This window comes from Gorilla gorilla, chromosome 8 (genome assembly GCF_029281585.2).
Source record: "Gorilla gorilla gorilla isolate KB3781 chromosome 8, NHGRI_mGorGor1-v2.1_pri, whole genome shotgun sequence".
In the NCBI taxonomy this organism is placed as follows: Eukaryota; Metazoa; Chordata; class Mammalia; order Primates; family Hominidae; genus Gorilla; species Gorilla gorilla.
The window spans coordinates 99,602,900-99,674,988 of NC_073232.2; the positions used below are offsets into that span (position 1 = coordinate 99,602,900).

General features: G+C 42.3%; 1 protein-coding gene across 1 annotated transcript; it reads left to right on the forward strand.

The window, feature by feature from the left end:
• Positions 1-5,940: 5,940 nt before the first annotated feature.
• Positions 5,941-15,217, forward strand: LOC101141440 (NUT family member 2D). Its single transcript, XM_004049725.5, is given in 8 exon segments — positions 5,941-6,129; positions 6,131-6,263; positions 8,296-8,995; positions 10,951-11,079; positions 12,052-12,191; positions 12,634-13,016; positions 13,496-13,612; positions 13,946-15,217. Coding segments are annotated over 8 exon segments (2,418 nt in total). The 5' UTR covers positions 5,941-6,096; the 3' UTR covers positions 14,729-15,217.
• The last annotated feature ends 56,872 nt before the right edge of the window (positions 15,218-72,089 follow it).

Here is a 72,089-nt window from a genome sequence, read left to right on the forward strand (position 1 = left end):
CTGCATCACTACAATACACATAGAATCCCCAGAATACACACCTATTAAAGCCTCAATATTCTTGCTTCATACAAACATTTGCTTACAGATCCTGAACACACACACCGCCCCCCCCCCCCCCCGCCAGTGGTGTGTTGCTAACTGCTTAATAAAATGCTCTCCAGGGGGAAATAGGAAAGCCTAGAATTGTGATGATTATGTGGTGTAAATATCTCAGCATGACTAATTTTAAACTACCAACCTAACGCCACTGAACACAGAGATGAGAAGAGATGTGCCATGCCCAGTGGCTACCCCAAGCTAGTACAAGCCAGCTCCAGCACAGCCACATCCTTTCATAGGAATATGTGTACACAATCTACCTGCACCCTGAGTAGGACCCACAACTCTCACCCCAAATATAAAAACAAAACCAAACGATGTACCTCCAGAACACAACCTCCTCATATATCCTGAACAGACACACACAACTGAGATAGGATAGGGTGGCCATAGCCTCCATTAAAGGAGAACAAACTTGCTAAACAGATGAAGAGAACAAACCATCCGACAGTGCACAAGGAGGTCCTGCAGTAAGGAGGTGGAAAAGAAAAAGGGGAAATCCCCAAATTTGCACAAGTGCGAAAACCCATGATTAGTGTCCCTGGGTTTACCAGTGCTCACTATAACAGTGAAAAACACACCCTTGGGTAGAGATTTAAGATGTTAATGATTCACCTGATATAGGCACTAGCATGTGCAGCAATAGCGCATGCACGTCCAGAGAACAGTCCAGAGAGTGCTTAACAGTGACACCCCTTCCCACCCCTTCATGAATAGTCATGTAAGGCTCCCATAAAGGAGGTTTCCCCAGTGTCAGTCAACGCTGTCTCACCTTTGAGCAGCCCACTCTGATCGGCTGTCAGAGTGTACATTCACTTTGCAGTAACCTCTCTTGCTTACTTTTACGTTGGACTCACTCTCAAAGTAAGACTTCTTTTGTGCAGTAAAGTCAAGAACCTGAACCAGCCCACCAGCAACACAACTGCTACCTGTAACCTAAATACACAGATGGCCTGCCCAATTATTACTTAAATTTGCAGACAAAACTCTACCCGCCCCAAATGCTCACCTCACTGCTAAAACCATATATGTACATATATACGTGACCAAATACAAACATGTTCAATGAACACAGTACCCATATATACCCATATATAGTGTGAACCCTGAAAGGGCTGATCATGAGTGGCTAACTGGGCCTAAACTCAAAATGGAGCCAAGCAGCCATTTGCTGACTGCAAGTCTCACACATTTACCCTGCTTCCTGCGAAAACCACGTACTTGTGTTACTTTGGGACTTTCACAGCTGTCTGTTCCTGTTTATGTCACCTGAATCAAAGGGTACCATTTCATCATATGGACTTAAGAAATAGGCTGTGACTTGCATCAGCCAATCAGAAATAAACAAGCTTGTATCCCTCATTTGCAGAGTGAACCAGATTGGGAATCTGAGAACGAATTTCTCTGTAAAAGATAATACCTCTCTTTGTTCTTTCAGAGTGTATCTTTGTTTTGCACTGAAGGCTGGGACTCCTTGATTTGCAAACAGCTCAGTGGAATCAAATTTCTATTTTTTTCTTTTGTTGTTTTTTTAAGAAAATCCTTTTCAGTAGATTTGTTAACAGTACATAATGAAAATCCTATAGGCATAGGCTCAAAAAAAAAAAAAAAAATCACAAGGTATACAACACTTGTGTCATGCATCACCCAGAAAAAGAATCACATACAATCCCACAGCTCTAAAATACAGGAATCCATGATTCTTGAATCCAAACACAACCTACACAGCCTCTCTGTTTCCAAATACATGCACTGAACCTCCCACATCTCCCAGAATACAAAACACAGAAGCCACATAAACTCAAATACACACAGAACCACAAACTATTTTTATCAAATACATATAAGTCCACCTCACGAACTCTGAGAACACACATACAAGTGGCAGCACCAAATTCTGCGAGTATTACATTTCACAACAGACACAGAGGACCACTAAGTCTTAATATACCCAAAACCCCTCATATACACACTCACAAACTACCCATGAATACACACCTCACCCTCCCAGATAAAACCCATACAATACAAAAAAAAAAAAAACCCACAAAAACACCAATAATACTCTAATATACACACACAACTTTCATATACCCATGGGCACACACAAACTCACACAAATATCCCAAATCCCTGAGTGTATAAATCCCCCGAAACACTATCCAATCAATATGCTACATCTCCAGAATACAACCTCCTCACCTCATCCCCTAAACATGCCCAAACACATGTACGAACATCCTAGCATTCTCCAAAGAAATACACTTTAAATACTAACAATCCCGTATTCTATAAACAGACTTAGATAATTCATCTATCTGCTGATAAATATACACACAAACCAGTATACACACCCAAGATGCACAGAAATATCTCCAGCATATCATTTATAAATACCCATAAAAACAGTTCCCAATCCCAAATTATCCCAATCTAGTATGAACCAGCTCCCACATTGCCAAGTACTAACCAATAACCATATCACATACCTCTAATACATATAAATTCAACTCTCCCACTCTCCTGTATAAAAAGAGAACCTCATCTCTCTATCAGACACACACATACTAAATTCCCAGAATATATAACCCTAATAACCACTTACTGAAAAACACAAGCACATAGCTCCACAAAACCTTCATCTAAACTGCCACGCCCTTGAACACATCCACAGACTCAATACTCATGTAGTTGTCTACATGCCCTAAATATACCTGCGATTAACTAACACGCCACAAATATACAAACATGCCACCTCATATCCCCAAATACACATACAGTTCCACAATACCTGCACATATGTAATCACACTTCCAAATGCTCACACAGAAATAACTCCTCCATCTTCCAAGACACAGAATCATATAAACTCCACCTCATAACTGCACACGTTCATCCTACCAGTCCCCCAGTAGACATGGATCTGCCCTCACACATTGAAATAGCCATACACACCCCCTGAAAATCATGAAAAGAAGCACGCATCACCATGCAACATGCCCTGAGCATACAAATGGTCTTCCTACATTTCCCAAATACGTAAACCAGAGCGTACATCCACAAAATAGACACAAGCACTTTCTCTGTTATTGCCCATGTGCACAAGATAATTCTTCCAAATCTGCCAAACATTAGACAAATATAAATCGCCAACATTCATCTGAGAAAACACATGGAAAATACATCTTCACAACCCAAATCACAAATATATAACCCCAATTCTTCTGGTATACATATCTTACATCTCATATTCTCCAAATATAAACTCTCACTCCTACACACTCTCACAAAAACAGTTATGACCTTCTTTTTTAGGGGGCGGGGAATGGAGTCTTGCTCTGTCGCCCAGGCTGGAGTGCAGTGGCACGATCTGGGCTCATTGCAACCTCCGCCTCTTGGGTTCAAGTGATTCTTCTGCCTCAGCCTCCCGAGTAGCTGGGACTACAGGCATGCACCACCACACCCAGCTAATTTTTGTATTTTTAGTAGAGACGGGGTTTCACCATGTTGGTCAGGCTGGTCTCAAACTCCTGACCTCAGGTGATCCACCTGCCTCGGCCTCCCAAAGTGCTGGGATTATAGGTGTGAGCCACCGTGCCCGGCCCAGTTATGACATTCTTTAATCTGCAGTCTCCACACAGACACCACCAACCCACACATGTGAATACATATTAGATTCTCACCAATTAAATACACATCAAATTCCAAACTAAGAATTCATATAAACACATTTTCACATACACAAAACCACCCACACAAATCTCACACCCTCCAAAATCCAAAATAAATCTTCCTGACATTCTCAAGTACACACTAACCCAACCACCCAAGATAACACACGTGTGTGCAGTAAATTTTAGATACATGTGAAGCCTACAATTTACAAATAATATACCACTACTTTTTATTTGTAAATCCCACATAAGTAAGCGATTCTCATGGAAGCTTTTCTTGACTTTGGCCACACTCTTGCATCCACAACCAACTTCTGCTACCAAGTGAACAAACTATGACTAAAGGCCTGTTCTTCCACTTTGCAGCTGCTCCTATCAGTGACAAATCAGCGTATTAGAACATGCATGCTGGCTGATCATTCTGATCAAGTCAACAAGCTTCACAACTTACTCAATGAGGTCGTCCGTGAGAACTTCACTGTTTTAGGAGGACAGGAGCTACTTCTTTGCTGAACTGCATCACGGTTTCAACTGCTGAGGTTTTCTTCAAGCTTCTGCATTGTTTGGAATGTGAAAGGCACGGCCGAGACACACTTTGAGGTTCCCACTGCATTGTTACACCTCCCCCCTCACTTCAGGGCCAGGTGAGCAAGGGAAAGGAGCGCGGCATGGGCGTCCCGCAGGGCCCCCGCTAGGAAAGCTATGAACGCTCCCGCCTTGAGCGCAGCCACAGGCCTGCTCTGATCACAATGTGCGGTCGCCTCGCGGACACTGGTGACCAGTGGGAGCATGACCAGGAGGTGATTACCTTCTGATCACGCTTGGCTTTATTTTTAGGTAACACCAAGAAGGACGCCATGAGAGCGAAGGCTGTTGGGTAACCGCCCTTTGCTCTCGCGCTGCGCGTCTCCCTGCCATGAACCGCCGCAACCGGCGCTGGGAGCGGTTGAGGGCGGCCGGCCTCGCGCTGGAACCTCGCCTGCCTCAAGGCTCGTGCGGCGGCGCACGGGGCAGGCCAGGAGCCCGCCCTAAGAAGGCCCCGCTGGAGATGTGGAAATGGAGGGACGCGGCACCTGGGCGCTTCCTGGGGCCAGAAAACGCCCCCTCATTGGAACCTCCATGACCGTGCCTCTGAGAAACTAGCGCGTCCGCAACGATCACTCCTAATTTTCGGTAATACAAACCTGCAGTCCATGCACTTAGGTAACACGCTTGCTGAAAGGTTTACCTTTGGAGGGTTTATCCTAAAGCAAAGTATCCTCGAATTGCATGTCTTGCATTCCCTTTGGATGGCATTGATTTCATTCCTGCTCATGCCTTTCCAAAAATAGTATGCCCTGTTTTCCTACTCAGTCTGGAGGTTCCATTAAAGAGTATTTCTGGCAAAGATTTTTAGACCTGAAAACACACTCCAAAATATACTTTCTTCTGACTCCATTCCCAGAGTTTTTCCTACCGCATTCAAATGATTTCTAGAAATGTTTTTGTTGTAGCCTTGATCAATTTCAGTCGATAAAGCTGCAGATAGTAAGGGAACAATTCCACGCTCCCCACCCCTGACTCTGCAACACAGTGCAGAATTCCAGTTGGCAATAAAAAATTAGTAGAGAAGCAACTCACTGACTTGAGTTTGTAATAGCTTCAGAAGAAACTTTAATCGTCACATCCTTTCTGCTCATTTGCAGGATTCCTATCGTCTGTCTCCACGTGATAACACTGAAGAGCCTTCACGTTGATGCAGGCCCAGGGCCTCAAGTGCAGAGACTGAGAGCTCTGCAGGACACAGCATGGAGCTGCCATTCCTCTACTGGGTGGAAGAGCATGTGTCCTCTGAACAGAGGATCCAAGCCCTGAGACGTTCTTTCTCAGCTGTCAGTGCGGCCCGGGACTTTCTGTGGGGATGTCTGGATTGGCTGAAACCATCCTGATTTCAAACACGCAGTCCCCTTGCCTTCCTAAGAACCCTTGTGTTTCTCAGACTGAAAATGTGTTTTGAATTTTGTTCACGAAGTGAGGCCGCTGTTGAAATTCGTCAAGACTGGGAAAGAGCCAAAGTGGGAAGGAGCATGGGTTGATTGGCACAAAAGTAGGTCTGTTGGTAAAGAATGGAAGTAAAGGGGCCATCAGGTAGAAGCTTTTGCTGTGAGTCAGAAGGACAATTTAAAAGTTGCCTAAAGAGGCACACGCCATCTCTGCTGCTGCCTTCCAGTTGGAAGGGAAACTCAGGTTCTTGCCTAATGGCCGAAGCCCTTCACAGAATGTCCCCCACCCCTACCAGCTGCCCACTGCCCCTCCCCCTCTGCAGAATGTCTGGGGTCCTATGTTCCAGAAACCTGTTGACTTTCAAGTTTTCCCTGCGTCAGTTGGACTCAGGAGCATCTGCTGAGCCAGGTCACTCTCTGGGTCTTACCCTTGGCTTTTCTCATTGTGGAAACTGCCAGACAGCGGTGGTCAGTGCCCAGCCTGAGGGGATGGCTTCAAATGGAGGTAAGCCTGTAGGGATGGGGGCATTATCTGAGTCTGCCGTGCCTCAACTCCTTAGGAATTCAAATTTGACAGTTGATAGGGCTGATATTGAGGAGGGAGGGAAGACTGGATGTCCCCAAGGACATCACACCTGGGGATGGCCATGGCACCCTGAGTCTGTGTTTAGGGAGGATGGCCCCTTAGAGGTGGAACAAGATGCCTGGGGGAATACACCGTGTAGGAGAAAGGACAGAGTGGATGGATTGATCCTTTCTAGAAGGAGACAGGTCACGTCATTTTGTGTTTGTAGGGAGTGGTGGGATCATGTTGTGCTGGTGGCCCCGGGAGGATGATAGGCAAGCCTGAACCCTGTGCCATATCTTCAGGCACCTGGAAGGTGCCCTTCCATAGTGTTCAGAGAGATTTGGACTGGAGTTTTCTCGATCTTAGGGAGGAGTGGGGAGAAGTGGTCTCAGCCAGAAAACTGTTGGGTGGGTTGGCTGTGACAGAGCATGTAGTGACAGCCCCTGGGTGGGCGAGGCTGGGGGCTACTGTAACTGCCACAGCCCAGAGCCCCTCAGCTCTCTCCCTAGAGATGGCTTCTCTGTCAGTTCAGGTAGCTGTTGGCTTTAACAGGGGTGGGGGCAGATGAGGAAGTTCAGGCAACACAGGGCCTGGGTTTCCTGAGTTGTTCTGAATTGTTTCCCCTTTTGTGGAAGCTCAGGTCTTCAGACCCACTTCCTCTTGTCTGCTAGCTCGTGGCCTGTCCTCTGCACTTTGTGTTACTGTGGAGATGAAGAATTTGCTCCTATTCCATTTATACTACCTCATGAACGGGGTGCAGGTGTGGATTCTTGCTAGTTCTCAGTGGAAGGGTCTGGAAAGGCTGGTTTCCTTTTCAGTAGAGGAAGGAGAGTAGCGCACGAATGGGAAGATGGTTCTCTTATTATTATTATTCAAGTTAGGATATGTGTCCTGAATGATGAGGTGTATGTGCTGTATCCCTTATTCCCCTTGACTAGAGACTGCATGAGGTCCTACTGAACAGGGATGAGTTCCAGACAACTTTGCCTCACCCGGCCCATGGCCCAAGAACCCCTGGTTTTCGGTTGGTCACTATGTTCAGTTATTGGGAGCTCAAAGGAGAAGGGCCAGGGATGGGCTCCTTGTCCCACTACCTATTGTAACATGACCAGCAGCTGTGAAAATCCCTAGACACCTCCCCTGATAGCCCTGCTGCTCGCCATTTGCTGGCTGTGTTCTAATCGTGTGTGGCTTTTGCTGGCTATGCAGTGACACTGTCTCAGGGGACTCCACCACTGCCTCTCAGACCTGCTCCCTGGGAACAGAGCTTCCCGAGTGGCAGCCGGGACCATCGAGTACTGCGGAAAGGGTGGCCCGAATCTGACCCCTATTTAGCACTTGCTGCGGGTGGTGCCAGGACAATCACTTGCATGCTGGGCATGATGAGTTATGGATTATCTTCAGGGTTCCTAGGGCGCTGGCTTGGGAAAGATTTCCATCCAGTGGTTTTGTTTGTTATGTCTGAGCTGGGAAAGAAAGGGGTTTACAAGAGTGTCAGGAAAAGGAAGATTGAAGAGGAGATGGGGCCATAATATTCGGAAGCTTCTGGCTTCCTGTCGGCCTTCTGAGTGCCGAGCACTGCCCTGGGGTAGGCCCCTCACCTGTTGCTGAGCACGCTGAGGACCACCAAGCCGCTGAGAGACTCATCCCTGACCCATGGCTTGGGAGATGCCTGTGAGGCTGACAGGGTCTGCCAGGGACACCCGAGGGAGACCCTCGGGCAGTGAAGGCTTGGCTGTTACTTCTTGGGAGACAGGGGTCAGGGAGTCTTGGTGACCGGGGCCAGGCTCTCTAGTGGAACGACTCTCCGTGGAGGAACAGAGCATCCGATGCACACTCAGGGACATTTGCAAGCTGCAGTTTCCCTGTCATACGCCCTTAGCTGTTGGCACTCCCCTCTGATTCCCCAGTGGGACTAGTGTGGACCTGGAGACCCCAGCTCATTCACCTCTTTCCTTTGTCTCCACAGCATACCCAGTGCTGGGACCGGGCGTGACCGTGAACCCTGGCACCTCCCTGTCTGTGTTCACGGCTCTGCCCTTCACCACACCCGCTCCCGGCCCAGCACATGGGCCGCTCCTTGTGACTGCAGGGGTTCCTCCAGGCGGCCCTCTGGTGCTGTCTACCTTCCCCAGCACACCTCTGGTGGCAGAACAGGATGGCTGCGGCCCGAGTGGGGCCGGGGCTTCCAACGTCTTTGTCCAGATGAGGACAGAGGTGGGGCCTGTGAAGGCCGCTCAGGCGCAGACCTTGGTCCTAACTCAGGCCCCCCTCGTCTGGCAGGCTCCAGGCACCCTCTGCGGAGGTGTTGTGTGTCCACCTCCCCTACTCCTGGCAGCTGCTCCTGTGGTGCCTGTTATGGCTGCCCAGGTGGTTGGGGGCACCCAGGCCTGTGAGGGAGGCTGGTCCCAGGGCCTTCCTCTTCCACCACCACCACCACCGGCTGCCCAGTTGCCCCCCATTGTGTCCCAAGGGAATGCTGGGCCATGGCCACAAGGGGCTCATGGAGAGGGCAGCCTGGCTTCCTCCCAGGCCAAGGCCCCGCCAGATGACTCCTGTAACCCCAGGAGTGTCTATGAGAACTTCCGACTCTGGCAGCACTACAAGCCCCTGGCCCGGAGGCACCTTCCCCAGAGTCCTGACACCGAAGCGCTTTCGTGCTTCCTCATGTGAGTGTCCTCGGGGCATTGGAGCTGGTCCTGCAGCTCACACGTAGAGGCTGCTGGATGGACGGGAGGTCACGCTGTTCAGGGGAGCTTGCAGGGCGGTTGTGAGGGTGATGGGCTGCACTATGGGAAGGTACATTTTCAACAATATTAATCTGGCTGCAGCTCAGGACAGACTGTCAGGGGCCTCATCTCAACTGCCCGTCACTGTCCCGTGGGTCCAGCCAATCCTTACTTTCAATAATTTTCACAACAATGTTTACAGAAGACCCAGGTCAGAGAGGGTTCCTGGTGTGACGTGAGCTACGGTTTGGGTTTAGGTCTTTGAGTACACACCCCAGTGCCTCCCCTTTAACCCAGTATTGATGGCCAGGAGCACCTCACATGGGGCCGGGGGGAGGAGCTGCAGGGCCCAGCAGGAACCTGGCACATAACTGCAGTTCCGCTGAGGTCCAGTTAGCACAGCGGTGGTGGAGCCTGCACAGGGGGATGGTCTTGGGCCCTGCACTGGGGCCGATGCCGGGCAGGTATTTGCATCTTCACCCTCAATCCCGCCTAGAAAAAGGGACAATGATGCTTCATTCAGAGGATGGTGAAGAGATAACTTGAGCTCACATATGACATGCATAGCACAGTGCCTGGCACATGCTATGACACATTACATGACAGCAGTTATGATTACTGTCCCCATTACTATCATTATCAAGACTAGGCCATCTAGGAGAGCACTCCCCAAAGCCACGGGCTCCAGTGATAGCTCTGAGTGCACCATGAGTCCAGCAGCCCAGGGCCATGGACTGTGGTGACTGTGAGGCAGCAACGTCAGCATCTGGGAGAGTTTGTGGTTTCATTCCCAGTCCCTGCCTCTCTCCACCCTGCGGTGCCTCTGTGACCCTGTGTTTCCCGCTGATGAGCAAACGGGAGCTTGAGCACATCCACCGTGCAACACACTGGCCATTCCCCTAGGGAAGTCCCCTGCCTGGGGTGTAGGTGGAAGGTGGCCCCATTTTCATCCCCAAAAATCTCGCTGTTCCCGCACCCTGGAACTGGTTGCATTCCTCCTTGGAGCGGAGTCCCGGTGCACTGGGGACCCTGATTCTTGGGGTGGAGCTGCCCCAGGCTCACAGGCCTTTGCCATGGCTCCTGTGGGAATGTGGGATCTGGACCTGCTGCTTGCAGTGGCGTGGACACTGCTCTGCTTTGGTTTTGGACGTGTGCTCCTGCTCCTCATGCTCCAGGGCCCTGAGGCTACGTCCCCAGGGGCTGCCTTGCTCCGGAGTCCCCAGGAAGCCCGTTAAATGCTCAGTCTTGGGGCCCTGGAACCTGCACTTTAACCCTCACCCCCAGGTCATTCTGTGTGCACGCTGTCTCAGTCAGCTCAGGCTCTGCCGTAACGAATGCCATAGACTGGGTGCTTTATCAAGACATATTCATGTCTCCCAGTTCCAGAGGCCAGAAGTCCCAGATCAAGGTGACAGCAGATTGGGTGTCTGGTCAGGGCCCTCCTCCTGGCTGGAGAGAGCTGTCTCTGGCTATGTCTCCTCGTGGCTGAGAGCAAGAGCCCTGGCATCTCCTTCTGCCCTTATCAGGGCTTGGATTCCATGACTGGGACCCACTCTCATGACCTGCTTTAACCCTGATTGCCTCCAAATACTGACACACTGGTGCTGAGGGCTTCAGCACAGGAATGTTGGAGACACACATGTTCCACCCATAGTACTGAGTCCACTTCTCAACACTGAGGACTCGAGGGGCAGTCGGAGAGGCCACTTGGTAGCTTGTGTTGATGTTTGATCTTGGGGGTGTGTCCTGGGGCCTGCGGAGCCCACATGGGGGAGAACAGGACAGGGACAGATGGCAGGACAGGTGTGGGGAGGACAGGGGCCAGGTGTTGGGACCAGGTGGGCTTGGGATGAAGGCTGGGCTTATAGACTGAGACTGACTGCACTGGTTTACAGCCCAGTTCTCCGATCTCTGGCCCGGCGGAAGCCCACCATGACCCTGGAGGAGGGACTGTGGCGGGCCATGCGGGAATGGCAGCACACGAGCAACTTTGACCGGATGATCTTCTACGAGATGGCGGAAAAGTGAGTCTGGGGTCCTGGGAGCAGGGCCCGCGTGGCAGGGTGAGAGTGAATGACAGAGGCCCGGTGGCCGTGGTGGCTTCTCAACGTGGAGTATGAGGAGGGTGTGGAGAAACCCAGGACACTCTGGGCCCCTGGCTCCCTCAGGAAGCTGCTCCTGCCACCTAGAGTGTTCTGGGGTCTCTGTCCTGGCCTATTGGGAAGCACCCCCTGCCTGGCCTGGGGCCATCCCTGCCTTGACACTGGAGGTCATGGCAGGAGCAGCCAGCATCACAGCCCAAAGTGGGTCACCTCCAGCTGTGGGGATGGGGAGAAGGGGCGCTAGTGACTATGGACAAGAGTAGGGTGCAGGCTCCTCACAGCAGTGGCCAGAAGTCGGTTTTCTCCCATCCCAGCCTGGCCAGGGAGTTGGGTTGGGGAGATCTGCACCTGGGACACCATGGGACCCATCTCTGGCCTGACTGCCTTTGCTCCTGGGCAGTCCCCTCCATGAAGGCAGACAGATAGACAGCAGCCTCAGGGGAAAGGGGCCCTGTCCTGTGAGCTCAGCTTTTGCTTCCTCCTGACCAGGGGTCTCCCAGGCCTCGTGCCCCTGGGTTATCTTTCAGGGGCTCACAGTCCTAGCCTCAGGACTCCTGCATCTGGGCATCATCCCTGATGCCTTCTGCCATAAATCCCACCCCTGGCCAGCTGAAACCTGGAGGAGGGGTCCCCCGAGACCCTCCTGGACCTCGTGGCCCTGAGTTGAGTCAGGAAGCCCCGTTGATGCCATGGGCTCTGCAGGGGCCGGGTGAGGGAGGGTGAGCCCAGAACTCTGGGAGCAGCTTTCTCCTGGGACTGGGGGATGGGACACAGTGAGGGCCTGGACAGCCCACCCGAGGCACTCCCTCCTATCCCTGCCCTCGGCCGCTGCCTGGTCCTGGGGGGAGGGGGCCTGGACCCTCTCAGCACAGCCTGGGCCTCCTTCACCGCCAGGTTCCTGGAGTTTGAGGCTGAGGAGGAGATGCAGATTCAGAAATCGCAATGGATGAAGGGGCCCCAGTGCCTGCCTCCTCCAGCCACACCGAGGCTTGAACCTCGAGGACCTCCGGCCCCTGAGGTGGTCAAGCAGCCAGGTATGGCTTCCCATATTCCCACAGGAGCCATGGCAAAGGCCAAAGGGGCCAAGGGAGGCCACTGTCCCCACACCCCATGCTTCCCTTCGAGAGGGGAATTTGCTCCCTCCAACAGGACAGTTTCCAGGAGCATATGTTCGGTATTGACCTGGTCAAGTTTCCTAGCTACTCTCTCCCCTCGCCTGTCCAAAACTCCACATATGCTCTGCCCAGGAAGCAGGGATGAGCGGGGAGAGTACACGACATGTTGGTGGCTCCAAACTTCCTCCCAAGTGATGCTGTCTCAGATGTGCCCCTCCTGCCTCCTCCGGGGGCGCTGTGGTTCAGGTGGTCCTGACCCAGCTGGGACCCACTTCACATCCCCAAGCCCTGCCCTCCCCTGTGTGGTGCAAGCAGGAGGAGTGGCCCTCACCACGCCCGTCCTCCTCCCTCTCTGCCTCAGTGTACCTTCCCAGCAAGGCCGGCCCCAAGGCCCCGACTGCCTGCCTGCCACCACCCAGGCCCCAGAGGCCAGTGACCAAGGCCCGCCAGCCACCACCCCGGCCCCACCGGCGAGCAGAGACCAAGGCCCACCTGCCACCACCCAGGCCCCAGAGACCAGCAGAGACCAAGGTCCCTGAGGAGATCCCCCCAGAAGTGGTGCAGGAGTATGTGGACATCATGGAGGAGCTGCTGGGGCCTTCCCTCGGGGCCACGGGGGAGCCCGAGAAACAACGGGAAGAGGGCGAAGTGAAGCAGCCAAAGGAAGAGGACTGGACGCCCCCAGACCCGGGCCTCCTGAGCTACATTGACAAGCTGTGTTCCCAGAAAGACTTCGTCACCAAGGTGGGCTGGCCTGGAGTGCTGGGGTCTGCTGGATTCCAGGGTGTGGCACTCCCAGGTCCTTGGAATTAAGCTCTGTTCCTTAGCTACTCAGCAGTGTGTGTATTTCCATGGATTTGAGTGTCTGTGTATGTGATTGTGTGTGTCTGTGTGTTGCTGTGTGTTTGTGTCTGTGGTTTCTGTGTGTCTTTGTGTGTCTGTGTGGGTGTGAGTGTGGAGTGTGTACGTTACCTGTGTCTGTCTTTTCCTGTGTCATATGTGGGTCTGTTTGTGTGTCTGTGTGTGGTTTGTGTGTCTCTGTCTGTGCGTGTGTAGCTACCAGGTCTGTGGTCTGTGTCTGTAGCTGGTGGTCACCATGATATGAGACAGCCCCAGGAGGGTGGGGACGGGGCGCTCGCTGCTTTCTGCATCTCCTCCAGGTGTCCTTGGCTCCAGGTTACTCCCTGCCCAGGAAGCTCACGCCTTCTTCCTTCTGTTTCCAGGTGGAGGCCGTCATTCATCCCCAATTCCTGGAAGAATTGCTTTCCCCAGATCCACAGATGGATTTCTTGGCCCTAAGCCCGGAGCTGGAGCAGGAGGAAGGACTCACCCTTGCCCAGGTACCCCAGGGGCAGGAGGGACCTGGCACACAAGGCCCACCTGATTGTCTAATCCCCCCCGCTGGGGATGCTCGGCTTCTTGGGGAGCCACTCTGGAGTGGGAAGATGCAGGTTCAGAGGGAGTAGGATGGACAGGAGCCAGGGAGGGGAGTCAGCATGCAAGCTGTGGTGAGGCCCAACGGGAGGCCCGGCAGAGCCACACCCTCTCTCTTTGACATAAAGCCCAGCTGCCTCAGGCTTCCCTACCTGCCGCCTAAGTGCCCTGGTTTCCACCACCCTGGGCCCTGCTCACACCTGGGGCAGTGCCAGTAAGTGCCCCCTTTCCTCCCGCAGCTAGTGGAGAAGCGCCTCCTACCCTTGAAGGAGAAACAGCATGTGAGGGCAGCCCCTAGTCATGGCACAGCCCGGTTGGACTCAAGTTCTTCTAAGTTTGCAGCTGGCCAAGGAGCAGAGAGAGACGTCCCTGACCCCCAACAAGGGGTTGGCATGGAAACCTGCCCACCCCAGATGACTGCCCGGGACTCTCAGGGACGAGGCAGAGCACACACTGGCATGGCCAGGTTCAAAGACTCTGTTGTGCTTTTGGGATGTCAGGATTCCCCTGGGCTGAGGGCTGCCTGGCCAACCTCTCCTCCCCAGGACCACAGACCCACCTGCCCTGGCGTGGGTACCAAGGATGCCTTGGATCTCCCTGGAGGGTCTCCTGTCAGGGAGTCACATGGGCTGGCTCAGGGATCAAGTGAGGAGGAGGAACTCCCCAGCCTGGCCTTCCTCTTGGGTTCCCAGCACAAGCTTCTGCCCTGGTGGCTACCCCAGAGCCCTGTCCCTGCCTCGGGCCTTCTCAGCCCAGAAAAGTGGGGACCCCAGGGAACTCATCAGTCCCCATCTGCTGAGAGAAGAGGCCTCAACCTAGCACCTTCTGCCAACAAGGCCAAGAAGCGACCTCTGTTTGGAAGCCTGTCCCCTGCTGAAAAGACACCCCACCCAGGGCCTGGGCTCAGGGTCTCTGGGGAGCAATCCCTGACTTGGGGGCTGGGTGGCCCCTCACAGTCTCAAAAGAGAAAGGGTGACCCCTTGGTCTCCAGGAAGGAGAAGAAGCAGCATTGTAGCCAGTAGGGGCTTCTGAGCAGGCTCTCTGGGGCCAATCCCCAAGGATGGGGCTCTGGCATCCGATGCCCCAAAGCGGTCAAAAGCTTCTTCTCCCCCAGTGCTGATCTTGCTGGGCCTTAGCTTTGGAGGGTAGGGGAGGGAGGGGAGGGAGAGGGTGGCTGAATGGGGAGGGCAGGAAGGGAGGGTCTGGGGGGAAGGGGCTGGGGAATGGGGGTGGGAAGCAGTGCATTGAGGGCCTCGTGTGTAAGTGTGAATAAATGTCGTTGTCTTGGAAAATGCTCTTGGGGCTGCTGCCTCTGTCCTCGGTGCTGTGCTGCTCCGTGGAGGGTGTCTGTGAGGGAGGGCAGAGGAACTGGCAGATGCCAGGCTCTGGGAACCCACAGGGGCCGGCCCCACTCTTTCCTCCTGACGTAGGGAGCCCCTTCAGATGCTCCAGGGACTGACAGATGCTGAGGAAGCCCTGATCCCTCCCACCACCCACTCACAAGGCCCTGCCTGCTTTAGGGAGGCTTCTTGGGGCCTCCCATCGTTATCAGCATCCCTGGAAAATCCTGGGATTGGAGAGAGCTGGCTGGCTCTTGTTCTGCTCGGTGGGAGCTGAGGAGAAGGCAGCCGCCTGCAACATGGACATGGGGAGAGGAGGCTGCTCCTGCTTAACCCTCATCAGGAAGAGCGCGGGCACTGGGCTGAGGGGAGACGTTGAGGTGACCATCCACACAGGTGTGTTTGGGATACGATGATGGGTGGGGAGCAGGGGAAGTCCTTCTGCCTGTTTCTGGGCAGGAGAGAGTCTTGTCCAACTAGCTAAAGCAGATGCTCCTTGCTGTGGCCACAGGGACTGGCCTCGGGGCCCTCAAGGTCCTGCATGGAGCCCCCCACAGCTATGATTCCCTTCCCATATGATGACTGAACTCATGTGGAATTGATGTAGACACAGATTTACATTGGTTTCTAAAACAGTTCCCTCCCAACACACCATCACCAATGGGAACAAGCATGTCCAGTCCATCAGGCGCAGGGTGGGTGTTTCTGCTGGTTCCAGGGCCCGGAGGAGCTGGGGCCCAGGCCAAGAGGGGCCGAGGGTCAGCCGCCCTTCTGCCAGGCACAGACCCCAAGGGCAGAGCAGGGGCTGCCTGGGATGTGGCATTGGCTATCTGGGAAGTGCCCTGGGAGTTGGGGGCTAGGTGTTCGCCAAAGGGAGACTTCCAGAGTCTATGAGTGAGATGAGGACTGCATCAGGAGAGGGACCGAGGCTGGGGAGGATGCTCTGCTCTTTCCCAGGTTGTCCTGTCCTCCCAATCTCTGCTGAACTGCCCTCACCCCATGGGCCAACTTCTGCCCCCCTTACCCCTAACCCACCTCTTAGAATCTCAGATCCCAGCATGGACAGGACCCGGCACCCACCCTGGTTCCCTCCTGGCCAACACCTTCTTCTCCACGGTCTGAGTTCTGATTCCTCCCCCAGGGCGCTTATTGGCTCAGGACCCCTGTGACTGCCAGGGCACTGGTCCGAGCACTGCCTGCGTGCAGAGCTGTGGTCACGGCACTGGGGGCTGGCCCAGCAGCAGAGGCTGGTGGGGCAAAGCTGTCTGGTACACGGTGGCCTGGCCCCTCGGCCAAGTGACAAAGGGAGCCATGTTTGGGTCCTCTCTGGCCCCATCTGCCCACAGAACACAGCAGTCAGCCTGACAGATGCCCCTCTGCCCCGTCCCTTCTGCTCGATGTGGGCAGTGTCGGAGGCCTGCTGTCTTCTGTGGCCTTTGGGAAGGAGAGTTTATCTTGGCAGGGCTTCCCCAGCTCAGTGCACATCAGGCCCTCGGGGAAAATGTGGGGAGCGAAGAGTCACTGGTGGGTGATGTGGGCAGCTCCCGTAACTCCTCTACATTCAGGGCCATCCTCAGGAGATAAGGTAGCACTGCCCCTTTGCAGGGTTTAGGAATGTTAAGTGAGCCGTGTTTGAAGGGAACATGGTCCATACTCTGGTGTGTGTGGGTGCCCAGCCAACTTCCTCACCTAAGGGTGAAAGTGACACCTTGGGGCTCCTGCTGGTTACCCCACTGGCTGTTGTCTATCCCACTGTCCCTGTCCTTGTCTTGGCTGAGCCATTCCTAGGAAGCAGAACTTGTGCCTCCTCCACCTCTGTGTCCCACCTGAGCCCTACAATCTGCCCCTAAATGGGCACAGTGGGGCTGACTGGGGGGCTCTGGTAGACTGAACATATGTCCCCCGCCCAGTTCCTGTGCTGAAGCCCTAACCCCCAACGTGATGGTATTTGGAAATGGAGCCTTTGGGAGTTATTCAGGGTTAGAAGAGACCATGAGGGTGGGGCCCTAATGGTCGGATTAGGGCCCTGGTAAGAAGCAGAGACCCCAGAGCTCTCTCTCTCCCTGACACGAGGACACAGTGAGAAGGCGGCCATCTGCAAGCCAGAGAGAGAGTCCTCACCAGAACCTTGCCCACTGGGATGCTAACCTCGGACTTCCAGCCTCCAGACTGTGACAAATACATTTCTTTTTTTAATATGTGCCACCACCCCCAAGTCTATGGCACTTTGTCCTAGCAGCCCTATGTGACTAGGACAAAGTCCATAATCTCAAGAACTTCCTTCATGACTGGTATCTGGAAACTGTGCATCAGAGCCACGGGAAAGAAAGGCTCAGCCCTTTACAACTGTCAGCACACCTCCACCCCAAGTGCAGTGTATCACACATGAACCAGGAGAGCCTGGGACACAGTGAGTTGTGCTTCAGTTAATGTAGAGATCTTCACTGAACCGCACATAACCATTGAAGTAACCTGCTGTTTACAGTCTCTATCATGCTCTGCCAAGAGAGTTATTTTACAGTGACAAAACTTCTCTTCTGGTGCCCTGACACATCCTAGGACTTTGATGTTGGTAATTCTTTCCCCCCAGCAAATGTTGGTTCTAAATCCACAGAGCTACTTGAGAAACTAGATGCAAAATTGTAGTAGGTTTAAATTATCAATACTCTTTTTTTATTTTTATTTTTTAAGACAGAGTCTCTCGCTCTGTCACCCAGGCTGGAGTGCAGTGGCGTGATCTCGGCTCACTGCAAGCTCCACCTCCCGGATTCACGCCATTTTCCTGCCTCAGCCTCCCGAGTAGTTGGGACTACAGGTGCCCACCACCACGCCCGGCTAATTTTTTGTATTTTTTAGTAGAGACGGGGTTTCACCGTGTTAGCCATGATGGTCTCGATCTCCTGACCTCTTGATCCGCCCGCCTCGGCCTCCCAAAGTGCTGGGATTACAGGCGTGAGCCACCGCACCTGGCCTATCAATATTCTTTATATGTTTTGCTATTCCCATTTAAAAGAGGGAAACTGTAGCTATACACTTTCTAGTCATGTTCTTTGGTGATTTTCCTGCACAAACCAACACTGTTGTTCAGAAATATAATTTCCCCTAGAATTACCCTCCATCCAAAACATATTGTTATTCTATCACAGAGATAAATAATGGCTTTCCAAATCCTGGTTAAAAAAACCAAACACTCTCTTCTTCTCTGTGTTTTTCCAGAACAGGCATAGATGATGGCAATTGTGTTTTACCATCTTTTTTTTTTTTCTGAGATGTTAGTTTTCTAGGATATGGAAATCTTAGGATTCATAAAAAATGAAACAACTTTTTGAAATGTTGGTTTTCCAAAATTGGACAATCTTTTTGAGCCATTCTATTTTTGGGACTATTGGTTAGCTGACTTTAGAGCCTTTAATGTTTCCTTCTTATTTCAAACAAAAGAGAACTTTCTTCCCCCCCCCCCCCCCGTTTTGAGACAGGGTCTGGCTCTGTCACGCAGGAGGCTGTCTGTAGTGCAGCGGCACAGTCTCAGCTCACTGCAACCTCCGCCTCTTGGGCTCAAGTGATCCTTCCACCTCAGCCTCCTGAGTAGCTGGGACTGTAGGTGCAGGCCACCACATCTGGCTAATTTTAAACAATAGAGAACTTCCAAAACAAAAGTTCTTTATTAATTCTTCAAGAAATCTGTTTTTTACTTAGTCGATTAATGTCCATTTCATGTTGCCTCAATAGCCCATGTATGAATCACTCTTCTTGCAGATTTTGTTCAGTTTTGTTGTATGTAGACCCATCTTTCTTTGATTGAGTTGGTTTCTTTGATTGAGTTGATTTGTCTGTATTATATATCAGTCAGTATTAAAACCCAAACAATACCTAAGCCAAAAAAGCAATGTAGGCACCTGTGAACTCACACACTTGGTTGCAATTGCTTCAGTAAAAAGGACAGTTTACACTCAAATTGAAGCAACCATTATGTTTCCACAAACAACATTCCTTATTATCCCACCTCACCTTTTCATTCTTCCTATGCTGTCTAATCTGATTCGGTACAAGAGATAAGGCAGGTACTGCTAAATGATAACTTAGATGCAGGGGCCATCACGAAAATATTCATCCCATATCTTACATTAAGCAAACTACTAGCAACTGTTTGTTGAAAAGTATAAATGAATAAATGAAAATAGGACAGATAGGCAGTGTGGGAAGCTAAAATATGGAAGTGTTATTGCTTTGCTTTATGTGGTATAATGATCTGATTTTATCTTCCCAGCTCTCCCAGGAAGTATGCAGAATAATATTTATTTCATATTGTGGGTGTGGCAATCAAGACAGAGAGGCTAGATGCTTTACCTAAAGTCATCCAACAAATATTTGGTAGAACCAGTGCTAGAATGCAATAAATGGAAACAGAGTTTATTTCGGTGTCTCTTTTCCTGATACTTGCCCTATTCCTGACAAATAAATAATGGCTTCAGAAGGTGTCACTTGTTGCTAGGGCTAAAAGGATAAATTTTACCTGTAATACCATAGCACTTACTATTAGTTAACGACCCAGTATTTATTCTCTTTTTTCCTTTGGAATCTTTGGAATGTGTAAATATTTGCCTCCCAGGAAGCTCACTTTATCCTCTCCTCAGGAAAAAATCCTGATTTGGTCTGAACCAATCTTGGTAACTATCTTTCTTGCCAGTTTTGTTTTAGGAATGGGCACGCAACTCAGTTCTAGCCAATGAGATATGGGGAGCAGTCTACTGGGGAGTTTCTGGGAAAGTTTGTTTTTCTTGTCCTAATAAACAAACAAATAATGGGGTCACTGGATTGGAGATCCTATTGAGTCAAAGGAATATTGAATTTGACACAGTAAAATAGTCTGGAAGGAAAGGAAATGATATTCAGTAAATGAAATGCTGAAAATTGATATTATGAAGGTGGCGCAGTAGTTGTTATTGATTAAATGAAACGGTTGAGATTAAGAAAGTTTAGCCAGGACAAGTTATATAGCACAAATCATTTCAGGTAAGGAAGTTAAAAAAAAAACCCTGAGAGGCTAGGAAGTCCTGGCTCCAAACTCCTGCTCCTGCTGGACTTGAGCCCCACTAGCTTCTCATCTTCCACTAATCTATGCACCCCTCCTTTCCCACTCCTCAAAAGCCGAGCTCACTCAACAACTTTAATTTTATTCAAATAAATTATTTACACAGACATTTTGTTTTTAGTAGATGTTATTAGTGATCAGGAAAAATGAAAGAGATTGACATCTTTCAATTGACAGAGATGCCAATAATTTTAAGTATAATTTTTTAAACACTTTGTTCTTAAAATGAGAAAGAAATGCAAGGAAGGGATCACTACCCTGGGCGTTAGCATGTCCGAATATGATAACTAAACCTGCTGCAATTATCTTGCAACCAGGGAGGAGCTAGCTTGAAAATAAAGCCAACACAGATGACAAGCAGAAAGTGGAAAGAACCTAAGTCGTTGATGATGCTATTGAGCTGATGAATTAAACCTGGAGTGTATGTTCCATGGGCTTCTGTAAGGAATTAAAATATTTTTACTGTTTAAACCAGTGTTTCATTGTTTTCTGCAGAAATCCTAATTGGCATAAAGAAACTATTGACCGACTAACCCCACTGCAACCTCACCTGACCCGTTAGGATGTCCTTTCATGATTTTCTTGATTTTGTTGAAGTTACGTATTGAGAATAACGGAAAATCACAGAAGGCGATTTTCTGATCCCAACTCCTAAGCTATGACCTTGTGTCTCTAGCTCATGATCATGGTTTATGAAGCATGGGAAGGACTGGGAAAAGTAGAAAGTAGGTAGGTAAGATGAGATGTCTGATGATGGAGGTTATTGGGGTCAGAACAGGTGGGTAGGCAAGGTGAAGTGTGTAAGCTAAGCAGGAAATGAAAATGAAAATCAGAGAGAAGGTACCCCTTCAGAACAGATTCTTAGAAAGCCATTATTAGGAACATATGGGCCACATCTTTGAGAAGAGTTGTGGAATTCACATTACAGTAATGGCATCACTTAGATTCATGCTCTTCTCTCAGGGAGAGAAATCAATATTTATAGGATATCAAAGGGTCTTCATCATGTGTCTCAGTCTGTTTTTATTGCTATACACAAATACCTGAGGCTGGGTAATATATAAGGAAAAGAGGTTTATTTGGCTCACACAATTCTGCAGGCTGTACAAGAAGCATGGCGCCAGCATCTGCTTCTGTTGAGGGCCTCAGGAAGCCTCCATCATGGTGGAAGGCAAAGGGGAACCCGTGTGTCACATGATCAGGGAGGAAGAGAGCAAGAGAGGGGAGGAATGTATCAGATTCTTTTTAACAATAAGATCTCATGGGAAGTAGGAGTGAGAACTTAATCCCATGAAGACAGCACCAAGCCATTCATGAGGGATCTGCCCCCGTAACCAAAACACCTCCCAGTGCGCCCCACCTCCAACATTGGGGATCAAATGTCAGCATGAGATTTGGAGGAGACAAACATTCAAACTTTATAATTGTGCTTGTTTTCTTCAGAAATAGACCGAATTGATATGTTTCATGATGACATTATGATCTAAAAATGAGAGTTTATTTCAGTTTGTCCTGTATACACCCAAGAGGTCCAGGATATTATTCTGTCTGTCTACCACAAGTCCTGCAAACTAGAAGGTGGCCTTAACAGTCAATCTAGGGTAGTTCTGCCCAATGACCTTTTGTCTTTCCTCAGTGTCTTCCAAAGCACATAATAATATTCTATCATGAATTATATGAAAGCTGTTTACATGGATTAAACAGTAAATCTGACAAACAGGCTGCTTTTTGATGACTCTAGACATATTCCTTCTTACATTTTAGACATTTGAGAAAAAAGTCAAATTTCTTAATACTTAACATTCAATTGAGTTTGAAGCCATAAAGAGGAAGGAAATAATAAGGATTAGAGCAAAAATAAATGAAATAGAGAATAGAAAAACAATAGAATCAATGAAACAAAAAATTAGTTCTTTGAAGAGATCAACAAAGTTGACAAAGCTTTAACTAGACTAAGGAAAAAGAATACTCAACTACTAAAATCAGAAATGAAAGACACTACTACTGATTTATAGGAATAAAAGGGATTGTAAGAGAATTCGTATAAGAGCTATATGTCAAAAAATTGGATAACCTAGATGAAATAGACAAATTCCTAGAAACATACAAACCAACAAAGTTGACTCAAGAAGAAAGAATAAATCTGAATAGATCTATAAAAAGTAATGCTATTCAATCTTGGTTGAATCAGCAACCAAAACTCTCCTAACAAAGAAAAGCCCAGGAACTGATGACTTCGCTGGTGAATTCTACCAAACGTTTAGAAACGAATTAACACTAATCCTTCTCGAACTCCTCCAAAAAGTTGAGAAACAGAACCCTTTCTGAGTCATTCTATGAAGCCAACATTACCCTGATACCAAAGCTAGACAGACAATACAAGAAAACTATAGCCAAATGTCCCCTATGAATGCATTATAGATACAAAAATCCACAACAAAATACTAGGAAATTAAATTCAGCAGCCCTTAAAAGAATTTTACACTATGACCAACTGAGATTTATCCCAGAAATTTAAGAGTGGTTTAACGTATGAAAATCAGTCGATGTAATACACCAAGTAATAGAATGAAGGAGTGAAAAACTCATGATCATCTCAATTGATATAGAAGAACATTTGAGAAAATCCATTCCTCCTTTATGATAGAACTGTTTAACAAACCAGGAATAGAAAGGAACTGTCTCAACATGATAAAGACCATGTATTAAAAACTCACGACTAACATCATTCTCAATGGGGAAAAATTTCAAGCTTTTCCACTAAAATCAGAAGCCATGGATGCCTGTGTTTGCCACTTCTATTCAACATAGTATTGGCAGTTCTAGCCAGACCCATCAGGCAAGAAAAAGAAATAAAATAAATCCAAATTAGAAAGGAAGAAGTAAAACTATCTCTATTTGCAAGCGATGTAAGTGTAGAAAGCCCTAAAGAATACGAAAAATAGCCTCTTAAAGCTAATAAACAAATTTAGAAAAGCTTCAGAACACAAAATCAACACACAAAAATCAGTCGTGTTTCTACACAGTAGCAGTAAAAAATCTGAAAAGGAAATTAAGACTATTTTATTTACAGTAGTACCCAAAAGAATAAAATATTTAGAAATCAATTTAACCAGGAAGGCAGAAGACTTGTACACTGAAAACTACAAAGCATTCTGGAAAGAAATTAAAGTAGACTTAAATAAATGGAAAGAGATCCTGTGTTCATAAGTTGGAAGACTTAATATTGTTAAAATGACAACGCTACTCAGAATGATATGTAGAGTCAATGTAATCACACTATTAAAATCCCAACAGCGCTTTTGGCAGAAATGGAAAAACCTATTCTAAAATTCATATAAAATTTCAAGGAACCCAAAATAGTCAAAATAATCTGAAGAGGAACAAAGTTGTAGGACTCACATTTTCTGATATTAAAATTTACTACATAGCTATAGTAATTGAAATAGCATGGACTTGGCACAGAGATAGACAATATAGACCAATGGAATAGTATCGAGAGGCCAGAACTAACACTCACATCTATGGGTAATTAATTTTCAGCAAGGGTTCCAGGATCACTCAATGGGGAAAAGGACAATCTCTTCAACAAATGGTGTTGGGGAAACTAGATATCCACAAGCAAAAGAATGAAGTTGGACCTATACTTTTACACAATGTACAAAAATTAACTCAAAATGGATCAAAGACCAAAATTTAATGCTATAAAACACTTAAATATTAAATGCTATAAAACTCTTAGAGGAAAACATACTGAAAAATCTTCATGACCTTGGGTTTGACAATGGTTTCTTAAATATAACATGAAAAGTACAAGTGATGAAACAACTGATAAATTGGACTTCATCAAAATTGTGTATCAAGTGACACTATAAAGAGAGTGAAAAGATAACACAAAAAATTGGAGAAAATGTTTGCAAATCATATATCTGACAAAAAACTAATATACTCAGGCATTTCTTTATGGCAATGCAAGAATGGCCTAATAAAATACCCAAAAGAATTGAACGCATAAAGAATCCTACAACTCAACAAATAAAAGATAAATAACTCAATTTTTTAATGGACAAAAGACTTAGACACTTCTCTAAAAAAAAGACATGTAAATGGTCAATAAGCAACTCAAAAGATGCTAAAACCACAATGAGATACCACTTTGTACCTACTAGAATGGCTATAATTAGAAGAAAAAATAACTAGCGTTGTTGAACATGTGGAGAAATTGGAAACCTAGTATACTGCTGGTGGGAATGTAAATGGTTTAACTGCTGAAGAAGATAGTCTGGCAATTCCTCAAAACGTAAAACAGAATTATCACCCAGTAATTCTACTCTGAAGTATACACCAGATATAGTTTGACTGTTTGTTCCTATGCAAATCTCATGTTGAAATGTAATTAATCTCCGGTGTTAGAGTTGGGGCCTGGTGGGAGGTGATTGGATCATGGGAGTGGTTTCTCATGAGTGGCTTCACCATCTCTAGCTGTCATCAAGATTGTGAGTTCTCACAAGATTTGATTGTTAAAAAGTGTGCAGCACCTCCCCACTTCCTCTCTTGCTCTGGCTTTTGCCATGTGACATGCCTGCACCCACTTTGCCTTCCATCATGATTGGAAGCTTCCTGAAGCCTCCCTGGAAGCAGATGCTGCTATGCTTCCTGTACAGACTGCAGAAATGTGAGCCAACTAAACCCTTTTTTCTTTGGCGCTTACCCAGTCTCAGGTATTTCTTTATATCAATGCAAGAATGGCCTAATACCCAAAAGAATTGAAAACAACAACTTAAACAGTGACTTGTACACTAATGTTCATAGCAGCATTATTCACAATAGACAAAAGGTAGAAACAACCAAAATGTCTATCAAAAGATAAACGGATAGGCCAGGCACGATGGCTCACGCCTGTAATCCCAGTACTTTGTGAGGCCAAGGTGGGCGGATCACCTGAGTTCAGGAGTTCGAGACTAGCTTGGCCAACATGGTAAAACCCTGTCTTTAAAAAACAAACAAACAAAAAGATAAATGGATAAACAAGATGCAGTATATACATACAATTATTATTCAGCCACAGAAAAGAAGAATGGAATACTGATACATGCTATAAGATGGATGAACCTTGAAAACATTATGCTAAGTGAAATAAGCTAGACACAAAAGGATAGTGTATGATACCATTATGTGAAATATTTACAGTAGGCAAATACAGTAGACAGGAGGTAGATTAGAGGTTACCAGAGGTTACCAGGGGCTGGAAGGAGAGGAAAATGGGAGTTTTTGCTGAATAAGCACAGCTTCTATTTGGGGTGATGAAAGGGCTTTGGTAATAGATGATGGTAACGGTTGCACAACATTGTAAATATAATTAATACCACCAAATTGTAGAGTTAAAAATGATTAAAATGGCAAATTGCATATGTCTTTCTCTGTTTGTGTTGCTATAAAGGAATACCCAAAGCTGGGTAATTTATAAAGAAAAGAGGTGTATTTAGCTGTCTGCAGATTGTACAAGAAGCATGGCACTGGCATCCACATCTGGTGAGGGCCTCAGGCTGCTTCCGCTCATGTCAGAAAGGGAAGGCAAGCCAATGTGTGTGGAGATCACATGGTGAGAGAGGAAACATGAAAGAGGGGGGTAGTGCTAGGCTCTTTTAACAACTAGCTCTTGGCCAGGTGAGGTGGCTCATGCTTGTAATCTCAACAAGTTGGGAGGCTGAGGTGGGAGAATCTCTTCAGCCCAGGAGTTCAAGACCAGCCTAAAAAAAAAATAAATCCCATAAAACCTAGCTCTCACAGGAACTAACAGATCAAAAACTCACTCACCTGCAACCCAGGGAGGACATTAATCTATTCATGAGGGATCTGCCCCATGACCCAAATACCTTCCATTAGGCCCCACCTCCAACACTGGGTATCCAATTTCAACATCAGATTTGGAGGGTCAAATACCTGGGCTACATACCCTAGTCTCTAGAAAAAACATATATAAAATTTAGATGGGTGTGGTGACACATACCTGTAGTCTCAGCTACTTTGGAGGCTGAGGCAGGAGGATCATTTCAGCCCAGAATTTCGAGGCTACAGTGAGCTATAATCAGGCCACTGTACAACAACCTGCAAGACAGAATGAGATCCTGTCTTTAAAAAAATAAAAATAAAAATAAATTAATTACTTTTAAAAAGACCTTGTATTGCATGTTGGTAAACATAAGTACATTTGTTGGGACTATGAAATAATTCACCCACAGAATCAATGTTACAAATTGTTATTTGCATCTCAATTTAGTTCGTTCAACCCAGAATTCACATTTGCCATAAAACTGTAGTCAATGATTCAATTAAACTACTGATAACCAAAGGGGAAAGCAACATATTGAATCAGAAATAGTTTTATCAACTGGTGTCACCAAAGAAAAGCAGGTTTCACTAGTGTTGAGAAAATAGAAAGTTTTCTATTGATTATGGAGAAATTTCAGTTCAGTTTCTAGAGGGTTAAATGCCCCTGTTTCTTTTTTTTTAATGACTGTGTTAAACTAAATAATGGCCTCCATTATTTCCATATGCAAATCCTCAGAACCTATCACTGTTATATTATATGGCAAAGGAGAATTTGCAAATGTGATTAAGTTAAGCATCTTGAAATTGGGAGATTATCCTGGGTTATCTGATGTCCCCAATGTACTCACAAGGATCTTTATAAAAAAGGAAATGTGAGACAAAGGGAGAGAAGGTGATGTGATGAAGTAGAGGTCAGAGTGATGTGGGGCCTAGATCCAAGGAATGTGGGCAGCCTCTAGAAGCTGAGACAGACAGGGAAATGGATTCTCCTCCTAGAGCCTCCAGAAGGAAAGCAGCCTTGCCAACCCATTTGAAACTTCTGATCTCCAGATCTATACAATAATACATCTGTGTTGTTTTTTTTATTTTTATTTTCTTAGGGACAGGTCTTGCTCTGTTGCTCAGGCTAGTGTGCAGTGGCATGGTCTGGGCTCACTACAGCCTCAACCTCCCAGGCTCAAATGATCCTCCTGCCTCAGCCTCCTGAGTAGGTGGAGCTACAGACATGTGCCACCACACCTGGCTAATTTTGTTTTTTATTTTTTGTAGAGATGGGGTCTCACTATGTTGCCCACCCTGGTCTCCAACTCCTGGGCTCAAGCAATCCTCCTGCCTCAGCCTCCCAAAGTGCTGGGCTTATAAGTGTGAGAGTCACAGTTCCTGGCCAATCTGTGTTATTTTAATGTTTAAGTTTGTCATAATCTGTTACAGCAGCAATAAAAAACTAACAAAATGACTAATTTTACTTCCAAACCCATTGTCTCCCTCCCTTAAAATAATTTTATCACAATAACTATTTTTATATTACAGTCACACACCACATAATGACCTTTTGGTCAATGACAAACTTCATATACAGTGGTAGTTCCTTAAGATTGCAGTGGAGCTGAAAAATTTTTATTGCCCAGATATGTCAGAGCTGATTATGGTACAAAACATTACTTACATATTTGTGATGATGCTGGTGTAAACGAACCTACTGTGCTGCCAGTCCTATAAAAGTATGGTACATACAATATGTACAGTACATGGTACTTGATAATGATAATAGACGACTGCATTATTGGTTTATGTACTTGCTATATTATACTTGTCTTATTATTTTAGAGTGTCTTTTTTATACTTAAAAAAAAGTTAACTGCAAAACAGTCCTTCAGGAGGTGTTCCAGATAAGGCATAGTTACCATAGGAGATGGCAGCTCCATGCATGTTACTGCTCCTGAAGACTTTCCAATGGGAGAAGATAAGGAGGTGAAAGACAGTGATATTGAAGACCCTGGCCCTGTGTAGGCCTAGTCTCACGTGTAATGTGTGTTTATGTCTTTTTGTTTTTTGTTTTTTTTTTTGAGACTAGGCCTCACTATGTTGGCCCACGCTGGAGTGCAGTGGCTGTTCACAGGTGCAATCATATTGCACTGCAGCCTCGAACTCCTGGCCTTGGACAATCCTCCCACCTCAGCCTTCTGAGTAGCTGGGATTATAGGCTTGCACCATAGCACCTGGCTATGTCTTCATTTTTAAACAAAAAAGTTTGAAAGTAAAAAATAAATAAATAAAAATTTTTAAATAGAAGAAAGCTTATAGGCTGTGTGCAGTGGCTCATACCTGTAATCCCAGCAATTAGGGAGGCTGAGGCAGGCAGATCACTTGAGGCTAGGAGTTTGAGACCAGTCTGGCCCACATGGTGAAACTCTGTCTCTATTAAAAATGCAAAAATTAGCCAGGCATGGTGGCACACTCCAGTGTCCTAAGCTGCTCGAGAGGCTGAGGCATGAGAACTGCTTGAACTCGGGAGGCAGAGGTTGCAGTGAGCCAAGATCACACCACTGCACTACAGCCTGGACAACAGAGTGAGACTCTGTCTTAAAAAAAAAAAAAAGAAAGAAAGAAAATGAAAAAGAAAAAACCTCACTGTAGTCTCCACCTCCTGGGCTCAAGCAATCCTTGCACCTCAGCCTCCTAAGTAGCTGGGACCACAGGCACACACCACCACACCCAGCTAATTTTTGTATTTTTTTTTTTTTTGGTACAGACAGGGTTTCATCATGTTGCCCAGGCTGGTCTTGAACTCCTGGGCTCAAGAGATCCTCCTGCCTCTGCCTCCCAAATTGCTGGGATTACAGGCATGAGCCACTGTGCCTGGCCTAAGTGTACCACTTTATATCTTCTACAGTTTACTTTTACTGTACCTTTTCTACATTTAGGTACATAAATATTGACCATTATGTTACAACTGCTTACAGTATTCAGTACAATAATAGGCTGTCCAGGTTTGCAGCCTAGGAACAATAGACAATGCCATATATAGCCTAGATGTGTTGTAGACTATACCATCTATGTTTGTGTAAGTGCACTGTATGATGTTTGCACAACGACGAAATCACCTCATGATGAATTTTTCAGACTATATCCTTGTTAAGTAATGCATGACCTTAATCAGGAATGAGTCAGAGCAGTATTGTAATCTTGATGAAGATGTTGATGTAGATAATACTCCCATTTACAATGCACTTGCCAAATACAAGGCATTGCACTGAAAGCTTTACATACTTTATTTAAAAACATTTTACAACCTTTTAGGTAAGTACCATTAACCACTTTTACAGATCAGGAAACAGGGTCTATGAGGTGAAATAATTTGTCACACAGTGGTGATGTAAATATGCATATAATGAAAGAGAATAGGCAAGTCAGAAGTGATTTTTGTATTTCTTTTAATAGATTAAGGGTACTTACTATCAGCAAAAGAGTGAAAGTCTGACAGAAAAGAAAAAGATGGAAAGAAATGTTGGGATGTGCAATTCCTTATGTTGGTTGGTTCAGCAGAGCTTTGCCATTGTTCAGATGGAGTTTAGGCAAGCAAAAGACGACCAGCCATTGCTGGGTATTTGAACATCAGATGTTCATAAGGCTTAGGTATTCTTAAAGGAAAATTTATTCTCTTAAAAATTCTGAAAAAAAGTTCTCTGTATTAAAACTTCATAATGAACATTGCCACACTGTATATTAGGCACAGATATTATTTGTTGGAGTTTTTGGTAATTGTTATTTTTGTAACTGGAATATTTAATATATGTTTTATATATATTTATTTTATTTATTTTTTGAGATGGAGTCTCACTCTGTCGCCCAGGCTGCAGTGAAGTGGCGCGATCTTGGCTCACTGCAACCTTTGCCTCCCAGGTTCAAGTGATTCTCCTGCCTCAGCCGCCCGAGTAGCTGGGACTACAGGCACGTGCCACCACGCCCAGCTAATTTTTTGTATTTTTAGTAGAGACGGGGTTTCACTGTGTTAGCCAGGATGGCTTCGATCTCCTGACCTCGTGATCCACCCACCTTGGCCTCCCAAAGTGTTGGGATTACAGGCGTGAGCCACCGCTATATATTTTGCAAACAATAGCAAATCTAGAGGAAATTCTTTGAAGTAAGAAGCAGTGGTACTTAAAACTGGCTACTTGTATTTATCATCTCTGTTTCAGTTTTTTAAGAAATTCAAAATTTTTACAGAGAGTTGATAAAAACATTTGATGATTTGGGGTGCAGATGAAGGATGGCTGGTATTTGAAAAATAAATAAATAAAGGCCTTCTTTGATTCTTAATGTTTAGACTGAAGCTTCAGTGGAGTTTCTTCCTCAGCCTGAATTCCAGGGATAATGTGTCTGTTCTTGACATGAGCAATAACTGGAGTACTTAGGATTAAACAAAATATTAGATGTGCCGGGCCAGAGGAGGTGAGGAAAGTCTAAAGTGATAAGGTGCTAGTCAGCTCAGAGTGGCTGTTTTAGATAGTGTAATACAGCAGACTAGAAACTTGTCGGAAAGGAAAGGTACCAGGCAGGAGATAAATGTACACCCACCTTAGCTAATGTAAGGAGCTGAAAACCCTATTTTGAATTTTTATCCTAAACATGGAAATAACATCCTTATGAGAAATTGAACACTAAATAGACATATTAAACCAATTTTGCTTATTGAGACATCTGTTCATTCATTTATTCAACAGCTATTTACTGAGTGGATACTTGGTAGTTTTTAGGCCTTAGAATTAACCCAAGACAAACTTGTGAGGTAGGAAGTTGCATTTCAGTCATCTCACTACTTTGCTCTTTCTTGAGACTTCAGCCTTCCCTTTCCTCCCTCAGGTTTTGGAGCTTAGAAATCAATAATATTAAAGCTTCAATGACAAGACTGTTTAAAATAAAAAATGGTTGGGCTGGGCACGGTGGCTCATGCCTGTAATCCCAGCACTTTGGGAGGCTGAGGCGCACAGATCACAAGGTCAGGAGATCGAGACCATTCTGGCTAACACGGTGAAACTCCATCTCTACTAAAAATACAAAAAACTAGCCGGGCGTGGTGGCAGGCACCTGCAGTCCCAGCTACTTGGGAGGCTGAGGCAGGAGAATGGCATGAACCCGGGAGGTGGAGCTTGCAGTGAGCTGAGATGGCGCCACTGCACTCCAGCCTGGGCAACAAAGCCAGACTCCGTCTCAAAAAAAAATAAAATAAAATAAAAAGTAAAATAAAAAAATAAAAAAAAATTGTTGTGTTCAGTGGGAGATAATGTTTTAAGGAAAGAAAGATGTTAAGTTCTACTACTTGTAGATAGGTGGAATTATTGTGTCCTTTGTATTGTTTTTGCTTTCCTGTCATAAGATATTCCTTGGTTTAATACCATAATAAATACATAAAAATACACATAAGAAACTAAACAATAAAAAGAATGTGTTAAATAATTTTTTTTTACCATTTCAGGTTTTTTTTCTTTCTAATTCAGTTAATCAGTCCTGCTTTGCTTGTTTGTCAAGGTTCTTCAACTTGCTTAAAAACTTTTTCAAATTGGTCAAAAATTAATCTTTCAAATTACTACAGGCTTACAAAACTTTTATGCACCATGCAAACATCATGAGATGTAGTATGGGAGGTAAGGAATATTTAACCTGCTTCAAACTTTAAGTATTGGACATTTGGATTGTTTTCCACTTTACCCAATTACCGACAAAGTGGAGCAGATATAACTGATTAATATTTTTAACCAAATATTTTGACTTAAGTATCGAATTCCTTTGGGGTCTTGAAGGATATAATATACTATGAAAGAAAAGTAGAAGGTGCTGATGATACAACGAATTAGGAGGACCTATTTTGTCGTGGGAACTTTAGAGAAGACTTTTTGAAGAAGAGTCGCATGTCCTACCTCAGTTTACAAGCGCAAGGAAACAACTTAGAGTTCGACAAAGTCATATTTATAGATTCACCGCAGTGAGGGAGATCACACACAGAACTGTGAGGCATCTCACTCACCAAACAAGGACAAGATAATCATTATAGGATTTGGGGGAAGAGTAGAGTTTGGGTGAGATTTAAATGAAACCATTTAAGTGGCTTTTGATGAACTCAAAGCAAATCAGGAGTCAACATCAGGTCTGGGCAGGATCCAGGGTTCTGCTTCCTTGAAAACTAGGAAGTTAAGACAGATATGGATTATTGTGTCCAGAAGCCCTTTTCTTAAGCTCTGTGGCTGGAATGGAAATGGAGGCTGATTCTCTGTGTCAAAGTGTTTTAGAGTCTCCAAGACACTATGATGTTTTATGTTATAATAATATAATTTCAAATGACAAAGTTTCTTTTCTAATAGCATATAATTTTAAAGAACGAAGTTTCTTAGCAAGTAAGAAAACAGTAATCACTCAAAGAATGGGGTTGTTATGAAGCTTTATCGCATGTCTTTGGGATAACTAGTTTCCCGTAAACTTTGCAGCTAGTTTTATCAATGTTTATTAACCCAACTTGACGAGTGATGGAACAGATTTTTACTTTCTAAGTCCCAGCAAAAGCTTCCCTTAAAAAGAGAGAACCAACCAAGAGACAGGGGAAAATAACTTTCTGGAAAGAACAAAAAAACAAGCATGAAGGTTGTGAGCTGGTTCTGGACACATTTAATAACCTGAAAACCAATAGGACAATAACACAGGCAACAAATGATTTGAAATGATGGAGAGATAGGGGCAGATCTTTCAGGAAGCTGCTAGCCTTAGTTAGGATTTTGCATTTGATCAAAGAGTAGAGGGAAGTCACTAAAGGATTCTAATCAGGGGAATTACCGAATCTTCATCTTCTAAGATAGAGAATGCATTGTCATAGGCAATAGTGGAAGGTAGATGACCATTTGGAAAGTTGTTGCAAGAGAGGATGATAGTTTATACTAGGGTGGCAGCAGTAAAGAAGGCAGAAATGGAGAGATTCAAGACAAAATTTTAGGTAGAACCAAATGGTCTTAGTGAGAGTTTGAATGTGTAACAGGAGGGAGATGGAGTCAGGGATAATATCCAGGTTCTGGCTTGAATATCCGAGTAGAAGGTGGCATCATTAGGATGTGGAAGACTGGAGGTGAGGCAGGATTGATGGAAAAGAAGAAGTACAGCTGTAGACATCTCACATTTGTGCGGCATTTAAGTAAGAATGCCTTGAAAGCATTTGGGTATTTGGATCTGAGGTTGAGAAGAGAGGATTGAGTTGGTGCTAAATATGGAGTCATAAGTATATATTCAAAGCCATGGAAAAAAAAGTAACATGAGAAGAGAAAAAGGATCAGGACCAAGTCTAAAGGAACTACCAAATCCAGAGGTGAACAGGAGGACAGGAGCCAGCAAGGAAGCCCAGGCACCATGAAGATGGCTGAATTCACTTATGAAAAGCTTGGTTTGATGCTTTGATGTTAACTCAGTTGTACCTGTCATCAATTTCTTAGAGAATCGAGAGCTGAAACATATTCTGAACTGCCTTCTATTTGTATTCACTGCTTTGTATTATCTGTAGTCATCTAGTTAGACAATTCCTTTCCTGAAATGCCTGTGATGGAAGCCAGGAAGCATTTATTTCTTTGTGAAGCATTTGGAAAATATAAACATGGCCGGGCGCGGTGGCTCATGCCTGTAATCTCAGAACTTTGGGAGGCCGAGGTGGGCGGATCACGAGTTCAGGGGATGGAAACCATCCTGGCTAACACGGTGAAACCCCGTCTCTACTAAAAAAATACAAAAAAATTAGCTGGGCATGGTGGTGGGCGCCTGTAGTCCCAGCTACTTGGGAGCCTGAGGCAGGAGAATGGTGTGAACCTGGGAGGCGGAGTTTGCCGAGATCGCGCCACTGCACTCCAGCCTGGGCGACAGAGCGAGACTCTGTCTCAAAAAAAAAAAAAAAAAAAAGAAAAATATAAACATGCAAATGACATCTTATCACAGCACTGAACAGATGTTTTAAATTGTATTTATTTATTTATTTATTTATTTAGACGAAGTCTCGCTCTGTTGCCCAGGCTGGAGTGCAGTGGCGCGATCTCGGCTCACCAAAACCTCCACCTCCTAGGTTCAAGCGATTCTCCTGCCTCAGCCTCCCGAGTAGCTGGGACTACAGGCACGTGCCACCATGCCCGGCTAATTTTTGTATTTTTAGTAGAGACAGCGTTTCACCATATTGGCCACTGTGTTGCCCAGGCTGGTCTCGAACTCCTGACCTTGTGATCTGCCCACCTCGGCCTCCCAAAGTTCTGGAGGCGTGAGCCACCGCGCCAGGCCATTTTTAACTTTATTTTAAGCCTATGTTCTAACCACATCATTTGCCTGCAGGTCCTTGGATACAATATGTACTTTTGAGTCTGAGTCTGTGCTCACCTTGTTCCTTCTGCTTAGAATGGCCTCTCTTTCCCCTTCTCTACCTAATCAAGTCCTACTTAACTTTTAAAACCCAGCTCTAGTGGCATGCTCCTCTCTGAGCCTTTTGTTGTTCTAATAAGGCACAACTAATCACTCCTCCTAAAGACACTCACAGTATCCAGCTCATTCCATTAGTACAGATCTTTTCATGTTTTACTTTGCTAAGGTATAGACAAATATATCTGTCTCTACCATTGGACTATAAGGTTCTTAAGTGACCATGAGTTATTCAACTTTACGTCCCTCATACAGACAACAAATCTTGTTGAATTTACTTGCATGTAATTGGAGATGGCAAAGAATAATGTGGATATACCCTGCTCAGCTTCAGATAAACGCTGTGACATATGTAAACAAAATATTCAGCTGACTTTTAAACTTTACATCCAATTTTGACTTATGTGGGATGTAAACTACATACATGTACATATGCTTCAGACCTTTGAACATGCTGCTTTCTGTCTGGCATATGCCCCTATCTTCTCTCTCCCACAAGTCCACCCATCTCTCAATTTTAGTTTATAGGCTTTTTTTTTTTTTTTTTTTTTTGAGACAGATTCTTGCTCTGTCGCCCAGACTAGAGTGCAGTGGTACGATCTCGGCTCACTGCAACAACCACCTCCCAGATTCAAATGATTCTCGTGCCTCAGCCTCCCCAATAGTTGGGATTACAAGTGTGTGCCACCACGCCCATCTAATTTTTTCTATTTTTAGTAGAGATGGAGTTTCACTGTGCTGGTCAGGCTGATCTTGAACTCCTGGGCTCAGGTGATCCATCTGCCTCGGCCTCCCAAAGTAAGCCCGGCCATTTTTTTTTTAAGAGATAATATCTCAGTCTGTGACAGACTGGAGTACAATGGCGCTATCAATTTTAGTTCTAACTAAACTGTCAACAAAATCTTTGACTACCTGCTCTCTCTACCTCAAGATAGCTTGCTCAATTGCAATGTCACCCTGCACTCTCATTTTACAATACACATCATCTTTTAGTTTCTCAGTAAGTGTTGCTTTCTCTCTAAAACTGAAAGCTCCAGGAGGCAGGGACAAAACCTGTAGTTTTTCTTTTCTTTTTTCTTTTTTCAGCAAAGGGAGGGCTGATTTTTTAACTTTTTGAAAATAGATGAAAGTAAACAATAAAATAATAAAACCTCACATGCCATCGCTCAGCCTCAGTAACCATCAACCCATGGCCAGTCCTGTCCCTACTGCAACCCTGCCCATTCCCTACACTCACACATTATTTTGAAGTAAGTCCCAGACAACATATGATTTTATTTGTAAATATTTCAGTCTGTTTCTGAAATGACTCCTTTTTGTAACATAACCACAATGTCATTATTACACCTAAGAATGAATAATACCTCTTTAATATCATCAACTATCCAGGCAGAATTCAGATTTTTAATTATCTCTTTCAGATAATCTTTTTAACGTCTTTTCTTGAATCAGGATACAAACAAGGTTCACACATTGAGATTGGCTGGTAGTCTATTGTCTCTTTTTACCTACCAATTCACCTTCTATTTTTTTCTTTTTGTTTCATCATTTATAAATATAAATACTATTTTTTTAATAGCTATGTCTCCAGTTCCTCACCCAGTCTTGGTCATAGCAGGTTTTAGATAAATATTGTATTTGATGAATAAATGAATGAATACAAGTAATGCATAATTGAGAAATCTCAGGAGATACCAAAAGAAATGTAATTTAATAATAATCTTTGATTTCTCTGATCTCATATTTCTTCAATGTTCTCTAAATTTAAAATTTTATTTGATACATAATAAATGCATATTTTCGAGGCAGAAAGTATTATTCTCTGAAACATTTCTAAGAAATTAATTTACCCTGGAATTGTCATAATTAGTTAATTTTAACTACTTCCCCTATATAAAATTGGTGACTTGGGCAGCAAGACAAAAAAGGTTTCTATTGTTAAGTAAGACTTATTTTTCTTCCTCAAGAAATCATCACTAGTAAGCATTGCAACCTTTACTTTGCTATTGTTAGATGTGGCAACAACTCGTGCTGGACTCGAGAAAATTGTGCAAGCTTGAATTAAATAATTGCTTCTAAATTTGCTTATAAGGAAGTTTATTGTCTTGCCAGGGACTAACACTACAAATATGGAAATGGAGTCAAGCAGTGACTCAATGTAGATAACATAATTGGAAACTGGGAGAAAGAATGTTCATTCAACAATAGAGAAAAACTAAAATAAAAGTTAAACTTTACTTCATCAATGCTGGGTCCAAATTAATGAATGAAAACAGAAATAAACCTATGCTTCCTAGGATAATATTGACAGTATTTTTAAAAGTTTATTATTTTTTAAAAAGATTATTATATGAAGAGTAAAAGTCTTTCTATCTCTCTAGCCTCCCTTATTCAGATTTTCAGAGGTAAAAGCATTGTTTCTTATATATCCAGGCATTTTCCTATCAGAATGTCCAACATATGTATATTTATATATAGTCATGCACCTCATCATTACATTTAGGTCAATGGCAGGCCACATATATGATAGTGGGTGGTCCCATAAGATTATAATTGAACTGAAAATTTCCTATCATGTAGTGACATGGTAGCTTTCATAACCTGGTAACACAGCGTATTGCTCACAGGATTATAGTGATGCGATGCAGACAAACCTACTGCACTGTCAGCTATGTAAAAGTATAGCACATACAATTATGTACAGTACATAATACTTAATAATAAGTGACTATGTTACTGGTTTATGTATTTACTATACTATACTTTTGATCAGTATTCTAGAGTGTACTCCTTCTTCTTATTAAAAAAAAAGTTAACTGTAAAACAACCCCATGAAGAGTAATATATTCTAGATACACTTCTGTACTTGCCTTTCACACAGTTGATCATGTTGTTCAAATTGTCCAGATTTGGGCATTAGTAGCTCCTTTAAGTTGGCTCCGATGTCTTGTAGACTTGGCCCCCATTATTTTGTGAACATGTCTTTACTTTCTGGCACTTTAAATGGTCTAAGCTCATCTTGCATTCCTCCTGCTCTAGTCTGGACTCAGTCATTTCCCCAAGGAGCTCTGGTTCCTTTCATCGAGAATGGTATTTAGAAACCAAGATCTGGAAACTAGTTGTGCTCACTGCTACTTGGATCTCACTGCATGTATATCCATGAGTTCACACTGATATTCCTGCTCTGATTTCAATCTGGAGTTTGTGCTACTTCACAATTTCTCTATTTTAACTCTTTTATCTGACAGAAAACTGGCTCTCAATATCCACAGTGTATTTCTTAATTACTCAATCCTAGTATATACATAAAGTAGTTTCAGAAATACTAACCTGTACCCTATGAAAAACAAATTTACTAAAGTACAATATTTTCATACAGTTCTTTCTGTTTTTAGCCTTCTCGTATATGGTTAAAATAATGTTCTCCAGGTTATGTTAGATAATTCTTTTATTTTTTATCCCATTTAGTATAATTATGTCATTTATTTGTAATACAGTTGGGCTTATTTGTTACTGCTTATATTCCATTTTGGGTCTTCCCTTCCCCAACATCTTGGTTAATTTTAATTATTTATTTTTTGGGGGGGTGAAACATTACCATATTTATAGGAATTAGAGCTATGCATATAGGAATACTCTGAGTGTGTCACATCTCTCTAATCATTTCTACCCATTTTTATTCCCCAATTTTTCCACACTGATCCTACTTAACCTCTGTAGGTGACGAATCTCATTTGTTTCTAGTTTAACTTTCCAGTATGTTTTTCCTCATATATGTGGATATATGTATATTTTCTTATATATACTTCTTTCTTACATGAAGAGTAGTATACTCTAGATATTCTTCTGTACTTTGCTTTCCACATAAAAATATACCTTGGAAATCTCTGAATATGAATCCATAGAGCTCTTCCTCATTTATTTTATAGCTGCATAGTGCTCTCTTGTGTGAATTATTAAGAGTTTATTTAAAAACCACTGTTCTATATATATTTAATTTGTTTCTTAAATTTAACAATTATATATAATCTTACAATGAATAAACTTGTACATATGTTTTTCATATTGTTGGATATGTATCTTCAGGGTAGATTTTATAAGTGAGATTATAGGGCTCCTTACGTAGTTATATTAGGTATTGCCAAGTTTCCCTTGAGAAGGGTTGTAGCAGTTTGTATTCCTTAACAGCAATGAAAAGAGTGATTATTTTCCTAAGATCTGGCTAACAAAATGTGTTGTCATATTTTAATTTATTACATTTTATTAGTTAAAATTTTATTTTAATTTTTACCCATCTGATAGGTGAGAAATAATAGCTTAGCATTTTTTTAATCTGCATTTTTCTAGTTATGAATTTGCACTTTACAGGTATATATATGTATTTTTCTTTTTAAAAAATTGTATTTTAAGTTCTGGGCTACATGTGCAGGACATGCAGGTTTATTATGTAGGTAAATGTGTGCCACGGTGGTTTGCTGCACCTACTAACCCGTCACCTAGGTATCAAGCCCTGCATGCATTAGCTATTTATCCTGATGCTCTTCCTCTTCCCAACCCGCTGACAGGCCCGAGTGTGTGTTATTTCCCTCCCTGTGTCCATGTGTTCTCAATGTTCAGCTCCCACTTATGAGTGAGAAACATGAGGTGCTTGGTTTTCTGTTCCTGTGTTAGTTTGTTGAGGATGATGGCTTCCAGCTTCATCTGTGTCCCTGCAAAGGACATGATCTCATTCCTTTTTATGGTTGCATAATATTCCATGGTGTATATGTACCACATTTTCTTTATCCAGTCTACCATTGATGGACATTTGGGTTGATTCCATGTCCTTGCTCCTGTGAATAGTGCTGCAGTAAACATACACATGCATGTATCTTTATAATAGAATGATTTATATTCCTTTTGGTATATACACAGTAATGGGATTGCTGGGTCAAATGGTATTTCTGGTTCTAGATCCTTGGAGAATCACCACACTGTCTTCCACAATGCTTGTACTAATTTACATTCCCACCAACAGTGTAAAAGCATTCCTTTTTCTCCACAGCCTCGCCAGCATCTATTGTTTCTTGACTTTGAAAAGTGATTATATGTATATTTACGGATCACTTTTTCAACAGCCTTGTTAAGGTTGTGGAGACAAAAACCACCCCATCTTGGATGCTAATCCACCATGTTGACTTCTGATTAGACCCAGTCCCATGAATAACTTCTGGTTTCTACTTTATTTACTGTCCCTAGTATAAGATCAAAACAACCCTGATGTTATCACACAAATTATAGGCTAGGACACACATAGCATTTTCGCCTGTTCTGGAAGGTTGCCTTTAATCGTTTTGCTGGAGCATGTGTACCCTTTCTATACGGTACACAACCTTGGGTCTGGGAAATAACAGTGTGGAGATCTACCTGTCTTGCAGTCCTCCAAGATCACACTTCTGTCCATAAGTTCCTCAATAAATCACCCATTACTGACGAACTGGATTTGTTCACTTCCTTCTTTGGTTTCTGGGCTTCTTCGGCATTTGGGAATAGCTTTGTGTGCACAGCCTTTTCACAGAACAAAGATATGACCTGCTTTCTGTTTCTATAGAGTTGTTAAAGCCATTTGTGTGTCTCTGTGTGTGTGTGTGTGTGTGAACTGTCTATTGATGCCCTTTTCCCATTTTTTCTAATGGGTGTTTGATCTCTTAATTTCTAACAATTATTTATATATTGGGAATATTAGCCCTTTTCCTGTAATATATGTTGAAAGCATGTTTTTAACCTGGTTGTCAGTTGTCTTTTGACTTTGTTTATGATATTTATCATGCAGTTTATTTTTAGGTTACTAGATTCATCAGTCTTTTATAAATGGCTTTTAGATTTAGATTTATAACCATTGCCAACTGCTGGCTCCTCCAGAAACCACCAAAATGGTTTACTGATGAACAAAAACCAAGTTTATTGCTCACTGCAGTAAGGAAGATGACTGTCTTCACATAATCTTAGTAGCCTCAGAAAAGGGAGTCAAGGGTGGGATATTTGTAAGGTTTGGGGAGTCTGGTTCTAAGGTATGTCTTTCAATATGAGGTGTGCAGTCCTGACTGGGATAGGGTAAAGTTTGGATTGCTGGATACAGTGAGGCAAGACCTATAAAGCCAGCCTTGAAAGGTAAACAGTCACTTGAAAACCCAGTTGAGTGATCTACTGTTCTGAAAAGAAGGCTGTTTAGCCCGATGAGGCTGTGTGAGTACAGACACATAGATCAGAAAGTTTCCAAGACAAAAAAGTAATTTGCAACTTTACTTTCTTAGGCAAGGATTTCTTGGAATAGTAAAGTCATCTTAGTGCAGACAGTTCCTAATCTTTTTATTTTTTATTTTTAGAGACATAGTCTCTCTCCATCCATTAGGTTGGAATTCAGTGTTGTGATCATAACTCACTGAAATCGTAAGCTGGAATGCCTGGGCCCAAGTGATCCTTCCACCTCAGCCTCCCAAGTAGCTAAGGCTACAAGCACATGCCACCATACCCAGCTAATTTTTAATCTTCTTATATAGAGACAGATTCTTGTTATGTTGGCAAGGCTGGTTTTGAACTCCTGGTCTCAAATAATCTTCCTGCCTTGGCCTCCCAAAGTGCTAGGATTGCAGGTATGAGCCACCATGCCCAACCAAACAGTTCCTAATCTTTTTAAGCTGTGTGGCTTCAGGTTGCTTTTGTTCTCAACATATCCTCTATAAGATTCCTACCATTGGCTGCGCGTGGAGGCTCACACCTGTAATCCCAGCATTTTGGGAGGCCAAAGCAGGTGGATCACCTGAGGTCAGGAGTTCAAGACCAGCCTGGTCAACATGGTGAAACCCTGTCTCTACTAAAAATACAAAAAATTAGCCAGGCATGGTGGCAGATGCCTGTAATCCCAGCTACTTGGGAGGCTGAGGCAGGAGAATTGCTTGAACCCGGGAGGCAGAGGTTGCAGTGAGCCATAAGCCAAGATCCCACCATTGCACTCAAGCCTGGGTGACACAGCGAGACTCTGCCTCAAAAAAAAAAAAAAAAAAAAAAAATCCTATCATCTCTTTTATCTTCAGGTCATCTTTTTCTATTTTGATGTGTAAATTCTAGTTCTATGTTCTTTTAGTTTTCTGCAAAAGAGTACATGGGGATATATTTATAAATGCATGCATATTCAAAAATTTTCTTCTGCCCTTACATGTAAATGATAATGTGAATTTCATTTAGGATTTTTGAATCATATTTTTGTACAATATTTTCATACAGTTCTTTATGTTGAAGGGGTTCCTGTAGCAGCCTGCATTTTCTTCTGCAGTACTTACCACAATCAGAAGTTACGCTCCATCAAGGCAGTGAGTATCAGGTTTATACACTGCTATATTCCCAATGCCTAGAAAAATGCCTGACATATGATAATACCTCAGTAAACATTTGTCAATAAATAAGTGAATGAGGGGCGGGTGCAGTGGCTCACACTTGTAATCAACACTTTGGGAGGCCAAGGTGGGAGGATCGCTTCAACCCAGGAGTTCAAGACCAGCCTGGACAACATAGTGGGATCCCATCTCTACAAAAAATAAAATAATTGGCCATCTGTGGTGGTGCATGACTGTGGTCCCAGCTACTCAGGAGGCTGAAGTGGGAGGACTGTTTGAGCCCAGGAGGTGGAGGCTGCAGTGAGCCATGATTGCACCACTGTACTCCAGCCTGGGTAACAGAGCAAGTCTCTGTCTCAACAAATAGAAAAGAAAAGAATAAATGAATGAATTAGAGGTTGTATATGTAATGTATTTCTTCTCCTCTGGACTATAAACTTAACAGAAAGAGGAATCTTCTACATTGTTTGCCTCTTGTGTTTCATAACACAGTATCTGCCTCATAAAGATGTTGCATACATTTTTGTAAGCTAGTATATGTTTGCATAAGTGAAATTCAGTAAAATGCATTCTGGTAAGACTCAAGTAGAAACTAATTATATCTTCTTCTTCCTTCCTTTCCTTTTCCTTTTCCTTTTCTTCATCTTACTCTTTCTGTTACCCAGGCTGGAGTGCAGTGGCCTGATCACAGCTCACTGCAGCCTTGACCCCACTAGGCTCAGGTAATTTTTCCACCTCAGCTTTCTGAGTAGCTGGGACTACAGGCACACACCACCATACCTGGCTATTTTTATACTTTTTGTACAAAAATACAAGGTTTTGCCATATTGCCCAGTCTGGTCTTGAACTCCTGAGCTCAAGTGATCCACCTGCCTTGGCCTCCAAAAGTGCTAGGACTACAGATGTCAGCCACTGTGCCCAGCCTAATTACATATTCTTATTTCAAGACCTCTTTGAAGATAAACCTTTAGTGCTAAATAATCATTCAGTATCATATCCTCTCAGCTTCTAGGACCAAATATTTGGCTTATCTTAACAACATGTATTCAGAATGCCCAATTCAATCTTGTCTTTGCAGAAAAAATCATTTTCTCTTATACACGATCCCAAAATATGCAAGAAAATATACATATTTTTCTCTTCTCCCTCTTGTTTCATAAACTGGTGTTGAGTTTTTAATTTTTATTGATGGTTTGGAATTTATAATGAAAATGAAAATGCTGATGAGGTCTTTGGCTGTAGTAACAAGAAGTATTACAGATGACTCAGAGAATAAAGCTGCCTCACATTACATTAAAACTCATCTCTTGGAAAATGGTGTAAATGGCTGACTGGAGATGAAGGTAATTTATCAATTTATGTGGTTGAGGCATATTACATGATCTTAACTTTCATAAAATTAAATCTGAATATATAACAATTTGAAATACCTTAATGCTAAGCCTTATCATTTGGCGAAGCCCCTTTTATCAAATTGAAACTCTAAAATTACCTACCATCATTTATCCCAATGGTATAACATGTCAATGGCTTACAATGTATCATTTATTTTCATAATCCATCCTTCAGGAAAAATATTACCTAAAGTGTTTACCATAAAAGTGAGTGAAACCTAAGGCAAAGAAAAATAACAAAAATAGAATTGAAGAGAAATGACCCAGAGGATGGAAGACATTGATTTAGGAAGAATGAATGAAGGAGTTATAGGAGCATCCTATAATGTTAAGTTGTTACATCTTGCTAAAGGCCAAGCTCATTCGGCATATGTGAAGAGTTGATTGCATTATTTACATAGATGTATCCTGGGATTTGAACAAAGTTGTAAGTCAGTATAGAGGAAGTTGGGCATTCCAGGGTGAGCCTATTAGCGTCCTCCAGAGTAGAAATACTGGAATGGTCTCATACAGAAGAGATAGAATATAGGATAATTCGTCATTGATGACTTCCTCTGAATTAGGATATATTTATAATACTGTTTTTAAACCAGATAAAACTAGAGAAAATCTCAAGTAATTAGTCAATTTATTGTATTCCCCATCTTTCTTCTCTGAAACATTCCCTAGGTATACAGTAGTGTAAATATAAATTTCAAAAGAGAGAGGTGCTACAGACCCTCTTTGCAACCTGTATGTGTATCCAATCCTCTTGTCTTCTTCTTCATTCTGTTTCAAGAGGATTACACTTTAAAAACGTCTTTTGAATTCCTGATCGCCTTACCATTCCATTTCCACTGCCTTGTCACCTTTCACAAAGAGTACTGAGGTAGCTTCTTTAAAAAATATGTATAGTTTCAACTTTTATTTTAGAATCAGTGGGTACATGTGCAGGTTTATTACATGGGTATGTTTCATGAAGTTGAGTCCGTTACCCAGGTAGTGAGAAAAATACAAATAGTTGGTTTTTCAACCCTTGCCCCCTTCTTCTCTCCTCCCTCTAGTATTTGCCAGGATCTATTTTCCCCATCTTTATGTCCATGTGTACCCAATGTTTAGCTCCCACTTATAAGTGAGAACATGAAGTATTTGATTTTCCATTTCTGTGTTAATTCACTTAGGATAATGGTCTCCAGTTGCATGCATGTTGCCACAAAGGACATAATGTCATTCTTTTTTATGGCTACATAGTATTCCATGGCGTATATGTACCACATTTTCTTTATCCAATCCACCATTGATGGACACCTAGGTTGATTCCACGTTTTTGCTATTGTGAATAGTGCTGTGATTAGCATACAAGTGCATGTCTCTTTTGTGTAAAATTATTTATTTTCCTTTGGGTATATACCCAGTAATGAGACTGCTGGGTCAAATGGTAGTTCTATTTTAAATTCTTTGAGAAATCTCCAAATTGCTTTCCACAGTGGCTGAACTAGTTTACATTCCTACAAACAGTATATAAGTATTCCCTTTTCTCTGCAGCCTTGCCAACATCTGTTATTTTTTGACTTTGTAATAATAGCCATTCTGATTGGTGTCAGATGGCATCTTATTGTGGTTTTGATTTGCATTTCTTTGATGTTGATATAATCACCAAAAACGTAAACATTTAAGTTGCTATTGGTTACATGTTACGTTTTTTGTTGTTTTTATTGTTGTGTAGTTCCTCCTGAGCTGGTTCGGCTCTGTGTCCCCACCCAAGTCTCTCACCTTGAATTGTAATAATCCCCTTGTGTTCTTGGAGGAACCCAGTGGGAGGTAATTGAATCATGGGGAGGGGGTTTCTTCCCATGCTGTTCTCATGATAGTGAGTAAGTCTCATGAGATCTGATGGTTTTATAAAGGGGAGTTCTCCTACACATGCCCTCTTGCCTGCTGCCATGTAAGATGTGGTTTTTGCCGTACACCATGACTGCGAGGCCTCCCCAGCCATGTGGAACTGTGAATCAATTAAACCTCTTTTCTTTACACATTACCCAGTCTCGGGTATGTCTTGATTAGCAACATGGGAACAGATTAATACTGTAAACTGGTACTGGGTAGTGGAGTGCTGCTGTAAAGACATCAGAAAATGTGGAAGCTACTTTGGAACTGGGTAACAGGCAGAGGTTGGAACAGCTTCGAGGACTCAGAAGAAGACAGAAAAGTATGGTAACATTTGGAACTTGCTAGAGGCTTGTTGATGGCTTTGACCAAAATGCTGAAGTGATATGGACAATAAAGTACAGGCTGAGGTGGTCTCAGATGGAGATGAGGGGTTTGTTAGGAATTGAAGCAAAGGTGACTCTTGTTATACTTTAGCAAGGAGACTGGTGGCATTTTGCCCCTGCCCTAGAGATTTGTGGAACTTTGAACTTGAGAGAGATGATTTAGGGCATCTGGTGGAAGAAAGTTCTAAGCAGCAAAGCATTCAAGATGTGACCTGGGTGCTGTTAAAAGCATTCAGTTTTATTTATTCACAAAGATATGGCTTGGAATTGTAAGTTATGTTTAAAAGGAAAGCAGGGCATAAAAGTTTGGAAAATTTGCAGCTTGATGATGTGATAGAAAAGAAAAACTCATTTTCTGAGGAGAAATTCAAGCCAGCTGCAGAAATGTGCATGTAACAAGGAGCCAAATGTTAATACCCAAGACAATGGGGAAAAGTCTCTAGGGCATGTCAGAGACCTTCCTGGAAGCCTCTCCCATCACAGGACAGGAGACCTAGGAGGAAAAAATGGTTTCCTGGGCCAGGTCCAGGGCCCCATTGCTGTGAGGAACCTAGGGACTTGGTGTCCTACATCCTAGCTGCTCCAGCCATGGGTAAAAGGGGCCAAGGTAGAGCTTGGGTTGTGGTTTCAGAGGGTGCAGCTTGGCAGCTTCCACATGGTGTTGAGCCTGTGGGTGCACAGAAGTCAAGAACGAAGGTTTGGAAACCTCTGTCTCAATTTCATTGGATGTATGGAAATGCCTGAATGTCTAAGAAGAAGTTTGCTGTAGGGGCAGGGCCTTCATGGAGAACCTCTGCTATGGCAGTGCAGAAGGGGAATGTGGAGCTGGAGCCTGCACACTGAGTCCCCAATGGGATGCTGCCTAGTGGAGCTGTGAGAAGAGGGGCACTGTTCTCCAGACCCCAGAATGGTAGATACGCTAACAGCTTGCACTGCACACCTAGAAAAGACACTCAATGCCAGCCCATGAAAGCAGCCAGGAGAGGGGCTGTACCCTGCAAAGCCAAAGGGGTGGAGCTGCCCAAGGCTATGGGCGCCCAGTTCTTGCATCAGGATGTGAGACATGGAGTCAAAGAAGATCATTTCAGCACGTTAAGATTTGGCTGCCCCGCTGGATTTTGGACTTGCATAGGCCCTGTAACCTCTTTGTTTTGGCCAATTTCTCCCATGTGGAATGGGTATATTTATGCAATGCCTATACCCCCATTATATCTAGGATGTAACTAATTTGCTTTTGATTTTACAGACTCGTAAGTGGAAGGGACTTGCCTTGTTTCAGATGAAATTTTGGGCTTGGACTTTTGGGTTGATGCTGAAATGAGTTCAGTTTTTTGAGGATTGTTGAAAGCGCATGATTGTGTTTTTGAAATGTGAGGACATGAGATTTGAGAGGGGCCAGGGGTGGAATGATTGTAGGGAAAAGAAAGAGAGATCAGACTGTTCCTGTGTCTATGTAGAAAAGGAAGACATAAGAAACTCATTTTGATCTGTACCCTGAACAATTGTTTTGCCTTGAGATGCTGTTAATCTGTAACTTTAGCCCCAAGCCTGTGCTCACAGAAACATGTGTTGTATGGAATCAAGGTTTAAGGGATCTAGGGCTGTGCAGAATGTGCCTTGTTAACAATATGTTTACAGGCAGTATGCTGGTAAAAGTCATTGCCATTCTCCATTCTCGATTAACCAGGGGCACAATGCACTGCGGAAAGCCTCAGGGGCCTCTGCCCAAGAAAGCCTGGGTATTGTCCAAGGTTTCCCCCAACTGAGGCAGCCTGAGATACGGCCTCATGGGAAGGGAAAGACCTGACTGTCCCCCAGCCTGACACCCGTAAAGGGTCTGTGCTGAGGAAGATTAGTAAAAGAGGAAGGCCTCTTGTGGTTGAGATAAGAGGAAGGCCTCTGTCTCCTGCATGCCCCTGGGGATGGAATGTCTCAGTGTAAAACCCAATCATACATTCATTCTATTCTGAGATAGGAGAAAACCGCCCTGTGGCTGGAGGTGAAATATGCTGGCGGCAATGCTGCTCTGTTACTCTTTACTACACGGAGATGTTTGGGTGGAGAGAAGCATAAATCTGGCCTACATGCACATCCAGGCATAGTACCTTCCCTTGAACTTATTTGTGACACAGTTTCCTTTGCTCACATGTTTTCCTGCTGACCTTCTCCCCACTATCACCCCGTTCTCCTGCCACATTCTCCTTGCTGAGATAATGAAAATAGTAATCAATAAATACTAAGGGAACTCAGAGACCGGTGCCGATGCAGGTCCTCTGTATGTGGAGCGCTGGTCTCCTTGGCCCACTGTTCTTTTGCTATACTTTGTCTCTGTGTTTTATTTATTTTCTCAGTCTCCCCATCCCACCTGACGAGAAATACCCACAGGTGTGGAGGGGCTGGCCCCCTTCAGATGATATGGTTTGGCTCTGTATGCCCACCCAAGTCTCACCTTGAATTATAATAATCCCCACGTGGGATCAATTGTGGGACCAGGTGGAGGTAATTGAATCATGAGGGTGTGTTCTTTCCATGCTGTTCTTATGATAGTGAGTAAGTCTTACAAGTTCTGATGGTTTTATAAAGGGGAGTTCCCCTACACAGGACCTCTTGCCTGCCACCATGTAAGACGTGCCTTTAGCCTTCCACCATGATTGTGAGGCCTCCCCAGCCATGTGGAACTGTGAGTCAATTAAACCTCTTTCCTTTATACATTACCTAGTCTCGGGTATGTCTTCATTAGCAGTGTAAGAACAGACTAATATGCTGCTTCTACAGTTTATTGAATTTAACTTTTAAATCAAGTTGTGATTTTATTGTTGTTGTTGTCTTTGAGTCTTGCCATCCAAATCAAAACTGGGCTAATTTGTTGAAATAATATCTATTGGGTTAAGGAGAGAATTGCTAGATGCAGCCTAAAAGAAAGAATTTAGTGTTCACTGTATCTATCATGAAAGGCTCTTTCTATTTGTTTTCTATTATAAAGTAATATGCTGTATTTCATGGCAAAGGCTTTAAATTGAAAACTCCAAGGCTTAAAATTTAAGCCTTTCATTTGGAAATAGACGACTAGCTCTACAGAAGTAGTTTTGTTTTGTTTTTGTTTTTGTTTTTTTGCAGTGGGGGGCTGGTATTTGGGGGCAGGGAGAGGGGAAAAAGTCCATTTGCTGGTACTGAGTGACTTTGGGCAAGTTACTTGCCCTCTGTAAGCCTCAATTTCCTCATCTATAAAATGGGATAATATTAGCTTTCTTGTAGGATTGTTGGGAGAATTAAATGAGATAAGGAATATTTGTAAAGCAGTTAACATGAAACAGGCCCTCAATAAATGGAAACTAATTTTATTGTTTGTAATAGAAAACAACAATGTGTCAGCTTCTAGTAATAACTTTAAAATATTCTATGCATACTATATAGCAAAGGCAGTTTTACTTATAATCACAGAACATATAACACTAAGTATAGTTCTAATACTTAAGAAGCAAAATAACACCAGGGCAGTAACAAATGCTGGGGAGGAGGTAGAGAAAAGGAAACCCTCATATGTTGTTGATGAGAATGTAAATTAGTACAACCACTATGGAGAAGAGTTTGGAGGTTTCTCATAAAAGTAAAAATCGAGTTACCATATGACCCAACAATCTACTGGGTATATACTCAAAAGAAAGGAAATCAGTATATAGAAAATATATTTGCACTCCCATGTTTGTTGCAGCACTATTCACAACAGCCAAAATTTGGAAGCAACCTAAGTGTCCATTCACAGATGAATGGATAAAGAAAATGTGGCACTTATCTGCAATGGATTACCATTCAGCCACAAAAAAGAACGAGATCTTGTCATTTGCAATAACATGGATGGAACTGGAGGTCATTATGTTAAATGAAATAAGCCAGGCACAGAAAGACAAACATCACATGTTCTCACTTATTTTTGGATCTAGAAATCAAAACAATTGAAAACATGAAAATAGAGAGTAGAAGGATGGCTACCAGAGGCTGGGTAGTGTAATAGGGGTGGGGTGGGTAGGGAGGTGAGGATGGTTAATGGGTACAAAAAAAATAGTTGGAAAGAATGAATAAAGCCGAGTATTTGATAGCACAACAGGGTGACTATAGTCAATAATAATTTAATTGCACTTTCTAAAATAACTAAAAGAGTATAATGGGACTCTTTGTGACACAAAGAATAAATGCTTGAGGTGATGAATACTCCATTCTCCGTAATGTGAGTATTACATATTGAATACCTGTATCAAAATATTACATGTACCCCATAAATATATACACCTACAATATACCCTCAAAAATTAATTTTTTTTTTTTGAGATGGAGTCTTGCTCTGTCACCCAGGCTGGAGTGCAGTGGCGCGATCGCAACTCACTGTAACCTCCGCCTCTCAAGTTCAAGAGATTCTCCTGCCTCAGCCTTCTGAGTAGCTGAGATTACAGGCACGTGCCACCACACCCAGCTAATTTTTGTATTTTTAGTAGAGATGGGGTTTCATTATGTTAGTCAGGCTGGTCTTGAACTCCTGACCTCGTGATCCGCCCACCTCAGCCTCCCAAAGTGCTGGGATTACAGGCATGAGCTACTGTACCCGGCCAAAAATTTAAAAAAATACCAGGGGACATATCAGCATATCTGAGCCACTCTGACTTTTTATCAGTTTCCGGAAGACACCCATCTCCTTCTTACCTCTAGGCCTGTGTATTTCCATTCCCTTCAGCCTGGAAAGCTCTTATCCAAGCTATTTACATGGCTGGCTTCTTATTCTTTAGTTGTTAGCTTAATGTCAACTCCTTACAGAGACCCTACCTGACTATCTTAGCTCAATTAGGCCGTTCCTTGCTCTAGTCACTATTATAGCATCCTATATATTTCCTTCAGAGAGGTTGTCACAACCTGAATTACCTTATTTTTTTGTTGTTGTTTACTTGCTGTCAGTCTCTCCCATTAAGCTCCAATGACATGGTCAAGGACCACATCTATTTGTGGCCCATTGAAGACCCCTTGCCTAACACAGTGTCTGGTACATGTTGAATTGTCAATAAATATTTGTTGAAACAATGGTTAATAAATACTGTTCCTGAAAGCCTCTCTGCCACTGTCTCTGCAGTAGAACTGCTCTTGCTACCCTCAGACTAATGAAGAAGAAAAGACCCTAAGTACCTTATTTATACCTCCAACAAGCTGCAATCAACCCAAGAAGAGGAGGCCAGTCCGTCTCCCATGGTTCCCACACCCCCAACCCCCACTCATCACCAGAGAGAACCCCTGGCTTGAGCCCACAGCACAGACCCTTCATCCTGGGGTGATTGCACTGAGGAATTGCTGACCTACATCTCTCTGGTGTGGAGCTCCCAGGAGACAAGCAAAAGACCCTTGACCACAACCACTACTAAGGTCCTTTCCTCTGTTGCCGCCAAGTTGAGGAAGGAATGTAAACACTGACATTGCCCCAGAGCTGCAGTGGGCAGCCAGGAGTGTCAAACCACAATCCACAGCCATACAGCCGGCACTCAAGGGGGAGAGGAACCCACACTTTCAGAGCATTGAGAGTGAACACAGCTGTAACTATGAGAAAACATAGAGGAGCCACACAACTGAGCAAGAGTCTACCAGTTGACCAATAAGCCTAAGTGCCACCTACTGGATCACACCCCAAAGCTTCAACACCAAGAATACCTCACTAACATACTCACCTCTGAAACTAGAGACAAGAAGTCAGCTTCAAAAAAAGACCCTGCACAAGGCCTCAGCCTAGTGAAAACAGCCAGAAATCTATTGACTGTACTCAATCTATATGGCAGTTAAAGGAACACCCACACATGGAGATGAGAAAGAACTAACGCAAGAACTCCAAAAATTAAAATGGCCAGAGTGTCATATGTGCTCCAAATGACCATACAAATTCTCTAACAAGAGTGCTTATCCAGGCTGAGCTGGCTGAAATGACAGAAATAGAATTTAGGATATGTATAGGAATGAAGATCATTGAGATTCAGGAGGACAGCAAAACCCAATCCAAAGAAACTACAAATCACAATAAAGTGATACAGGAGCTGAAAGACAAAATAGCCAGTATAATAAAGAACCTAATGGGTCCGACATAGCTGAATAACACAGTACAAGAATTTCACAATGCAATCACAAGTATTAACAGTAGAATAAACCAAGCTGAGGAAAGAATCTCAGAACTCGAAAACTGGCTTTCTGAGACAGTCAGACAAAAATAAAGAAAAAAGAATAAAAAGGAATGAACAAAACCTCCAAGAAGTAGGGGATTATGTAAAGAAGCCAAATCTACAAATCACTGGCATCCCTGAAAGGAAGGGGGAGAAAGCAAACAGTTTTGAAAACATATTTCAATATATTGTCCATGAAAACTTCCACAACCTTGCTAGACAAGACAACAGTCAAATACAGGAAATACAGACAACTCCTGCAAGATTCTACACAGGAAGATCACCCCCAAGACACATAATTGTCAGATTTTCCAAGGTAAAAATGAAAGAAAGAATGTTAAAGGCAGCCAGAAAGAAAAGGCAGGTTACCTGCAAAGGGAATCCCATCAGGCTAACAGTGGACCTCTCAGCTGAAACCCTATAAGCCAAAAGAGATTGGGGGCCTATATTCAACATTCTTACAGAAAACAATCTTCAACCAATAATTTTATATGCAGCCAAACTAAGCTTCCCAAGCAAAGGAGAAATAAGATTCTTTTCAGATAAGCAAATGTTGAAGGAATTCTTTACTACCAGACCTGCCTTACAAGAGATCTCAAAAGAAGCACTAAATATAGAAAGAAAAGATCACTACGAGCTAATACAAAAACACACTTAAACACACAGAATAGTGTCACTGTAAAGCAACCACACAAACAAACCAACATAATAATCAGCTAACAACACAATGACAGGATCAAATCCACACATAACAATGGTAACTTTGAATGTAAATGGGCTAAATGCTCAACTTAAAAGGCACAGAATGACAGGATGGATAAAAAAGCAAGTCCCAATGGTATGCTGTCTTTAAGAGACCCATCTCACACATAATGACACCAAAAGGCTCAAAATAAAGGCATGGAGGAAAATCTACCGAGCAAATGGAAAACAGAAAAAAGCTGAGGTTGCAGTCTTAATTTCAGACAAAACAAACTTCAAAACAACACAGATCAAAAAAGACAAAGAAGGGCATTACATAATGGTAAAGGGTTCGATTCAACAACAAGATCCAACTATCCTAAATGTATATGCACCGAACACAGGGGCACCCAGATTCATGAAGCAAGTTCTTAGAGACCTACAAAGAGGCATAGACTCCCACACATTAATAGTGGGAGACTTCAACACTCCACTGACAATATTAGACACATAATTGAGGCAGAAAATTAACAAAGATACTCAGGACCTGAACTCAACATTGGACCAAATGGATCTGATAGACCTCTTCAGAGCTCTCTACTCAAAAACAGCAGAATATACATTCTTCCCATCGCCATATGGCATCTACTCTAAAGGCAACTACTTAATTGGACGTAAAACAATCCTCAGCAAATGTAAAATAACTGAAATAATATGAAACACACTCTCTGACCGCAGCGCAATAAAAATAGAAGTCAAAGACCAAGAAAATCATTCAAAATCAGGCAATGACATGAAAACTAAACACGCTCCAGAATGGCTTTTGGGTAAATAATGAAGTTAAGGCAGAAATCAAGAAGTTCTTTGAATCTAATGAGAACAAAAATATAACATACCAGAATCTCTAGGACATAGCTAAGGCAGTGTTAAAAGGGAAATTCATAGCATGAAATGCCCACATCAAAAAGTTAGAAAGATCTCAAATTAACAACTTAACGTAACAGATGAAGGAATTAGAGAGGCAAAGAACAAATCAACCACAAAGCTAGCAGAAAACAAGAAATAACCAAAATCAGAGCTGAAATGAAGGAATTTGAGACACGAGAAACCATTCAAAAGATCAACAAATCCAGGAGTTGGTTCTTTTAAAAAATTAATAAGATAGATAGGCTACTAGCTAGACTAATAAAGAAGAAAAGAGAGAAGATCCAAATAAACACAACTGGAAATGACGAAGGGAATGTTACCACTGACCCCACAGAAATAAAAATAACCGCTAGAAACCACTATGCACTCAAACTAGAAAACCTAGAAGAGATGGATAAATTCCTGGACACATACACCCTCCCAAGACTGAACCAGGAAGAAACTGATCCCCTGAATAGACCAATAATGATCTCCAAAAGTAAGTCAGTAATAAATAGCCTACCAACCAAAATAAAGCTCAGGACCTCATGGATTCACAGCTGAATTTTACTATATGTACACAGAAGAGCTGGTACCATTTCTATAAAAACTATTCCAAAAAACTGGGGAGGAAGGACTCCTCCCCAGCTCATTCTATGAAGCCACCATCATTCTGATACAAAAACTTGGCAGAGACACAACAAAAAAGAAAACATCAGGCCAATATCCTTGATGAACATCAATGCAAAAATCCTCAGCAAAATAATTTCAAACTGAATCCAGCAGCACATCAAAAAGCTAATCCACCATGATCAAATAGACTTCATTCCTGGGATGCAAGGTTGGTTCAACATACACAAATCAATAAATGTGATTCATCACATAAACAGAACTAAAGACAGAAACCACATAATTATCTCAATAGATGCCGAAAACGCTTTAGATAAAATTCAACACCACTTCATGTTAAAAACTCTCAATAAACTAGGTATTGAAGGAACATACCTCAAAATAATAAGAGCCATGTTTGACAAACCCACAGTCAACATCATACTGAATGGGAAAAGCTGGAAGCATTCCCCTTGAAAACTGGCACAAGACAAGGATGCCTTCTCTCACCACTCCTATTCAACATAGTATTGGAAGTCCTAGACAGAACAGTCAGGCAAGAAATAGAAATAAAGGGCATCCAAATAGGAAGAAAGGAAGTCAAACTATCTCTCTTTGCAGATGACATTATTCTATATCTAGAAAACCTCTTTTTTTTTTTTTTTTGAGACAGAGTCTCACTCTTGTTGCCCATGTTGGAGTGCAGTGGCATGATCTCGGCTCACCACAACCTCCGCCTCCTGGGTTCAAGTGATTCTCCTGCCTCAGCCTCCCAGACCAGCTGGGATTAGTGATATACACCACCACACCTGGCTAATTTTGCATTTTTCAATAGAGACAGGGTTTCTCCATGTTGGTCAGGCTAGTCTTGAACTCCTGACCTCAGGTGATCCACCCACCTCAACCTCCCAAAGTGCTGGGATTACAGGCATGAGCCACAACACCTGTCCTATATCTAAAAAACCTTATAGTCTTGGCCCAAAATTTCCTTCAGCTGATAAACAACTTCAGCAAAGTTTCAAAATACAAAATCAACGTACAAAAAACACTAGTATTCCTATACACCAACAACAGCCAAGACAAGAGTTAAATCAGAAAGGCAATCCCATTCACAGAAAGAATCAAATATCTAGGAATATAACTAACTAGGGAGGTGAAAGACCTCTACAATGAGAATTACAAAGCACTGCTCAAAAATATCAGAGAAGACACAAACAAATGGAAAAACATTCCATGCTCATGGATAGGAAAAATCAGTATTATTAAAACTGCCATACTGCCCAAAGAACTTACAGATTCAATGCTATTCCTACTAAAGTGCCAACAACCTTTTTCATGGAACTAGAAAAATCTATTTTAAAATTTATATAGAACCAAAAAGAGCTCAAATAGTCAAGGCAATCCTAAGCAAAAATAACAAAGCTGGAGGCATCATGTTACCTGACTTCAAACTATACTACAGGGCTACAGTAACCAAAACAGCATGGTAATGGTACAAAACCAGGCACATAGACCAATAGAACAGAATAGAGAGCCCAGAAATAAGGCCACACACCTACAATAATCTGATCTTCAACAAAGCTGGCAAAAACAAGCAATGGGGAAAAGACTCCCTGTTAAATAAATGGTGCTGGGGTGACTAAGTAGCCACATGCAAAAGATTGAAGTTGGACCCCTTCTTTATACCATTTACAAAAATAAACTCAAGATGGACTAAAGACTTAAATGTAAAACCCAAAACTATAAAAACTCTGGAAGACAACCTAGGCAATACCATCTTGGACATAGAAACAGACAAAGATTTCATGACAAAGACACCAAAAGCAATTGCAAGAAAAGCAAAAATTGACAAGAGGGATCTAATTACTCTTAAGAGCTTCTGCATAGCAAAAGAAATTATCAACAGAGTAAAGAGACAACCTACAGAATGGGAGACAATTTTCAAACTGTGCATCTGACAAAGGTCTAATATCCAGCATCTATAAGAAACTTAAACAATATTACAAGAGAAAAACAACCCCATAGAAAGTGGGCAAAGGACCCCTTAGAAAGTGGGCAAAGAACATAAACAGACACTTTTCAAAAGAAGGCATACATGTGGCCAAGAAGCACATGAACAAAAGCTCAATATTACTAATCATTAGAGAAATGCAAATCAAAACCACTATGAAGATACCATCTCACACCAGTCAGAATGGCTATTACTAAACAGTCAAAAAAAAAAACAAAAAAAAACAAAAAACCAGATGCTGGTGGTGAGGTTACAGAGAAATGAGAACATTTATATGCTGTTGGTAGGAGTGCAAATTAGTTCAACCATTGTGGAAAGCAGTGTGGTGATTCCTCAAAGAGCTAAAAGCAGAACTACCATTTGACCCAGCAATCCCATTACTGGGTATATACCCTGAAGAATATAAATCATTCTACCATAAAGACACATGCATGCAAATGTTCATCTTGGCTTGGTTTCTCATTCTTTTGTTCACTTTTCGGAGTCATTTTCCTACCATTCATTTGTGCATGCAGTGTCTGAATTTCAGATAACAAACTCCTATGTGCTTTCTGGAGGCATTCCATAGCTGCTTGATATTCAACAGCACTATTCACAATAGCAAAGACATAGAATCAACCTAAATGCCCATCAACAACAAATTGGATAAAGAAAATTGGGTACATTTATACCATGGAATACCGTGCAGCCATAAAAAAGAATGAGTTCATGTATTTCGTGGGAACACGGATGGTGCTGGAGGCTATTATCGTTAGCAAACTAACACAGAAACAGAAAACCAAATAACACATGTTCTCACTTATAAGTGGAAGCTAAATGATGAGAACTTACAAATGCGAAGAAGGAGACAACAGACACTGGGGTCTACTTGAGGGTGGAGGGTGGGAGGAGGGAAAGGAGAAGAAAAGATAGCTATTGGGTACTGGGCTTAATACCTGGGTGAGGAAGTAATCTGTACAACAAATCCCCATGACATGAGTTTACCTATGTAACAAACCTTCACATGTACCCCCAAACCTAAAATAACAGTTTTTTAAAAATAATCAATATTGTCCCAGTCCTCCATTTTACAGATATGGAAGTTGTGATTAAAATGTGATTAATGTCACAGAAATACTAGGAAAGCCAAGCTTCTAACAGTCATTCCAGGGTCATTGCTAGGGTGTCAAATCCTATGTCACTGCACAGTATTACTATAACAACAAAGTGTCCCTTTCCTGACTTCCTATTCCCCATTCTTGATCCAGCATCTTTGGGATCCACTTCCAGGCATTTTCTCTGGGGTCCTGCTGGCTTAAGTCAGCCAGATCCTGCAGTGCCTTTGCCATATGATCCTCCCCTCCCTTAACAGACACTGTACTTACCCAGTTGGATTATACTGAAACTTAGTCCTCATACTGTCTGGTATCGGGGAGAGAAGTGGGGGTAGATTCTGAGCAGGACCAACATTGTTTTGTAAGACACTTGACTTACTCGAAGCTTATAGTTTTCAAGCAAGGAGAAGGTCTTCCATCTTCCAGCAAGGGAGTGGGCCAACCTCTGTAGGCCCAGATATTCCGGAGAGGCTGGGAGGCCAAGGTCCTTAAGTGTGTCTAATAAGTTTCCCCATTCCAATTCTCATGTTCCCACTTTTTTCCAATCAGGACCCTGATTCTCTTGAAGGAGACTTACACAGGCTGAGAATTAACCTTCTCTGGCGTTCTGCCACTCATAAGTACAGGCTGCACCTGGGCTTCAGTTCAGTTGGCCTTCTAGCTGCCAGTGATGAGGGACTTTTTAAAGGCTTCCATGGAGGCCCTTTGACTCTCACACTTGGGTTTAAATTGGTGGTTAATAGATTTGATCCTGGCATCTATACTTAGTGCATCAATGGTGCTTAGCAATACCCTCCCAATTCAACAATCTTTCAAGTTACTTTTCCACCTGTACTCTCAAATACTAGATACATCACAGAAGTTAATGCATTCGCTTCTACTTATATGCTGTCCTGGTTCACTACAAGTAAAAGTGTTAGCAATTTCACTGCAGGAGCACATCTGAGACTATCTTCAGGGAAGAGATTCTGATGGAACCACTGGTGAGTGAGCAAACTCCAGAATCCCATCCTTAGACTCAGGTGTATATAACTACTACTGCTATCAACTGTCTTAGATTGGGCTCTTGCAGCTGACCCTGCAAGACGGGAATTAGATTCCCGTCCAAGTGATTGCCTGAGGGAGTGCTCTCAGAAGAAATCTGAACAGCGAGGAAGGAAGCAGAATAGGACACGAAAAGAAGCTGGGAAAGATATGGGTTTAGCTGAAGTCTAGCCTCAGTCTGATCCCACAGGGAGTTCTGGAGCCTCAGTTCTGTACACCCGTATCAGTCAGTCATTGGCTGTGAGCTACCCACGGGGGAAGGCTGTTACCTTCCAGGCATTTTCTGAAATTGTTGGCTTGAATGGAATCCTCAGGGAAAGAGTGTGAACTATTAGCAGCCAACACTCTCAGCAGCTAAGGGATGAGTACGCCAGCTCATTGAAGAGATTCTGGACAGGACACCAACAGCATCCTCAGTAAAGATGTACTTTAATGGTAAGAACACTGAACCCAGAAAGAAGGAGTCACATGCAAGAAGAAATGGTGGACCAAGAAATGTATAAACATCTGGCTATATCTGAATAAGCACTCTTATACACAACAATAATGGGGAACAATGGCTAATTTGGAGATGGAGGGTATTTAAAAGGCAGAATTTAAACAATAAACATTAATAAGGAATATGGGGTAATTAGTATTGAAAGTTTCTAAAGCCCTTGTATTTTTGAGGTGAAGGGTAAATATATTAATTAAATTTAGATTTTATTATGTCAAGTTATACTTGTAAAAATTTAATGGAGCTCCCAGATGTAGGGAGTAAATTAAACACATGCATCAAATTTGGTCCTCCCCAAATCCAGTTAATTTGTCAGTGAATTTTTTTAAGTCCTGGGCCATGGGAAAATAAACAATAATAACACAATTTTGGAAAATTGGATGAGTGAGAAAAGACTTAGCAGAACTCCCAAATTAAAGTACTAAACCAGCAGCAGGAAAGCCAAGAAGCAACTTGTTTTACACTAAAGAGCCTTCAAGTGTCAGGAATTGGCAGCATCAGATTCTTCTGGAAGTGTGGTGAAGAGGAGAGACTAAAATGAGAATGATGCGTTGAAAGTTTATTTAAGAAGCAGTCAGATCACTAGATCCTTTCCAATCATGAAAAGGTACACTACCACTTCTATTTCCCTTCACTTTCCCAGGAAGCATATTCACAGGAGAGAGAGAACAGGTTTCCTGCTTCGGGATCCCAAGCAGAGTTGAAGTTGGGAGCACTGTACTGAACAAAGCTAGCTTAAGAAAATGCATGCATATTGAATGCCCACCTCTCTCTATCCCACTATCTCGCTTGACCCTGATCCAAAATAGTAGTAGCAGACTTTGACTCTTCTTACAGGAGATTGGAAGAATCTTACCTGATCAGTCCAGGAGGAAAACCTAAATGCAGTAACATCAGGGTTCCCTAACTAAGCTGTCCAGAACTTACCATCTTCACCAAAACAAGAAATTAAACCAATAAAGTGGAAGATCAGGGCAACACACCCAGGACATACACCCAGGTTGGGAGACACATGTAGGAGAGTAAGACAGTGAGGCCAGAATGATGGTGAGGGGAAGTCCCAAGATGACAGCTTTATGTCTTATGCATCAGGCATAAAGACCAATAGGCCATCAGAAGAATGAAGCATATTTTGTCAGGAAGATGAAAGCAATGCATCTTAGTATCTTAAGAGAAGATTTAGAGAACTGGTAAATAATTTGGGATTAAATTAGTGATAAGTACATAGAAAACTAAGCAAATGGTAAAACAAGATAATTAGCTCCAGGGCAAGCAAAAAGCTGCTCAGGAAAGAAAAATTTATCATAGTTTCCTACATGGCTCAGCTGTGAACAGTTTGTGCATAGTTATACTAATGTAAATATATTGCTTGATATCAAACGCAAACATAATATGACTGTATTGTGAAGGCGTGAAGAGGAAAGAAGGCACATATATGGTGGGAGCAGTCATTTTCTAGAGTGGGAAGTCAATAGATAATACCAAAAACTGGAAAATTGAGAAATACAAGAAATTGAGAAATGAATGTTTTTTAGAGACATGGAAGTAGATACCAACATGACCAGTAAAAGAAATGTAAATGATTGTTTCAGGGGAAGGAAGGAGGGATATAAGGCTCATGAGGAAGTATTTGATATTTTCAACTATGAGTTTTTAAAATTTTTGGTGAAATAAAATCTAAATATAAAAACAAAGATGGAATGGGAATATAATGAAATATTCAACTAAAAATATTTTAATGGCAACTACTGAAAGAATGCAAAGAAAATATATAATTTCCAAACCAGCATGAGGAGAAAAAAGAAAAAGAGAAAAAAATAAAACACTTCAGTAATCCCTTAGAAAACAGGAAAGAAGAATGGAAGAAGCAAAGCAGAAGCTTGGTAATAAAGAAAAGAAAAAAAAAGTAAAAGAAGCTGAGCACAGTGGCTCATGCCTGTAATCCAACATTTTGGGAGCCTGAGGTGGGCAGATCACTTGAGCCTAGGAGTTCAAGATCAGCCTGGACAAGATGGTGAAACCCCGCCTCTACAACAAATACAAAAATTAGCCAGGTGTGGCAGCTCGCGTCTGTAGTCCCAGCTACTTGGGAGGCTGGGGTGGGAGGATTGCTTGAGCCTAGGAAGTAAAGGCTGCAGTGAGCTGAGATTGTGCCACTGCACTTCAGCCTGGGCAACAGAGCAAGACCCTGTCTCAAAGAAAGGAAGGACGGAAGGAAGGAAGGAAGGGAGGAAGGGAGGGAGGAAGGAAGAAAAAGGAAGGGAAGAGGGACAGAAGGACAGAAGAGAGAGAGAGAGAGTGAGATTCAACTAAGGTAACCAGGCAAGCTTTGGAAGAGAAGTGTAAGAAGAAGAAAGGGATTTTAAAGAATGTGTGGATAAGTGTGACAGTCTTCAGCCAAACAAACTTATTCCCAGCAGTCAAAGACAAGTACTCAAGCACTGCAGGGCCATGAGGACCTTGAGAAAAAGGAAAGGTGGTAAGGAAATCACTCAGAGTGGGCCCTGGGTGCTGGCCAATAGGTGGTGCTGTCTGTATGGACAGCAATATTGTCATCCAGAGCAGCAACACAGTGGAAAGGAAATCCAAAGCTTAATGAGCCATTCACATGTAAGAACCTTTGCTAGCTAAGTGTTCATAATTTGAGAATTACATATATTTCAGTATTCATTATATGACTCAAGATTTCAGTATTTCAATATTCAATCTACACAACTGATATGGTTTGGCTCTGTGTCCCCACCCAAATCTCATTTCAAATTGTAATCCCCACATGTTAGAGGAAAGGCATGGGGGGAGGTGATTGGATCATGGTGGTGGATTTCTCTCTTGCTGTTCTCATGATAGTGAGTAAGTTCTCAAAAGATCTGATAGTTTTAAGGTGTGGCAATTCCCCCCTTGCTCTTTTACTCTCTCTTGCCACCATGTAGGATGTGTCTTGCTTCTCCTTCACCTTCTGCCATGATTGTAAGTTTCCCCAGCCCTGCAGAACTGTGAGTCAATTAAACCTCTTTTTCTTTATAAATTACCCATTCTCAAGTAGTTCTTTATAGCACTGTGAAAATACAATAACCAACACTTATACAATACAATAACCAACACTTAACTAGTATTAATGATATACCCCTATTAAGCAAAAGGGTTTCTTGAGTGAAGTAAACCCAATAACCAGTATTTCTTTTCAAAAACATCTATAAAAATACTAGGTTTCTATAAAATTTTCCAGATACCAGTTGAGAGTCATTCAATTGAACATTGAATATGCTTTGTCTCTATTTCCAACATTCAAGATAAATATTTTTTCTATTTTATTACCTTTTTCATTTTATCATTAAAATTATTATATCATATTTTTTCATTTTTAAAGAGAGAGTATTTCAGTAACTTTATAAATTAAGTAAGTTTTTGCTGGCCAATTTGGAAAACTAAACAACTATTTTAAAAGAGGAAAATGCACACCGGAATCAACAAGTAAAAATTGAATGTCATTTTTATTACTATTTTTACTTATAAGAATTATAGAAATATTTGGTTATTTCAATTCCCTATGTGTATAACTCATCACAATTTGATAAGAAGATAGGTTTAAGTGTATGTGTATATAAAAAGAGACTGAAAGGAAAAAGATAAGTAGTTATCTCTGATTGGTTGTTGGGATTAGCTATATTTTACAAATACTCTAGAATGAATATGTATTACTTTTGCATTATTAATTGGGTTAGGGATTAAAAAAAAATTAGACCTGTATGTTAAAGTTGAACCAGTATCGTCAGGAAGGATATAAAAATCACCTGCCAAACAATGTCCATTTCAATTTACTTTATGTCCTTTCTAGGACCACTGTGAGCAGTTGTAGGTACCTGTTGAGAGTGCTCAATGTAAAAAAAAATTTCTGTTACCCTAAATTGAGTTAATGATAAGTGTCTAAAGGAGATGTAGATCTAGCATATAAGACCTTCTAGAGAAATTTAAAGACATCAGGAATGAAGGCTGCAGAGGAGTACTTTGGAAAAAAAGTTTAGTAATGAAAAGCAATATGAATTGTTTCAGAAATACCGTGACTTGGAGACATGGGAAGTGTATCAAACAGAAGTCCAGGACAGACATAAATGAAGTGCCTTGCTTTCAATACGACAAATGTCCAAGACAGAAAAATGTCACCCACGGCAAGAAAATGACTCAGGCTGGAATAAAGAAACTAGCTGCAGAGAGAATAATTTAATCAGGAAATCGAAGCCAGGTACAGTCGCTCACGCCTGTAATCCCAGTGACTCCAGAGCCTGAGGCAGGAGGATTGCTTGAACCCAGGAGTTTGAGGCTGCAGTGAGCTATGATTGCACCACTGCACTCCAGCCTGGGCAACAGAGTAAGGCCTCATCTCTACCAAAAACAAACAAACAAACAAACAAACAAAACCCATAGGGAACCAAGTGGAAGACTTAGGATCTATTGTCTTCTTTTATCTCAAGCTGGTGGAAATAGCTCTGCATGTAAAGGCAGAAATAAGGATGGACCAGATAGACAACCTAAAACTAAGAGTCATAACTATAAAATACCTAAATACATATTAATTTTCACCAAGCTAAAGTGAAAAATGAAATGTTCAGTACTATCTATGCTGTATTTGTATGTATGGGATATGGTGTGTGGTGGATACTGGGCTGGGCCCTTGAAACTATGAGGCTAATAACACTGAGAAGGGAAGATGGGAGAAAAAGGAGTATGGGAGGTCTTAAAGTCTTGGTAACTTCAGAAATGTGCAAGGATTTGTGGGCAGCAGATATTTCAAAACATTAAGTAAAGAACACTGGAGTTAAAGGCATGGAGCTTCAGAAAGTTATTAGCACTGATAGCCAACCACGGTGGTGGGTGCCTGTAGTCTCAGTTACTTGGGAGGCTGGGGTGGGAGGATTGCTTGAGACCAGGAGTTCAAGGCTGCAGTGAGCTATGATCATATCACTGCACTCCAGCCTGGGTGACGGAGACCCCATCTTTAAAACAAAACAAAACAAAGATAAGAAGAAAAGAAAGTTACTGGCACTGAGAGCCAGACAGATGCCCAAAGTAAGAGGCCTATTAAGAATTTCCACCATGAGATAACTGGAACAGTAATTTTCACATTAAAAATAGCTTTCTTCCTGCACTTAAAGGGATCGTTCGAGGAAGCAGATTCTAAAGGAGAGGTGATAAAGAAGACATGCTCTGGATGTTTGGAGATATAGCTATAAGCCAACATCCTCGGCAAGCCCTGTACCACCTCAATGCCACCACTCCCTGTTCCAGTGGGTAGACATGGGTGGGAGCAGCATGAGTGATTACAGTTAGGGGGCTAATTTCACCGTCTTTATTTCATCATGTCTCCAACATCCTGAGAAGGACATAGTGGCCACTATCCCTCAACCAAAGAAACTGATGAGTGAAGTAGGAACCTGCTTTGGAGGGTTCACATTGGGACTCATCAATGTGGAAGGTAAAAATCTGAAGATACAATTGAAATCTAGATAGCCTTGAATGGTATGGACAAGGAGACATAAAATCTGCTTACTAAATCAGAATAATAAGATGAAAGGTCAATAATAAGCATAGAAAGGTCAATAATGGAATAATAATAGTAGAGGTCATCCCTAGAAGGTTGAAAACATTTTCAAGTAAATACAAGAAACTCCTTATTGTAAGTAGTAGTGCAGGCTGGAAAAATATACTTATTTAGTTCAAATCATGTGACAGGCACTAGGAATAAAGTTAGTCCCTGCCCTCACAGGGTTCAAGGTGTAAATGGAATAATAGATATGAAATAACTCAACAAGTAAATAGCTCAGCTGTTGGAAATCAAACAAGGAGAAGAAAAAAAGGACATAGTGCTATAAAAGAAAATCTTTATAAAATTCAAAACCATTTAAAATATGTTGCCATTGATTTCCTTATTAATAGGTTTTAATACCTCCATCTTTCTAAGAGTTTCCAGTTTATTAGAAATAGTATGTGAACTTTTTAGATTAAAAATTTCCAGCATAGATTTATCACTTATTAATATCCTTTTATTCCTTGAAATGGGTGATTGTCAGGCACAAATTTAGGACAAATGAGCTGGAAAATATTCATGAGACTCAGGAACAAAGCTATTACTCCAACTGTAAGGTTTCATTATAAGCACGTAAATATAGTTCAAAGTTACCACATCTGTAAACTCAAAAATGCTGCTCACTTGGCTGGATCCAATCAATATTTGCTAACCATTATTTTAGTTATTCTTCATATAGACAGGCGCTTTGTTTCTTAGAAGAAATCACTGTCCATAACCAAAAAAAAACTTAATTGTGAAATGGTTTTATTTAAAACAGTCTTTTCTGGTTATTGAACATTTCATATGAATAAATTAATCTTCATGCATGTGACAGCTTATCTGAAATAGCTTCCCAATTCTTTAAAATACCAAAGGCATCTTTTCTCAGAATAAGGCATTTTGCCATCATGTGGTTTATTAGCAGAATAGGAAAATTAATCTTATTCTAAGCAAAAGCAGAAATATAATTAGCCAAACCAAGAAGTGTGACATTTGCCCATGAACTCTTCATTCAGATAATATATCTATTTTGGGAACTCATGAGACAGAAGCAAGACAAAAATATGAGAAGATATTAGGTTTCTCTAACTATTGTTCAAAATTAGAAAATGGATGTGGCTTTTATGTTGACTCTTTCAATACCTATATGAAGATAGTTAAAGGATGTATGAAATTAAAAAGCGACATCAGTGATTATTAGTAACTACTTCACAGGAAGCAAACGGGAGTACCATTGTAGTTAGTGGTATGTGAACGACTGATTGTACTGGTTTATCTTCATGCTCTCGCCTCTTCTCTTTAACTCTACGCAGTACATAGTATGGGATTATCTTTACCACATGCCCCTAGAGATTCTGTTTCACTTCACTCAGAACCTAGAAACCACTTGCTCCAAAACTTGAAAAATATTAAGAGCTGATGTCCCCAGACTGCTCCTCAACCTTGAACTCGAACCACTAAGCTCCAGGATAAATTCGTTTAAAATGATTGTGCTTAAATTTTCATGTGGGTCTACATTTGCTGGGAGAGAAAGTCTTTTGTTTGTATTTTCTCACATTGAGAATATTTACCATGATTATTACACTGAAGAGCCTAACTATTCATTTACCCCACTTTTAAGATGTAGTAAAGACATTTTCCTCTGTGGAGGAAGCCATTGTGCAAGATTTTATCACGTATTGGCGGAAAATTTGAGTGTCTGAATTTTGTTTCACACATATGTGTTCAGCTTCGCATGTGTATTTCTGTGTGCATATAGAACATAGAAAAGAGTCTAGATTAGAAGATAATGTACTGACCATGTTCAACGTGATTATTTCATCACGCAGGTAATAAGCATAGTACTCCATAGGAAGTTTTTTGATTCTCTCCCTCCTCCCAGCCTCCACCCTCAAGTAGGCCATGGTGTCTCTTTTTCCGCTTTTTGTGTTCATGTGTTCTCATGGTGTATCTCCCACTTGTAAGTGAGAGCATGCAGTATCTGGTTTTCTGTTTCTGCATTAGTTTGCTTAGGATAATGTCTTCTAGCTCCATCCATATTGCTGCAAAGGACACGATCTTTTTCTTTTTTATGGCTGCTTAGTATTCTGTGGTGAATATGTACCATATTTTCTTTATTCAGTCTACTACTGATGGGCATATAGGTTGATTCCATGTCTTTGCTATTGTGAATAGTGCTGCAATGAACATACATGTGCATGTGTTTTTATGGCAGGATGATTTACATTCCACTGGGTATATGCCCAATAATGGGACTGCTGGGTTGAACGGTAATTCTATTTTAAGTTTTTCAAGGAATTGCTACACTACTTTTCACAATGGCTGAACTAATTTACATTGCCACCAGCAGTGTACAAGTGTTACAAAAGATTATTTATGAAGACAGAGATTATATGGGAGTATTCTTTTCTTTAGTATGTTCCTCTTTATTTTCTAGATTTTTTTGCAGTGAGCATACCTTACTTCATGATGAGGAAAAAAATTGTTATTTCTCCAAAATGATTGAGCAGTTTGTATGAACACAATACTGCAATAAGTAATTACGGGAATTAAAAAAAAACTTTTTTCTTTTTTGGAGCTTTCAATATTCACAAATAAATTGACGCTATGTGATAATATTTGTATTGCCTGTTATGTATCAGATACTTCTCCCATTTAATTTCACATACTCTATCTCCTTTAATCCAAATATAGAGAATACGTGTAAATCCACTCCATGTTATTGTAAATAATGTTGACAATGAACATAGAGATGCATATTTTATAATAGTAAGTTACAAACACAAGGTAAAAATAGGCAGACAGAAAGCTATGCATAAAGACTAAAGGGAAAGCAGTCTAGATAGTGATAATTTTTTTCTACCTACTAAATTTACTAGTAGGAGCATGTATCCTTCCCATAATGGGAGAAAAATGAACTTTTAATGATTTTTAACATATATGACAGCCATGGAACAATTCTGTGCTAACTTTGGGGTACTTATGTGCAGCATATTGGACATTTAGTGAAAAGAGAGACCACTGTGAGATGATGAAGCTGGAGAAGGCTTCAAGAAGCAATGCAGGGCTCCCTGAGTACTTTAAAGGAAGGGAAAGTTTCTTTAAGAATGTGGAAGGAGGACAAGGAGGACGTTATAGAAAGAAAATAACTTGTACAATAGCAACAAGAACTGGTCCATTTATAAAACAGGAGTTTGCTCAGGTGGTGGCTATGAGGATTAAGTAAGTTGGTGCACCTGGCATCATGCCTGGATGAAAGGTGCTCAGGAAATATTAGCCATCATGATGATGGTGCTGGTGAGAATGGAGAAGAGGGATGAATTCAAGACACAGTCCAAAGGACTAAATGGTAAACTTGTTCACAGTCTGGTTCCTTGAATAGAAATAAAAGTGCCAACTAGGCCTTCATTGTTTCTCTCCCAAGAGAGCAGAAGGAGAGTGCCCGTGTCAGAAGGGGAACAGGCTGGCGAGCTAGGCAGCAGGGGTAGGTGATGAGACAAGTTTGGGACACTCAGAGTTAAAAGTTTGGGAGGTAAAGGAAGTGTGGCCAGTGAGGCGGAGAACACAGAGGTGGCATCAGAGAAACAAGAGAGGGAAGATTTTTCAGGGATGTCATCAACTCTTCAGCCAGCGGAATGCAGGCGGAGTTGAAGAAGTGGAAAGAGAAGTCCCCCAGTGCTATACTAATTGTGTCACCAATTAAAGCACCCTGCTTTCCCTATTCTTGCATCTAATTGCAGTACACTACCATGAAACCAGTTCATTCTGTGCTCAATTTGCTGTTCTGCTTAAAGGGACTTAAACTTGATACCTGAAGGCCAATTGCTACAGGCCATTACATTTATTTCCTTCCAGGCATTGTATGTAGATAAGCAATTAAATGAGGTAAAAGAAGTTGAGAGTCATTTATCATGGAGAAAAAAAAAAAAAAACCATTGAACAAGGCTGTACAAGCAAACCTATTTAGATTGAAGAAAACATAACGTTTAATTCTCAGAAACAAATGCAAGCCTCGGTCCAAGTCTTCCTTCCCAAACCTTTGTCATTTAGGGATTGAGAAGCTGAGTTGGGTGAAAGGTTGAATAGAAAACAAAAAGGAAAGCTAGAAACATGCTGAGCTCATGGAGATGCAGCTTCTTCTGTAGCTCCTAAAGCCCAGCTGAGGTATCATCTAATGAGAATTCTCTCTATGCCAAGCACTGCGCTAAGCATTTCACATCATTAACCAATGTGAGTTTTAGGCAACCCCGAAGCAGGCAGTCTGTTCATCCCAATTGCAGCTGAGGGAACAGGGTGAGTGAGGCCAAGCAGCTGGCCCAAGGTCCCCTGCCTGGTAAGTGGCACAGCCTGCAGCCCTGCCAGTCCTGCTAACCAAGCCGGCGCTTTTCTGTCACCATGCCGTATCGCCTCCTGTACTATCAAAATGTACTATCAAATTTACCTCAAAAGAAAACCCTCTGTCTTCTGAGAAGCTCAGGAAGGTCCAACACGTTGCCTGCCAACAAAAAAACATGAAGAGTTAAAAATTAGCTATCGTACGTAAATTATTAGCCATTTACACTGCATGTAAATTATGTTTCATTAAACTTTAAAAATTAGAAAAAGATTTTCTTCTGGTAGATTTCCTTAAAAAAGTGTTACCTTTAAGTTTTACACTTAAGTGACCCATGTTATCTGTTTTAATGATTTTCCTAGTAGAAAATTATTATGTGGAAAACTACGACGGTAGCGGGTGGCAATTTAGGATAAAAAGTGATCAAGTGAACTCAGGACAGCGAACTCTTTCTAACTGCACACAAATATAACTGTCTATTCTCTTCCTGGTGGCATCAACTCAAAATTTCAGTTCATTCATTTATTCAGCAAATATTTATAAACCAAATGAACCATATGAAATTGCCATTCTTGTAGGTCAAAAATGGTCATATGTGGGTAATTCCAAATAGTTCAACCTAATATGAAGAACCCTCTGTGTGGTAGAATAGATAATATCATGGGAGCTGGGAATATAGTGTTGCATAAATGGACCAAGGTCCTGCCTTTATCTTGCTACATTCTGGTGGTCTAAGACATAAACAAGCAAAAAGATACATTAACAAAATTATCCCAAATTGTGATAAGAAATAAACAGGATAAAATAATGAATAACTTACTTGAGGTGAATTGAAAGCTACACTGAATAAAGAGATCAGAAAAAGTAAGGTGGATGGAACATCAGAGGAAGATCATTCCAGACAAGGGGAGAGGCAGGTTGAACGTCCATGAAGCAGATTGAAACTCCTTAGCAGGGCCCTGCTGAGTGAGGGGACTTGTTATTAGGGGAGTTCAGAGAAGTAAATGGAAGTGAGTTTTGTAGGGCTTCAAGGACCCTGACAAAGAGTTTGAATTTTATTCTAAGTTAGAAGAAAGTCACTGAAGGCTTTTTGCCTAAAGAGTTGACATGATTCAGTTGATGTATTAAAATATAACTTATGGTGATGGGTACAGTGGCTCAAACCTGTAATCCCTGCTAGTTGGGAGGTTGAGGCAGGAGGTTTGATCCCAGGAGTTCAAGGGCAACAGAAGGAGACCTTGTATCTTTTATATCTATATCTATATCCATCTATATCTTATGGGTAAAGGAAATATTCTATATTTTTATCATAGTGGTTACATGACTGAATATATTTGTCAAAAGTCACTGGAATGTATACCTAAATATGTGAATTGCTGCATTTTACTCTATGCAAATTGTACCTCAAAAAACCTAACCAAAAACAAACAAATGAAAAGATAACTCTGAGCTGAAGCCATTAAAAATTATTTATCTGGAAGGTATTGGTATGTCTTGTTTGTTTGTTTCCTTTTGGTGATATCATTTGTTGAACTCTGCCTGCTTAAACTCTGCACATGTATTTTTTTGTAAAATTAAAATTATATTTTATGAAAGATAACTCTGGCTACTGAGTGGAGAGGAATTTATAAGACAGCAAGACTAGAGACTGGGAGACCATTTAGGAGACTATGGCAAGAAATGAGACTATGGCAAGAAATGAGACTATGGCAAGAAATAGTCGTGGTGGTGATAGTGGAACTGAGAAATGGGAATAACATTAAAAATATAATTTGGAAGTAGAACTGACAAGACTTACTGATGGGTTGGATGTGGGCAGAGGGGGTAAAGAAAAAGAAATCAAGGATGACTTTTGGGGTGGGGGTGTCCACATGGACAAGGCATGGTTGAAAAGAGGGAACAAACAGTTCAATGAAGGGTTTGTTTCGGACTTTAAAATATTTGAGGTGGCTATTTATTATTCATCCAAGCGGAGGAGTCAAGATGGAAGTTGGACACATAGGCCTGCAGTTGAAGGAAGAGAAGAGGACTAAATCTGTATGTCATCAGTATACATACGATCTCTTAGTCACTTTGTGCTGCACAATATTACAGACTGGGTAATTTATAAATTATAGACATTTATTTCTCTCAGTTCTAAGGGCTGGGAAGTCCAAGATCAAGGCACCAGCAAGTTTGGTGTCTGATGAGGACCTGGCATCTTCTCACTGTAGCATCCTTACATGGGAGAAAGGAGAACAAAAAGAGCTTAGCTAGTTCCCTCCACCCCTTTTATAAGGTTCTAATTCATTTATACAGGCAGATCCCTCATGACCTAATCCACCTCCTAAAGGCCTTGCCTCTTGACAATGCTGCATTGGGGATTGAGTTTCAATATGAATTCTGAAGGGGACATATACATTCAAACCATTTCACATGGTATTTAAAGCCTTGGGCTGGATTGAGATAGAAGACCAAGGGTAAAGAAGAGGGCCCTACAGCACTACAAATTTGGAAGACTAGTAGGGAAGGAGGATCAGCCAAGCAGGGAGATCCACATTGTCTGTTCCAAGAGGTATATATATTTAACCCTTTGAGTGTTGAATCTGTGAATTAGTCAGTTTGGCTGCCATAACAAAACACCATAGACTGGTTGGCTTAAACAACAGATATTAATTTTTTCACAGCTCTGAAGAGGGAAGAGGAAGATCAGGGTGCCAGTGTGGTTGGCTTCTAGTGAGTGCACTCTGTGCCTTGCAGACAGCTGCCTTCTCACTGCACGCTCATGTGGCCTTTCCTCGGTGCTTGCCATAGAGAGAGCTCTCTCTCTCTCTCCGTCTTTTTATGAGGCTACAGTCCTATAGAATTAGGGTGCCACCCTTACGACTCCTGTAGCCTTAGTTATCTGCCAAGGACCCTATCTTCAGATACAATCACACTGAGGATTAGGGCTTCAATGTATGAGTTTGCCAGGGGAGGATACAATTCAGTTCATAGTAACCTGCAAGGAGACATATCAGGGGCACATTCTTGTCACACGGCCAAACTTCCATTGCAAAATGACTACATTACAATGGATCTTTATATGAGTGTCTAGCACATTGTTGCAATTATTTGATGAACTATCATTTTGAATTTGTTCAGCTGCACTTGTGGAGGAGGAGGGGTAGGAGATGAAAAAGAAGATCATCATCGATTATGTACTCACTCTGTATCAAGCACTGTTCTAAGTACTTTTGCATGCATCACTACTTCGTCCAGTTTTTATGATAACCCTTTGAGGTAGATATTTTGTTTTACAGATGAGGAAATAGAGGCCCCAAGAAGTTAAATAACTTGCTTAAGATCACAGAGCTAATGAGTGGCAGAACAATTATTCTAGCTCTGATTTTAAGGGATTTACTTAACTTTTACTTGGAATTCATGGAGTCATTGGGCTTTATTTAATAAGTATCTCATCATATTCTAGTTATATCATCTCCTATAAGTGTTCAAAATTTGACAAAATTCAGATCAAAGGTGTTTTGGGGGCATTTTGGTGTCAGAAGCCATGAGGCCATTAAAACTCATGAGGGCTGCTTTAGTTTCCTAGGGCTGCCATAATAAAGTAGCACAAACTAGAAAGCTGTACATCTGAAATCAAGGTGTAAGCAGAGCCGTGTTTCCTCTGAAACCTGTAGGGGAATCCTTCCTCTCTTCTTAGCTTCTGGTGGTTTTATAGCAAGCTTTGACACGCAGTGAAATCTGACACAAATTAAGTACATAA